At 46.2% G+C, this 72,089-nt stretch overlaps 2 protein-coding genes and 1 pseudogene across 2 annotated transcripts; all 3 read right to left on the reverse strand.

Annotated features, from left to right (window-relative positions):
* Nucleotides 1-2,198: 2,198 nt before the first annotated feature.
* On the reverse strand, nucleotides 2,199-5,486 carry LOC136475689 (probable protein phosphatase 2C 45). The gene is made up of 8 exons (XM_066473280.1): nucleotides 5,083-5,486; nucleotides 3,922-4,055; nucleotides 3,698-3,796; nucleotides 3,455-3,613; nucleotides 3,234-3,320; nucleotides 3,043-3,134; nucleotides 2,786-2,860; nucleotides 2,199-2,705 (listed from the first exon to the last, which is right to left on the reverse strand). Exons 1-8 carry the CDS (start codon nucleotides 5,307-5,309, stop codon nucleotides 2,517-2,519), a joined length of 1,062 nt encoding a protein of 353 aa, XP_066329377.1. The 5' UTR covers nucleotides 5,310-5,486; the 3' UTR covers nucleotides 2,199-2,516.
* A 24,772-nt stretch (nucleotides 5,487-30,258) lies between these two features.
* Nucleotides 30,259-35,626, reverse strand: LOC136471093 (protein MAIN-LIKE 1-like). The gene is made up of 7 exons (XM_066468829.1): nucleotides 35,536-35,626; nucleotides 32,183-32,255; nucleotides 31,395-32,069; nucleotides 31,106-31,300; nucleotides 30,815-31,023; nucleotides 30,433-30,727; nucleotides 30,259-30,357 (listed from the first exon to the last, which is right to left on the reverse strand). Exons 2-5 carry the CDS (start codon nucleotides 32,252-32,254, stop codon nucleotides 30,943-30,945), a joined length of 1,023 nt encoding a protein of 340 aa, XP_066324926.1. The 5' UTR covers nucleotide 32,255; nucleotides 35,536-35,626; the 3' UTR covers nucleotides 30,259-30,357; nucleotides 30,433-30,727; nucleotides 30,815-30,942.
* Nucleotides 35,627-36,487: 861 nt separating this feature from the next.
* Nucleotides 36,488-38,965, reverse strand: LOC136471094 (putative F-box/LRR-repeat protein At4g15060; annotated as a pseudogene).
* Nucleotides 38,966-72,089: the final 33,124 nt, after the last annotated feature.

The raw sequence follows: 72,089 nt of genomic DNA on the forward strand, positions 1-72,089 counted from the left end.
GCATGGCCTCTACCTTTTTAGCATTCAGGTCGAGACTCGAGGCTACTACCGTACCCACGTTACTACGACTGAATGATCGGCTGATACCAGAATCAACGTCGGAAAACTCGCCCCTATTCTAAATTTCTAACCCTCTGTTCCTGTTCCAAAATATATACAAGGTGTTTTATGTTCAGTTATTGGCCCTGTTCGTTTCGCTGAAAAAACAAACTGAAACATTGTTTCGACTGATTTATTGTGAGAGAAAAACATTGTTCCAGATAAAAAAAACAAGTTGAAAAGTACGGATTATAAGACAAGCGAACAGGACGATTAAGATAAACTTCTCTAACTTTAAATAAATATATGTATATAATCTCAAGATATATTTTACAGGTGCGTGAATTTAATTAAACTAGTATTATGTCACATTTTTTCATGAAGTATTGGAGGGAAGAAAAATGAACGTGTGGGTTAAATCAGAGTCGTCGGACTTGTCAGCACCACGAATTCCGGTGACAATGCCAACATCGGCCAACATCGTCCCCGATTCCTTCATAAAAACTTCGAGCTTGCTAGCGTCTGGACGTCCAGATGGACGGGGCATCCGGACGCCCACGCCTGCAGTGCGTTTCACGTGCCTACGTAGGGCCTGTGCCGCCATGAACATTATGAGAAGAGGGAGAGGGGGTGGCGATGTCAGCCGGTGCCGAGAGGAGGAGGAGACACCGAGGCGAGGCAGCAGAAGACGTCGTAGGAGATAAAACACCCGATCTACTTTTGAAACATTCAGATACAATACTTGCAACATACGTCTGAAAACAGATGAAACGATTGAAACCTGCATCTGAAACGCTTGCAAAAACACCTGAAAACACTTGAAACCATTGCAAAAACATATGCAATATCCAGATAAAACACTTGCAACATACGTCTAAAAAATAGATAAAACATTGGGAACACAAGCTTGTGCAACATACGCATACAACCATTGCAACATATGCAACATTCTAATCTACTTTTGCAACATTCATATGAAACATTTGCAACATATCTCGGAAACATTTGAAACATAAATCTGAAACGCATAAATCATACGGAGCTCAATGCCGGCGCGGAGCTTGATGCCATGGAGTAGCGTGGAGGTCGCCGGTGCGGAGCTCATCGGCGGCACGGACCTCGAGAGTGGCCTCAGATGACTGGATCCTGCCCGCGGTTCCACGCTTAGGCCCCGTCGGCCGCCGAACCTGGCACTTAGCTCCCAGGGTACACCAATCCAGGCACTAGCCTCTAGCTTGGTTTAGGACATGAGAATGGACGGGGAAGGAGAGGGGCATGAGCCGCTTGATGCCGGGAGACGGCATTGGGCGCCGGGCTGCGGTGGCAAATTGCGATTCACAGGCGGTGCAGCCGGGGGGGCGTGGCGCGCATTGCGTGCGGGCTAGTCGGGGTCCATCCGTCCAGACGGGCGCCCTCAGCCAAGCATTATCGTAAAAACTTTGACACCCTCGTGTGGGATATATGTCGTGGCAATTATATTATGACCCATCACAAAAATGACTTGTGGCCCAATAAGGCCCATGTAATGAGCGACCGATTGATGGGCTAAATTTTGTTGCAAGCTGATCCTCCATATTGGGCTTGGGCGGCTCATGTTAGAGACAATTAATATGTTTTCTTATTTTGGCCTGTTACATTTTTTTGGCTAAGACGCGTTTGAGTTTTTTATTGGGCCTAAACCATTCCAAACCTATTCTTTGTATGGGCCTAACAATTCTAGGTTTAGTCACTGTGTGGTCCAGTCCCATTTATGCACCAAGCATTCCCCGTTCCAGCACATAATACAGCAAGCAACCAGCAATCAATCTACTACAAGCAAAAAATCAAAATGGTCACATTGAAGCGCCATGCATTATCCCAGAGGCATCACCAAAATTACCTGCTCTTATGGTTCAGACTTTCAGACTACACAATCAAGCTACCAGACACGCTACCAGCATCGTGCTTTATTTGTCCCAGAGGCATTGCTCATATCGTCCCAGAGGCATGGTGTTTTATGTCCCAGCTAATTTGCATAATAATTGTAATAATCCACGCACTTGCTATGTACAATTTGGACATTCCGATTTCTGTACACCAAGTTAATAGCTCACCTCCGTCCCGGCTTGGTAGCATTCAGGTGCATTACCGCAGAACACCACAAGGCGAATATAGGGAGATTTAATTGTTACATACTGCAGTGTACTACTTTCGTTCAAATAGTTCGACAGTTTTACACGCACTTACTGCCAGGAAAATCTCAAGCATGATTTCATGAATCAACAGCACGGACAGCTACATCACAGAGCTTAATGGAAACGAAAAAAAAGGACCATACTGTAACAACACCAAGCCAGGAGCATGAGCAGCATCAGGACCACGGTCGGGGGAGTCAGTTTCCTTGCGGAACAGCAGCGAAGATACATGGAGCATCTACTATGAGCATCAGATACAACAGCCAAAAGAACACGCACATGATGGATCCCTACAGGAGACAACTAGGAGTTTTGGTCATTGGTGGTCTCTTTGTCTTCGCCTGATTTATCACCGGTGGTGGTAGTTCCATCTAGGAAGCTGACGATGACAACTGTGATGTTATCGGAGCTTCCCCTCCGGGAAGCTTCTTCGAGAAGCTTGTTTGCTGCTTCCTGGGGGTCCTGGATAGGCTTGACCATGGCAACAGCTTCCTGGAAAATACATTACATCAGGTAGAGTGATAGACAGACCAATTGTACTGAAGGAAATATTTAGTAATATTTATAGGTACCTCATTAGTGACAACATCCCAGAGTCCATCACTAGCAAGGATGAGGAATTCAAGGGAGCTATCGACCACCTCCTCCTGATTGTAATAGCAAAAGTCGTTTTTCAGATGGCTACAGTGGGGGACTCGATGTATGACATCGCGTATGATAGAATCTCCATTTTAGGCACTTATTACAAACGCACCATACTTCCTCAAACTATGATATGCTTGGAAAACTATCGAGGCAATCCATAAGAAAACAAAAGTACACGACGAACCTTGATTTCAGGGTCAGCGACAACATACTGCTTCAAGAGTTTATCACCAAATGCTCTTGAGACAGCGAGAACACCACCCACCCGCCATGTCCCTACAAATTTCGAATAAATCAAACAGTAGAAATAACAGTAACGCAACATATTAAGATTAGATGGTTTCTTTTTATAGATAGATTCAGAGGAGTCACTACCAGCCCACATAACAAAGCCCCCTGCATCCTCAATTCTTTGTCTCTCATCTGTCTGATCAGGCTTGTGATCCCTTGAAACCGCAATTGCTGCAGGTCAAGATGGAGAAACATCATAAAATTGTTGAGCATTAGTGCAATGTGATTAGCTTGAAAGTTTCTGATACAAGTGGAAGTATAGGAACAGACACTGAGATATGTCATGTTACAGACGATAAACTTACCCTGTCCTCCTTTAGAAATAACAGCTCTAGAATCTCCAACATTTGCAACAAGCAAACGGTCCCCTACAATAATAGCTGTTGAGGCAGTTGAGCCAGCATCTCGAGTTTGACTGCTATCAGCTTTCAGGAATTCTGAATCTGTGTGGTTGTAAGTTTCGGCTGCAGCAAAACAATAGAAGGATATCAAGTTCACCATATCTCAGTGTACAAGTAGAAAGTTCACAATAGTTAATATGAACGTACCGATAGCAGCCTTGGTATCAGTGATGAACTTTGGGTGTTTGATTAAATTGCTGAAAAGATGCTGCTTAACATACTCAGCTGCTCTGACTCCTCCATGACCTACAGAAACAGAAAACCATGCTCACCTTACAACTCAAAATATCAACTTCATCAGGGAGTGCTGCCATTAGGAGAACCAAAGGAATTGATTGACATCACTTCAGAGGTCAGTAGACAGTACATACCATCATATACACCGAACATCCCAACTTTCTCTCCGTCAACGTCGTCTATCCTTGCCTCGTAAAAGTCCTCCATCGATGCTCTTTTCCCAGGAGAACTCGCAACTCCATAACTGAACCGCCCATTTTCACTATTACTGCAAGGGGAAATATTGTGTCAAACAAGTGCGAATTCGGACTTATGTGACACTGCACACTGTTAGTTTTTTATACATGACAGAAAATTCAGTACAAGGAATTTCCTATGAAATTAATAAACTGATTGAGCTGATATGAAGTTTTGTATGCTTTATATTCCGAAAATAAATCAACATCTAACTTCCATCAAGTTCATCAGAGTAACAGAAACTTTTTATTTCTTTGTAGTTAGCTTGGAATACCATCTAACACATTAGTATAACACACAAGTTATGTTAGACTAGAAAACAAAAAATAAGCTTGTCAACAATAGGTCACCAAATATAGAGAGACTTGCAGAAAAACACATCTAGCTACTCAGGACTTGTATGTAGTACTAGTATTCAAAGAGCACGGATGCGAGGAATGTCTTATTTGCAAAAGGGCACATTCAGTGACCCAATACATAAGCGAGGGAAGTAGGATTGATTAGAACAAGAAATCCTGGAAAATCCTCAATTAAAAGACCACGAGTTTTGGTTAGTGGCGCTTAGATCAGCCATGTATGACCAAAATCTTAACAGATCCTGACGCTTTGGCACCCGAACATGAAAAGTGGCAGAAAACTGGTAGTCCTCCAATCATAATCATGAGAAGAGGCAGAAGCGAGGCCCCCGAACGTTCTGATCCCTCGCAGGGCAGGCAGTAACCCACCATCGTTCCACCCTCGTCATCAACATGATCAAACCAGTGAACACAAGTCAGGTTACTACTGTAAGGATCGGGCAGATGAGATCCATATGAGGGGCGGGGGCGGGGGCGGTCGCGCTCGACTGCGGGGGCCTAATAATTCCGGTGTCCCGAATCCACAGCCACAGCAACCCCGAACAAGCAGAGGGAGGGTGGTACAACATATAATTCATCCCCGCTGCCACGGATCTCTGCTCCGAGGCGCCATAGCCTCCTAAAAAGGGAGGCTCTCGTTCCCCACGGCGAAGTCAACCAGATGGATGGGGGGCGAAAGGGAAAGCAGAAGTATTAAAAAACCTGAGGTGGGCGGTGTCCGCCGACCCGTCCCCGACGAGCCCCATGCGCGCCACCTCCGCGACGGCCTCCCGGCCCTGGCCGCGGTCCTGGCACCAGCAGGAGGAGGAACAGGAGACCGCCCGCCCCGGGAGCAGGAGGGAGAGGAGGAGCACCACCAGCGAGAGCGAGAGCGAGAGGCGCGCGGATGGAGGTGGTGCTGGTGGTCCCCACGGCCCCTCCTCGCGCATGAAAAGGGGAGGGGGAGCCGGGAAGCAGGGAAAACGGATGGACGAGAGGAGAGGGAGGTGTGCAAGGGAAGGGAAGCGCTGCTCGCTTGCTTGAGGAGAGGAGAGGAGAGGAGAGGAAAGGCTGGGGAGGTGGAGGAGGAGTGGATGAGAATGATCGGCGGCCGCGGATGACGTGGCGGGGCGCCGCGACTGGACGGACCCGGCCCCCGGGCGGGCTCTTCTTCGCCTCCTGTCCTGTCCCTCACGGTCACGACCCACGACCGCACCACCACCCTCACCTCGGCGTTAATGTCGTGCTACACTACACCACGGCATGGTCAGGTCCGGTCCCCCTACTTATAGGTGGCCTAGCTTCAGGACGCTCGGGTCGTCGTCGTCGGGTCAGGGTGCGGTGGTGGACTGGTGGGCATCACTCGGTTCGTTCGGTCATTACGGCTCAGTTTCGGGGCAACCTGTCCATACGTCCAAAACGTCACACCTCTTGTGATTGATAAACACGATTACACGAATGACGACGAGTAGACGGAGGACGCGTCTACGTGTAACGTGTACTACTTACGGTATACAGCGGGTTGTGTTTTTTTTCCTGTCACACAGGTCAGAGAGAGCGTGATGCCCTTTGGTTTCCATGCAAGATCCCGACCGCGCTCCATTGGATCTCGCTCCCGCCTCCCGGCCGGCAAGGCAAGGCAATGATGAGCCGGTGCCCGGTGGCCTCGAGATGCGCACGCACGCGCCGTGGACACGCGTGCGCAGCGTGGGCGACGACGGACGTGACGCGGGTATACCAGGATCGCGCGTGCGTCAACTGCAGTTGCTAGACAAGTTCGATGAAAAAATGGGCGGGCATACAGTAGGCAAGCTTAACTAAACTGAAGAGAAATAGACGCCATTTTCGTGCTCCCGAAACCTGAATGAGACCGACCGTCCATGCACACGCATGCAGAATGCTCCTCTGCATCACTCTCACTCGTCGCGTGCATGTAGCGTACAAGCATCCTGCTGGGGCAATGCAGAGGAATGGGTTCTTTTCTTTCTTACCTCCACCGTCTAAGAGAATGCAACTATGTATTTCGTGTCGGTCAAACTAACTTAACTTTAACTAAGCTGGTGTTTAAATCTAGAGGGTAAAGTTTAGGGATGTTATATGGGGATGTCACTGAAGGGTTATGAGGATGCTACGCTAGCCGGAAAACAAAAATTCGACCTCATAAACCAGGATCTACTGCTAGTTATAGATCACGGGATTACCACTAGACGCGCAGGTGCAGCGGAAGCGACTCGATGTAGTCGAACGCATCGTAGCAGTGCCGTGCAGTTGCGAGGTCGTCCGTCCGTCCGTCCCCTTCGTGCGGTTCGTCCTTGTGCTCCAGATGCAGCACCTCCGAGGTATCCACACGTACAGGGAGGAAGCGTTGCGCCTCCGGACTGCTAGGTCTGCGAGGAGCAGCAGGCGCGGGCGTAGGATGGGCGGCGGCGGCTGCCAAAAGGCGTGGATTACTTAGCCCTGTTGCCCACCCCACATATTTATAGGCGTCCCTAATGAGCTCCCGAGTTGGATGCCTATTAGTAACCCTAAGCCTTGTCTAATTCGGATCCAATCCGGCGACCCTATGGGTTCACGCACACATAGACATGGCCCGAGTACTCCTACTCGGCCATTAGTTGATAGCGGCATCTAGCAAGGCATGTCAACTCCTATGTGTACGCAAAGATCATATCAGACGAACCACCATAAAACCACATACTTGTTATTCCCTTGCCTCACGATATTTGGTCCAACTCATAGGTTAACACTTAACCCAAGCACGGCCATGCATTTCTTGATCTAATCATTAGAGTGATCCAGTGATATCTCTCTCGTATAGAGAGGGGCAAATTCTATCTTGATTGTCTATGTCTCATGGCATGTTTTCCGACAAACCCGAAAACCACCTTTATAACTACCCTGTTACGGAGTAGCGTTTGATAGTCCCTGAGTAGGTCGTTTCACATCTTGAATACGTACAACAATCTCAGGTCTAAGGACATAACGTACATGATGTGAATAGAGATGATAACGACATCTCACGTTGGGTCAGTCTAGCCCCATGTCATACATGTGCCCACATTATTAGTTTGACATCTCCATGTCTATGACTTGTGAAACATAGTCATCAACTAATAATGTGCTGATCCATTATTCATGTGTGTCCTCACACGAACTCTGATCAGGGACAACATTAGAATAACCATTCAAGTAAAAGAGTTTCACAAACAATTCATATAATTGCTAATCGATATAGGTTGTCTTTAATGGAAATTCAATGAACTCATATTATATCATGGATACAAGGCAATATAATCATCTCTATGATTATCTCTAGAGCATACTCCCAACAATCTCCCACTTGCACTAGAGTTAATCTCGAAGATATCTAATACCCATAGCTCTTATGTGCGCCTCATGCTTAGGTTGTGGAAGAGCCTTTGTCAAAGGATCTGCAACATTCAAATATGTGTGTATCTTGCACATCTTGATCTCATCTCGTCTAACGAACTCTCGAATGAGGTGAAATTTCGGTAATACATGTTTGCTCTTTTGGTGATTCTTTGGCTCCTTAGCCTGCGCAATTGCCCCATTGTTGTCACAATGTAGATTCAATGGGCTGGACGTATTCGGAAACACACCAAGTTCAATGAGGAACCTCCTCATCCAAACACCTTCCTTCGTAGCTCCAGAAGCTGCAATGTACTCGGCCTCTGTTGTAGAATCGGTCACCGTCTCCTGCTTGGAACTTTTCCAACTTATAGCACCACCATTTATTATGAACACAAAACCTGATTGAGACTGTGAATCATCCGTGTCAGTTTGAAAGCTAGCATCAGTGTAACCATTTACAACGAGCTCCTCCTTACCTCCATAGATTAAGAATACATCTTTAGTCCTTCTCAAGTACTTAAGAATGTTTTTAACAAGTGTCCAGTGACTCTCTCCTGAATCAGCTTGGTACCTGCTCGCAACACTTAGAGCATATGAGACATCTGGGTGAGTACATATCATGGCGTACATGATGGAACCAACTGCCGAGGCATATGGAACCTTACTCATGCACTTTCGCTCATCAGATGTCGAAGGACACTGTTTATCGCTAAAGCGCATACCATGTGACATAGGTAGGAACCCTTTCTTGGACTGTTCCATGTTGAATCGTTTCAACACCTTGTCAATGTACGTATCTTGGCTTAATCCTATAAGCCTCTTCGATCTATCTCTATAGATCTTGATTCCCAAAATGTATGCTGCTTCTCCTAAATCCTTCATAGAAAAATTATTATTCAGTAAAGTCTTTACGGATTGCAACATAGGAATGTCATTCCCAATCAATAATATGTCATCCACATACAAGATCAGAAATACAACAGTGCTCCCACTTTCCTTCTTGTAAACACAAGGTTCTTCTTTATTCTGACGAAAGCCAAACCCTTTGACCACTTCATCAAAATGAATGTTCCAACTCCGAGATGCTTGCTTTAACCCATAAATGGATTTCTGAAGCTTGCAAATTTTTCCAGCATTGTTTGGATCAACAAAACCTTCGGGCTGTATCATATACACGTCCTCATCCAAATTCCCATTTAGAAAGGCTGTTTTAACATCCATCTGCCATATCTCATAATCAAAATAAGCAGCTATTACTAGAATGATTCGGATAGATTTAAGCATCGCTACCGGCGAGAAAGTCTCATCGTAGTCAATTCCTTGAACTTGTCGAAAACCCTTTGCAATAAGTCGAGCTTTATAGATGTGAACGTTTCCATCCATATCCTTTTGCTTTTTATAGATCTATTTGCACTCTATGGGTCTAACCCCATCAGGCAGGTCAACCAAGTTCCAAACTTGATTGTTTCCCATGGAATCTATCTCAGATCTCATGGCACTTTGCCATTTCTCGAAATCTGGGTCCATCATTGCTTCTGCATAAGTCGCAGGTTCATCATCGTCTAATAATAACAAATCCCCATGCAACTCACAGATCCTTGCTAACCTTCATGGTTGTGGCGGTGTTTCTATTGCCACGGGTATCTCAACTTGTTCTGCTACATTAGCATCACTTGTAGAGTCCTTCCCAACTGGCTCATCTTGAACTTCTTCAAGATACACCTTCTGTCCACTTTTCTCTCTTTTGAGAAACTCTTTCTCTAAGAAAACACCGTTCCGAGCAACAAACACTTTGCCCTCTGATCGGTTGTAGAAGTAATACCCTAAAGTTTCCTTTGGATATCCCACGAAAAAGCATTTGTCTGATTTGGGTGTTAGTTTATCTGTCATAAGTCGTTTGACATAAACTTCACAACCCCAAATTTTTAGAAAAGACAAACTGGGACTCTTACCAGTCCACAACTCATGTGGTGTCTTAACTACTGACTTAGATGGTACCCTATTCAATGTGAAAGCGGCTGTTTCTAGAGCGTATCCCCAAAATGATAACGGTAGGTCTGACTGGCTCATCATAGACCGAACCATGTCCAACAAAGTCCGATTACGTCGCTCAGACACGCTATTTCTCTGAGGCGTTCCAGGTGGCATAAGCTGTGGAACAATTCTGCAACTCTTTAGATGATTGCTAAACTCATGGCTCAAATATTCGCCTCCACGATCAGATCGCAAAGCCTTAATTTTCTTGCCACGTTGATTCTCTACTTCACTCTGAAACTCCTTGAACTTTTCAAATGTCTCAGACTTATGTTTCATTAAGTAGACATAGCCATATCTACTAAAGTCATCAGTGAAGGTTATGAAGTATTGGAATCCGCCTCTTGCTGTCGTACTCATTGGTCCGCACACATCAGTATGTATGAGTTCCAGCAAGTCTGCCGCCCTCTCAGGAAAACCTGTGAAAGGCGTCTTGGTCATCTAGCCCAATAGGCAAGCCTCACATGTCTCGTATGATTCAAAATCAAACGAAGTTAAAAGCCCATCAAAATGGAGTCTCTTCATGCGATTCTTACTTATATGACCTAAACAATAATGCCACATATAGGTAGGACTTAACTCATTAAGCCGAGGCCTTTTAGCACTTATATTATAGACATGAGCATCTTCAAGATTTAAAATAAATAACCCATTCACAATGGATGCAGAAGCCACAAACATGTCATTTTTAGAGATCACACAACCATTGTCTTTACTCGCAAATGAATAACCATCCTTTATCAAATATGAAGGTGACACAATGTTTCGACTTAAACTAGGAACAAAATAACAATTATTCAACTCCATAATAAATCCTGACGAGAGGTGGAGTTGCATCGTCATGACGTTCAACGTAGCAACTCTTGCATTATTGCCCACGCAGAAATCAACTTCTCCCTTTTTCCACACTTCTACTTCTTATCATTCCCTACATCATATTGAAAATATGAGCAACCGATCCGGTATCAAATACCCAAGAATTAATATAAGAATTAGCAAGGAAAATGTCCGTAACATAAACAACAAGTGTACAAGCTACGGGAGTATCTTTACTGCTGCGATCCTTTATGGATTCCAGGTACAGCTTGTAGTTCCTCTTCTAGTGACCTTTCCCATGATAATGAAAACACTCAGCATCAGCAGGTGGTCTAGCCTTGGGCGTAGGTGGGTTTGGCTTAGAGATCTCATCTTTAGCCTTGCCCTTTTTCTTCTTCCAAGAATTGTCCTTCTTATTAAACTTAGGCTTGTTTTGGACCGCCATCACATGACTACTGCTAGCACCTTTCTTGATATCAGCCTCTGCTGTTTTAAGCATGCCACATAATTCATTCAAGCCCTTCTCCGCCCCATGCATATGGTAGTTCATGATGAAATTTTCATAGCTGGGCGGAAGAGACGCGAGAATAAAATCAGTAGCTAATTCAGGGCCAATTGGGAAGCCCAGCTTCTCCAACCTCTGAGTGTAACCAACCATTTTGATCACATGTGGCCCAACTGCTGCGCCCTCTGCTAGCTTGGTTTCAGCAAAAGCCTTTGAGACATTGAACCTTTCAGTCCTGGCTTGAGTCTAGAACATATTATTGAGCGCCACGATCATATCGTGCGCTGCATGGTTATTGTCAAACTGCAACTGCAGATCTGGTTCCATACAAGCAAGCATAAGGCAACTCACTTCAAGATCAGCATCACATGCTTTCTTTTAAGTGTTTTTTTTCTGCAGCTGGTGCATTATCAGTAGGCTCATCTAGTAATGGGGTGTCTAGAATTTCTTCCTTTTTCTCAACCCTGAGAACAATTCTCAGGTTGCGGATCCAATCCGCATAGTTTGTTCCATTCAACTTATCTTTCTCAAGAATTGAACGCAAAGTAAATGGTTGATTGCTAGGTGCCATTTATCTACAACAAAAGTAATGCAAAATACTAAAACAATGTATCCAAGATAGAGTAAACAATATTAAACCTTTAATAGAATCTACTCCTACTAAAATCAATATCCCTCTCTTGAAATTTAGTGACTCAAGACCCACAACTAACAAGTCTACTAGTGAGCTTTAGCATCACCGCTAGAAGACATGGTAGATTGGTAAGCAACTCTTTGCTAATCATATCACATATGACTCTTGTTATTGGGTAGCATCTCTATGCTTTAGTGCCCAACTACTCATGCTCCAAGGTCCCTAACCGTTAGGATGACCTTGTCTAAGTAATCAACCCTTCTGCTGTAAGTATCCGATATGAACCTGTCTAGTCAAGGAAAATCAATGGCACCCTAATTTCATAGATCCACCACCGATTGTACAAGACACATGACAGTGCAAGGTTTGGGGAAGCATTTTAACTTAAACATTGCCAAGGGATCGTTCTACTTCACCATCGCATGCAGACAAAAACATTATCGCACGTGAAAGTAGAATATAGTAAGAACGGCATTAACACAGATATGACATGGTATAGCCCAATGTTCCTTTGGGGATCTCCATCTCCATCGAACTGTTCCTCATGATGATCTCCATCTCCATGATCCATGTATGCCATCCTTCAGTGATGAGCCCACCAAGACTAGCTATCACTAACGCAAGGCAGTGAAGAAGATTACATAGTCGCGGATAGGATCATCACAGTTTGTCACGCAGGCCATTACATCAATTTGACAATATCTTAGAGGCTCCAGCCATATTGTCATACTCACGACATGCAAGCCATAAATTAATTACATACATGCATCACATACACATAAGGGCTATACCAGTCACAAATTCCTGCAAAATAGAGTTAACCGATTCCGACGTCTAATCTTAAAACGCCGAAAACACCATCTTCCCGGCCATTTTTTGCAAATCTAATTTCAGCGAAATTGGCAAAGCGGGTGAGAATCGGATGTAAAAATTTTTTCTCTACAATTTTCATATAGAATTTGTCTCAATCCGAGGTCGCATGCAAAAGTTATGGCTGTTTTACTGAACAACACTTTTTCTTGCACCCCAGCGCCCGGCAGTAGATCCAATCTATCACCATTGCGCATCACATGCTCTTGGCACTTGACCTAGGTTCGATTCGATTAATCTGATTGATCTCCATCTTGCCATGACTGGATTTACATGTATCACTTAACTCGGATGACGGAATTCCGACCGGTACGAGTAGATCGTTACAAGACCAACACGGTAAAATCATGAACCATGATCAGAGACTCATCTACAACCACACATATCTCCATACGCACTCATCTGAACCTATAACAACGTAGTAACGACTCTGATACCACTGAAGGGTTATGAGGATGCTACGCTAGCCGAAAAACAAAAATTCGACCTCATAAACCAGGATCTACTGCTAGTTATAGATCACGGGATTATCACTAGACGCGCAGGTGCAGCGGAAGTGACTCAATGTAATTAAACGTGTCGTAGCAGTGCCATGCAGTTGCGAGGTCGTCCGTCCATCCCCTTTGTGCGGTTCGTCCTTGTGCTCCAGATGCAGCACCTCCGAGGTATCCACACGTACAGGGAGGAAGCGTTGCGCCTCCAGACTGCTAGGTCCGCGATGAGCAGCAGGTGCGGGCGTAGGATGGGCGGCGACGGCTGCCAAAAGGCGTGGATTACTTAGCCCTGTTGCCCACCCCATATATTTATAGGCGTCCCTAATGAGCTCCCGAGTTGGAGGCCCATTAGTAACCCTAAGCCTTGTCTAATTCGGATCCAATCCGAATTAGGCTTACAGCCCCTTAAGCGTGCGACCCTATGGGTTCACGCACACATAGACATGGCCCGAGTACTCCTACTCGGCCATTAGTTGATAGCGGCCTCTAGCAAGGCATGTCAACTCCTATGTATATGCAAAGATCATATCAGACGAACCACTACAAAACCACATACTTGTTATTCCCTTGCCTCACGATATTTGGTCCAACTCATAGGTTAATACTTAACCCAAGCATGGCCATGCATTTCTTGATCTAATCATTAGAGTGATCCAGTGATATATCTCATATAGAGAGGGGCAAATTCCATCTCGATTGTCTATGTCTCATAGCATGTTTCCCGATAAACCCGAAAACCACCTTTATAACTACCCTGTTACGGAGTAGCGTTTGATAGTCCTTGAGTAGGTCGTTTCACATCTTGAATACGTACAACAATCTCAGGTCTAAGGACATAACGTACATGATGTGAATAGAGATAATAACGACATCTCACGTTGGGTCAGTCCAGCCCCATGTCATACATGTGCCCACATTATTAGTTTAACATCTCCATGTCTATGACTTGTGAAACATAGTCATCAACTAATAATGTGCTGATCCGTTATTCATGTGTGTCCTCATACGAACTCTGACCAAGGACAACATTAGAATAACCATTCAAGTAAAAGAGTTTCACAAACAATTCACATAATTGCTAATCAATACAGGTTGTCTTTAATGAAAATTCAATGAACTCATATTATATCATGGATACAAGGCAATATAATCATCTCTATGATTATCTCTAGGGCATACTCCCAACAGTCACCTGAGAGTGTTCGGATTGTAATAATAAAACAAATTACATAAGTCCTCAGTAATCCGCGAGACGAATTTATTAAGCTTAATTAATCCGTCATTACCACATGTTTACTGTAGCACTGCATTGTCAAATCATGAACTAATTCGGCTTAAAAAAATTCGTCTCACAAAGTAGTCGCAATCTGTGCAATTATTTATTTTTTTAGTTTATACTTAATACTTCGTATATGTGTCCAAACATCCGATATGATAGGAACTAAACTTTAGGAGGAAGAACTAAATAAGACGTAAGTTTGTAATAAATAGTATTAGTATTCATCTCTCTACATAAATTTATTGTGAAAATATATTTTGTAACTAATATCATGGTACTTATTTTTGTATCATAAATGATAGTATTTTTTATAAATTTAGTTAAAATTTAAACTTTTTGACTTCTCAGAAAACAAGAGTTGTATTCTTTTGTGTACAGAGAGGCTAGGAAAGAGTGGAAAAGAAAGAAATATACAGAGGCGGGGTACACATCGGGTGATTCATTGATCCAATCAGATCTCAATCTAAATTTGGTTTATGTACACATATGGGTAGGATATATATTCAGCAAAATCTGACGGATATTAATTATCCACCAATCTTATACGGGTCATCCAATGTCGACAACAAGATATTTGAAATTATTCTCTCCTTATACTTGCAATGGCCCCGTTCGGCTTACGTGCCCGCACCCATGATCTCCTCGAAGCCAACCACTGTGATTTTTTTACACTATTTTCAAACCTAGCACCTCCGCACTTCTTTTTTAAAGCTAAGGCCGCGCCATACGTGGTGGCGCTGCAGTCAGCCCAGCGCTGACTCGCTGACGTGGCGCAACTTAGAAAAATTATTTTTTTTTCATATGAGCTTGAATGAAGATAATTTTTATATGAAAATTATAGCTCTCGACGAGATCTACAACTTTTTAGTATTGAGTTTTTTCTTTTGAGATCGTTAAGATGCTCAAAAAAATAATATAAAGTTTCAGCATCGTATTAATCGCGTACAAGCACTTGTCGTCTTGGAAAAATCGTATCTTTCTCATATAGTGTCAAATCAAGATACTCTCTATAAGAAAGTTGTAGCTATCGACGAGATATACAACTTTCCAGTTTTGAGTTTTGGCATTTAAGGTTGTTAAAATGCTCAAAATATATAATATAAAGTACGCGATTAATATGATGCTGAAATTTATATATTTTTTGAGCATCTTAACGACCTCAAATGCAAAAATTCAAAACTAGAAAGTTGTAGATCTCGTCGAGAGCTATAACTTTCGTATAGAAAGTATCTCAATTTAGCACCATATAAGAACGATATTATTTTTCCAAAGCGACAAACGCTTGTACGCGATTAATACGATGCTGAAACTTTTTTTTTGAGCATCTTAACTACCTCAAATGAAAAAACTCAATACTAGAAAGTTGTAGATCTCGTCGAGAGCTACAATTTTTATAAAAAATATTATCTTCATCCAAGATCATATGAAAAATATATATTTTTTCTAAGTTGTGCCACGTCAGCGAGTCGGCGCTCGGCTAACTACCACGTGGCAGGCTTGCCGTGCCGTCATGCATGACGCGACAATGTGGTTTTGCCGCGATGCCACGCATGGCGTGGCCAAAAGAGCTAGTTTAAAAAAAAGTTAAGAGGTGTTAGGTTTAAAAATAGTGTTAAAAGGTGTTAAAAATAAAAAAAAATCGCCACAGCAGTCCGCACCAACCAACCACGCCAGCTTAGACAAGGCCAAGGACAAGACTCCCGCGGCGGCTCCCGCCGCCGAGGCACCAACAGCCGCACCCCCTAGCGGCACCTATGTCTAAGATGCCCACCACGGCGCTGACATCAGGGACCAAAGCCCGCCTCGCTCCCGCGCCGGCCAAGAAGTTTTCCTCTTTGTACAAGGAGAAGAAGAACAGGTAGCACTTATGCCGTGAACCAAAACAAATAGCGTTTTCCGTTCCCCTATAACAGCTGACGCCGACAATTAATTGCATTACCGTTCCCACATCCATTGCTGAACCAAACAACACCATAGTCATGGCAGATAAAGAGAGGACGAAACAAACTATTTGTAAGAAATATTTTTAAGGCACAAAATCCGAATATGCCACGGTGGAAAAACTAGCTACCCTTTCAGGTCGTGTTTTTTTTTTGACACACCAGGACGTGGAATTCGATCACTTTTTTTTTTAACACACCAGGGACGTTCAATTCGATCGCTAAGAGAAAGGGAAAATGCCAAAGGGACGGAATAAATCACGTAACAGATGTCGTATCTCACAGCTGCTATATTGTTCTCCGGTGCACGCGTATGCCATTGCCATGCACATTAGCACTTGTCCAGGACCACAGTGGCGGACCCAGAAATTGAGAGCAGGGTATGCCCATGGCAAGAAAATATTTGGATGAACAATACAAAACATTCAGATGAGCTTAGATAAAAGATACATATAGTTCAAACTAAATTTGTTTCATAACAAATTCAGATTACAAAATATTGGAAGAAAATTACAATTAAATTTTAACTCTTCGATCCCTCATTGCTTGATAGCAACCGATGATGTCATGATCTTTGACTTGCAAAATTACAAAGGGAGGGATTTGATTTCTAATCACCTCTGCTCTGAGTTGAAGCAAAGAACTCCAATCGGACAATCGGGTGGGGCACTGGGGCGGCGTGGCCGCGCGGGGAATGGGGCGCGGCTTGGCCTGGCCGCGACGCCACGTGGGGCGCGCCGGCGACGCGAGCGTCCGCACGGGCGACAGGGGAGGCGTGGGCGGGGTGGCGGGCGGCCTGGCGCCTGGCGGCGACGCGGCGAGCGCAGTGGCGTGGCGAGCAGCGGCGGCGAAATCGGAAGAAGCCTAGGTCGAAGACTCGAAGCGATGTCTGCTGGCGGTGGTCTGACCGTCTGATGGATTGGGGGGAGTAGGGAGGTGTGTTGGAAGGCTAGATGGGCCATGGGCCGTTCGGATTGGCATGGCCTGTGGGCTGGTTTCAAGTTGGACGCGAATTGCAGCCATAAAATGGCAAAGAAACGTAATTTTAACACCTTGATTATTTTATACATGTATATACCTCAAATACCTATTAAAATTTTTCCCAAAAAAGCAGGGTATGCCCGGGAATACCCGGGCACAACGGTAGGTCCGTCCATGCAGGACCGTCCATCCACACGACCTGTTGTCGGGCTCTGTACTGTACCACACACACCTCCCCTGGGTCCTGTATCTGTTTGGCACAAAACGTGTGAGGAAAAAGTCTACTTAACCCCCACCTATCAATCATGGTCTACTTCACCCCCAAACTATAAAACCGTCTATTTTACTCCCTGAACTTTTCAAAACCGTCTATTTTACCTCCCGGGCGGTTTTCGACGGTGGGTTTGCTACAGTAACAGTGTTGCTACAGTAACAGTGTTTTCACCTTTTATTTATTTATTTTCGCTGAATCTTTGAAAAATCATAGAAAAATCATAAAATAAAAAATCCAATTTTGTTGGACTCCACATGAGTAGATCTACATAGTTAACATATAATGTGTTATGCTTTAGTACAAAAGGTTTTGCTGTACCTTTAGATTAATTGAAAAATCTAATTTTGTCTGTAATTAATTGGAATTTATCTATAACTAAGTTATACATGGTCCAATGAGTACGAAATTTTTACTATAGTTCAAGCATACAATAATTAGCTTACCATAAAAATTTTACCATAATTAGACCACAGAAGCTGCAGCTATGAATTGTTCCAATTAATTACAGACAAAATTGGATTTTCCAATTAATCTAAAACTACAGCAAAAATTTTGTACTAAAGCATATCATATTATATGTTCATTGTGTAGATCTACTCATGTGGAGTCCAACAAAATTAGATTTTCCATTTTATAATTTTTTTGTGATTTACTATGATTTTTTAAAGATTCACCAGAAATAAATAAAAAAGAAAAAGACAAAACCACCGGTACTGTAGCAAAACCACCGTAACTGTAGCAAAACCATCGTCGAAAACCGCCCGGGAGGTAAAATAGACTGTTTTGAAAAGTTCAGAGGGTAAAATAGACGGTTTTATAGTTTGGGGGTGAAGTAGACCATGGTTGATAGGAGGGGGGTTAAGTAGACTTTTTCGAAAGGTGTGATGGTGGCTTCTACGACGAGTTTTTTCCACACACAAAAAAAAGAGTTTTTTCCACATGAGCCCAAGATCATCACCGAATTCGATCGCGCGAGGTGGCCGAGCTGACCATCAGCAGGCATGGCGTACGTGTGTTGGAGCGGGCAAAGGGCAATGCAGACACGAGGACGGGAGAGTAGGGAAATGGATGTGTGTGGTGTGTCCGTTCATTCATGGTTTGGAAAGAGCAGGCGACTGATGGCCGAGCTGATTCTTTGAACGTAATCAACGTATGTACAAACGCGACACCGCGTGTCACGTCGTTGCCAGTGTTTGGAATATTAGGCATTTAATTGCCTGATTAAATTCCAAATATAAATCATGCAAAATGTAACGAACGTTAGGTATGGTTGCAATACTACTCTATCCATTCTAAATTGTTTTGTTTTTTCTTCTTCTACTAGATACATATAAATTTTGGAAATCTTAACTTTGGGAAGGTAGGTGGTTGGGTTCATAGGACCTAAAAATTAAGTATCCTTCGTTGTCTCATATTGTGCGAAGAAAGCCAGCAGCAATAGTTGAAGTTTTAGATTCTGTCACGTTGGGTGTACCTTTTAGAAGATCAATAGACGGAAATAGACTTAGAGATTGACAACTTATCGTGGCAAGAGTGGCTAATATTGTAAAAGCTAGGAGGAACGAGATAACCTTACTTAGGCCTCTCGGTACATGTTATATACGGCAGAGAATAGCCCTCTGCATGGCGTTTACATAGGAGGTTGTTACAACAAACTCTGAGTCATAGTTATCCTATTCTATGGTTGACAATCCCGGCCTCAACAACCTGAGCCGGTGGTCACGGTACAAAGTACCTGAACTAATCCTATCATCTAACACCCCTTCTCAATCTCAGCCACTAACAAGGTTGAGATTGTTTCTAAAACGCTCCATCTTTGACACTACAAGTGGTTTTGTAAATCCATCAGCCAACTGATCATTTGTATGTATATATCTTATGTCGAGTAACTTCTGGGCTACCCTTTCTCTAACAAAATGGAAATCTATCTCAATGTGTTTGGTTCTTGCATGAAAGACAGGATTAGCTGACAAGTACCGAGCTCCAATATTATCACACCACAACCTCGCCACGGGTTGGTGTGATACTTTGAGTTCACTAAGCAACTTTTGTATCCACATAAGCTCTGCTGTTGCATTTGCCAATGCTTTATATTCAGCTTCGGTGCTCGAACGTGAAACTGTAGGTTGTTTCTTGGAACTCCAGGAGATCAGATTCGGTCCAAGAAACACAGCGAATCCCCCCGTCGATCTCCTGTCATCAACACATCCTGCCCAATCTGCATCCGAAAACGCACTAACCAACATTGAATTTGACTTCCTGATTTTCAAGCCCATATTCAAAGTCCCTCTGATGTAACGAAGAATTCTTTTCACTGCAGACCAATGCACTGTGGTAGGAGCATGTAAATATTGACACACTTTGTTCACAGCATAGGAGATATCAGGTCTGGTGAGAGTGAGGTACTGCAAGGCACCAACCAAGCTTCTATATCTGGTAGAGTCATCTGTCCCCAGACTTGTACCCTCGGTTGCACTGAGTTTTTCCGAGACCGCAAGCGGTGTATCAACTGCCTTGCTCTTTTCCATCCCTGCACGTCGCAACACTTCAGCTGCATACCGTTTCTGTGACAGTACCAGACCATCATCGAGTCTCTTCACTTCTATGCCGAGGAAGTAGTGAAGATGGCCTAGATCTTTCAAGGCAAAGGCCTCCAGATCTTTGAGAAGTGCATTAGTTGCTTCATTTGACGAGCTTGCCACAATGATGTCGTCGACATATATTAGCACAAACATAGTGTATCCACCTCTATTATAGAAGAACAAAGATGTATCTCCTTTGGACGGACTGAACCCTACCCTGATCAGCTTACTGCACAGTCTAGCGTACCAAGCTCGGGGTGCCTGCTTCAGTCCATAGATTGCCTTGTCTAATTTACACACATAATTGGGATGCTTGTTGTCTTTGTAACCAGGAGGTTGATGCATAAACACTTCTTCTTCTAGAAGTCCATGCAAAAAGGCATTTTGAACATCCAGTTGTCGGAGAGACCAGCCCTTAGACACTGCTAGAGACAATATGAGTCTGATTGTTGCAGCTTTCACCACTGGACTAAAGGTGTCTTCATAATCAATGCCATAGCGTTGTTTGTATCCTTTTGCTACCAACTGTGCTTTATACCGATCTATTGAACCATCTGCTTTCCTCTTGATTTTATATACCCATTTGCATCCTATAATGTTCTTGCCTTTGGGGGGTGGTACTAAATGCCAAGTCTTGTTGTTTATCAGGGCAGAATGCTCATTGTTCATGGTGTCAACCCATCTTTGATCACCAAAAGCTTCTGCTAACGTTGACGGTTCCTCAGTATCTGCACCGACCACACCAACCATTCCCCAACGAACAGTGACATCAGTGTGTATCTTGGGTTTGGTTATACCTTGCTGAAGCCGCGTAGTTGGACGATGAGACACAGGTGTATCACCATGCTGTTGATGATGCAGAACCGCACCAGGATCCACCGAAGCACCATCCGCAGTGGATCCGAGTGAAAGATTGCGTGGGGCCAGCTCCCCGGCACTCGGATCCTGCTGTGCAGCCGCACCAGCAGGTGGCGATCCCGACTGCTGCGGCGAACCGATGGACGGCGACGGTGATCCCGAAGGAGACGCAGTGGAATGTTCCAGCGCAGGCGCGCCAGTGCTGTCGTTTTGCGCCGGGTACATGAAATAAGGCCAGGAAAGACCATTTTCAACTCCAGTTGCTGCCGAATCGGAACCTATAGAATTCTGGACATCACAAGACCTTGGCACAGTATTAGTAGGTAGAGAATTAATCAATGTTTGATCATGTAGTGTTGCATCCCCAAAAGATGAACTCGGATTTTTTAGGACGTCAGGTAAGAGAGAGAGTTCGGCTCGAAGTCGAGCCCCAGCATTCGGATGAAGCTGAGAGAAAGGAAAAACACTCTCGTCAAAAGTGACATCTCTTGAAATGTAGATTCTCCCCTCAGAGGGATCCAAGCATTTGAATCCCTTGTGCAAGTTACTATAGCCAAGAAAAACACAACATTTGGACCGAAATTGGAGTTTCCTTGAATTGTACGGCCTAAGGTTCGGCCATACAGCACAGCCAAAGGATCTGAGGAAGTTGTAGTCGGGTGGAGAGCCATGTAGGCGTTCATAGGGTGTGACATTCTGTAAAATTTTGGAGGGAAGCCTATTGATAAGAAATACGGCAGTCAGAAAGGATTCATCCCAAAATTTAAGTGGCATAGATGATGTGCCAGCAAAGATAACCCTACTTCAACAATATGTCGATGTTTGCGCTCGGCAGAGCCATTTTGTTGATGGGCGTGAGGACATGAAACATGATGGGAAATGCCAAGACGCTTGAAGAAAGTGTTGAGGGTTTGATACTCTCCACCCCAATCGGATTGTACAGCAAGAATTTTACGATCAAATTGACGTTCTACCATACTTTGGAAATCACGAAAACATTGGAACACTTCTGACTTATAACGCAAAAGGTAGATCCAAGTAAACTTGCTGAAATCATCTATGAAACTCACATAATAATTATGTCGGCCAACAGAGGTAGGAGCCGGTCCCCAAACGTCTGAAAACAAGAGTTCAAATGGAGTCGACGAAACACTGGATGACTTGGGATAGGGCAACTGATGACTTTTGCCCTTTTGACAAGCATCACACACTACATTATGACTAGACTCTTTAACAAAAGGTAACTTGTGACGGCTAAGAATTTGCTCGACAACATGAGATGAAGCATGACCTAGCCTATGGTGCCACAAGGATGCAGTAGGTTTGAAGGCGCCAAAAACTTCTTTATTCTGGATGGGCTTCAAAGGGTAAAGCCCTCTCTCACATGGACCTCTAAGAAGCGTTTTCTTCGTGGCCTGTTCCTTAATAAGAAAATGATCGGGGTGAAACTCAAGAAAGGCATGATTATCACGTGCAAGACGATTAACAGAGAGCAAATTCTTGCTAGAATGAGGAACATGAAGAATGTTGTTTAGATGTAGATTACGCATGGGGGGTTTGTAGAACACTATGACCAACATGATTAATTGTCATACCTGAACCACTGGCGGTATGAACCTGATCAGTGCCCTGATATCAATCCCGCACTGTGAGCTTCTCGAGTTCACCGGTGATGTGGTCCGTGGTGCCTGAACCCACATGCCAATTTGTGTCTACGCCATAGGACGTAGTGGTTGCGGAGGAGGCACTCTTTTGTGGAGGGCCGTGAACCGAGGCATCAAAGCGCTTGTAACAGCGATGCGCCTGATGTCCCTCGATGCCGCAGATCTGGCAGAAGACGCCATGCATGAAGTTGCGCCCACGCTCGCCACGACCGCGACCAGCATTGCGGCCGCCGCCACCGCGGGCCAGAGCCGCCATTGCGCCCACCACCGCCGCCGCGACCACCGCGGTGGTTGTTGTTGGAGTAGCCACCACCGCCACGGCCGCCCTTTGTGGCAAGGTTGGCAGAGGAGTGAGAGCCACCATCGCGGATCTCACGGCACTGTTCATGGCTCACCAGTTGAGCCTGGAGGTCCTGGAGGGAGATCGGTTCGGCACGATTGGAGACGCTGCCCACAACCGAATCAAACTCCTCCCCAAGGCCCATAAGGATGTATGAGACGACTTCATCGTCGTCCAGCTTCTTGCCCGCCGACGCCATCTCGTCGGCAAGACCCTTCATCTTGGTAAAATACTCCGCCACCGTGGACGAGCCTTTGGTCGCGGTGGCGAGAGCCATTCTGGTGGACATGATCCGGGCGCGGGACTGCGACGCCTGCAGTGCCTGGATCGCGGCCCAGAGATCAGCCGCGGAGGTCGAGGTAGCCACCTGGGAGAAGACATCCTTGGACAGGGAGGAGAAGAGGTAGCTTCGGACTTGACTATCCTTAGCGAACCACTCCTCGTGTTCCGGATTTGGTTCCGGGTCCGTCTTCTTGCCGGCAGGGTCGACGGCGAGGAATTCCGGTGGAGGCTTGGAGGTGGACTTGGTGAAGCTCCACAGCCGCGCACCTTGAAGGGTCGCAGTAACCTGGGCAAGCCACATAGTGTAGTTGCCGCGGGTGAGCTTCTCCGTCACGGGAGGAAGAAGACCGAAGGAGAACGGCACAGCGGCATCGGAGGAGGTCGCCATGGATCGATCTATCCGTGAGGAATTTTTAGGCTGCTGATACCATGTAAAAGCTAGGAGGAACGAGATAACCTTCCTTAGGCCTCTCGGTACATGTTATATACGGCAGAGAATAGCCCTCTGCATGGCGTTTACACAGGAGGTTGTTACAACAAACTCTGAGTCATAGTTATCCTATTCTATGGTTGACAATCCTGGCCTCAACAACCTGAGCCGGTGGTCACGGTACAAAGTACCTGAACTAATCCTATCATCTAACAAATATTAATAGTGATGAAGGGCCGGGCAACTACTTTTGGTGGCTACATAAAAATGGAGAGTTCTCTGTTAAGTCAATATATAAGTGTCTTGTCAATACAATTGGATGAAGGCTTCACGAGAAATTTGGCATATGAAGGTGCCACTAAAAATTAAGATTTTTTGTGGTGTTTAAAAAAATAGGACATTCTAGCTAAGGATAACTTAGCAAAAAGAAGGTGGAATGGTAATAATTTTGTTGCTTTTATAGCAAACGTACAGGAGACTATCAAACAACTATTTTTTGTTGTTGTCATTATAGCAAATTCCTATGGTGTGCCATCCATGTAGTTCTGGGGGTTCGCCATCAAAATCGAACAATTATTTGATACTTGGTCAAAGCGGCAAGGACAAAAACAAAATACTCTATTATTGATAGGGGTTGCGCACGGTTGTGTGCTGATCCGCCGTCATTCCAGAGTGGAAAAGGATCAATACTTAGAGAGCACTTGGTTCTTGCACGAATTAAGGGGGAGCCGTACCTTGCAAGGTACTCCAACAAGGACTAGTGGAGAATGCCAACTCTTTCATATCTCAAGAAAACACCGATGTGTTGTTAACCCCTCTTTACACGTATTTACATTTTACAATTTATATTTCTAGAATTGTCAAGCTATTGTACGGTTGAAACTAGGGTGCAAAACTTATAGGACAAGAAGCACACCGTGTTCTAATAAAAAATGTTTGTTGCTTCAATCTAATTAGGCAAATAAGGCCTCTTTGGTAGAGTTTGTACCGGCTTCCTTCACTTTCAACACCGTAGCACTGGCTTCCACGTGCCGATGAAGCCACTTGGTTTCTAGTTGGGCACCGTTTGGATGCCAAAATTTTTGGCAAAGTGCTACTGTAGCATTTTCGTTGTTATTGGACAAATATTGTCCAATCATAGTCTAATTAGGCTTAAAAGATTCGTCTCGTGGATTTCGTCTAAACTATGTAATTAGTTTTATTTTTTATTTATATTTAATATTTCATGCATGCGTCTAAAGATTCGATGTGACGGGGAATCTTGAAAAATTTTGCAAAATGGGGTGGAACTAAACTGGCCCTTGTTTTGAAAGGAGGATGTAAAAAATAAAGTGAAATTTTCGTATTTTGGTCTTTTTTTAAAACAATTTTTAGAAAAATACCAACGGCAAAACATTTTCTGAAAATAGACCATTTTTAGGCGTCTTAGCACATGACGCCGAGATATGAGGCTCGGCGTCGTGTCACTCGACGCCGAGGTACTGCCACGTCACGGAAGACCGAGGTCGTCGTCGACACGTTGGCGCGTGGGTCCGAGTCGTCGGCGTCGTGTCAGCCGTCGCAAGTACCCAACCTCGACGCGGTCGGACCGAGCGCCGAGATCTGGCCCCATCCGGAGCGCGGCCCAGGCGGCCCAACAAAGCACGGTGGCCCAGCATCTCGGCGTTGGGTCACTTAACGCCAAGCCTCCAGACCTCGGCGTGACCCGACTCAACGCCGAGGTCTGGACCCTTTAAGCCGAGGCCCCCTTCTTCTTCTTCCCTCCCCTCCTCCATTCCCCCACGGCTCCCAAATCCCCAACGGCCCCATGAAACTCTAACCTCCAAAATCGACCCCTGGTGCCCGGATCTTGTCTCCCGAAGCTTCCTCGAGGTAATGGTCCCTCCCCTCCTCCATTATATCCGCGTAGATGTGCTTACATTGTCCCTAATCATGTGGAATCATGGTTGTTTGGTGATTTGGTATATTTGTGTTTGCATTTGCAAAATGTATGGCTTAGGATCATTGAGTGCATTGTTGTTTAACTGTTTTATGTGATGAACATGTTAGGTTAGTTTGGTTTCTAGTTATTTTGATCATTAGGGTTATTTGTTTATTGTAGGTGTCATTAGGGTTAGTTATTTGTTGGTCATTAGGGTTACTATGTATTTTATTTATTTGCTGGTCATTACATTTCAATTTGTTATGATCAAGGCGTTTTGCCAAGGTACTCCTCTTTCCCCTCTTTCAATTCATTCATTGAGATTCGTTTGTTTTTGAACTTGGCATTATAGGTTTGGTTCATGTTCATGTCATTCGTGCAATGTATGGTGGTTCAAATGATTGAATGACCCAAATGTACGGTTGTTGGTGTTGTTGTTGTTGTATATGTTATGGTTTATAATCATTGAGTTAAATTTTGTGTTTGTTGGGATTCAAATTTGTTTAGGGTTTGTAATGAAAAGCTTATTTGGGAGGTATGGTGATGTAGTGTTAGTACCTTTACATTCGTTGCAAGGTACTTTGGATTGATTTTTTTTCTACGTAATGTTAGGATGCCAAGGCGTGGTAAAGCTCGTATTCCAAGGTAATCCCAATGTTTATTCATTATCTGTGCAACAAATAGAAAACCCTAGGTTTAGGTTTGGTTCTCCGTTAATATGACTAAATTCTTTCAATTGTAGCTATGGTCGCCAGAGGGCAAATCCCTATGACCTAAAGCCTCTCCCTGAAGGTGTTCCTCGACCAATGTGCTTTTGTGGTGATCCTTGCAAGGTAGACATCTCTGAAGATGAGGAAACATATAGACAGAGGTACTGGATGTGTCCCAATTATACATGGGAACCTACAAAGCAACAGCGCCGTGCATCGTTTGTGAGGAATTTTTATTGTGTTAATTAATTTTCTTGTGATATTAAGTATTGCTTATTTATTTGTTTTGTAACAATTTGTTTTTCTTGCAGACCGTTCCACCACTGTGTGACTTTGAGCAGTGGATTGACACTGAGATCAAGGAGTCGGACAAGCAGCATCTAGAAGGCCTGAAGGAGTGGGATGCGGAGGTTAAGGAGAGGTTTGAGCAGAGACGTAGACTGGAGGCTATAGAAAAGGAGCATAAGGAAGAGGAGGAAAGGAGGCGTGTTGCTGCGTACAGGGAGGAGAGGGAGAAGAAGCTTGAGCGTGTGCGCCGAGCGAAGGCAGCGATGGAGGAGAATCCCGATGCCGAGAGGAAGGGAAAGTGGCCTCGTTGCACTCAGTAGGTATTTGGTTCATTCACGAGCGATGTCGTGTAGCCTTGGACTTTTTTTACTATGTTGTAATGCACTCTGCTTTTATTTCAGATGAACTTATTCCCTGGACTTTTTTTATTATGTTGTAATGCACTATGATTTTATTTCAGATGGTCTTATGCCCTGTACTTCGTTAACTATCCTAAGACTGTAGTGGTACTGTTTGTATCACTGAAAAGACTACTTGTGTTGTTGCAGTCACTGAAAGGGCCACATGTACTGTTGCAGTCACTGAAAGAGCTACAAGTCTATTTGAAAACTCACTGAAAAGCCTAGATTCGTTTACTGTTGTATCCGTATACGCAATGAATTAATATCAAAGTGATGTACTGCATTTAGATGAAGTGACAAAACACAGGTGTAGCCTTTTCAGATGAAATGACCAGTCATGGTTGTAGGCTTTTCAGATGAAGCATCTAGCCTTTGCAGATTCAATAAATGAGTACGCACACATGTTTTTTGTCAAGTAGCATTCATGGTGAACCTGCCTTCATCTCTATATATAGTGCTCCATGTCTTGCTCCACATCCACACAAATTGTTTTCTGGTTTAGTTTTAGCAAATGTCGAGCGGAGGTTCCTCGAGTGGAAAGGGTTTCGGTGGAGGGAGAGGAAAGGGGGTGAGGAAGGGACCTCCGATTGTGTGGGAGGGTTCTCTGGGTCCTGATTCTTTTGAAGAACCAATAGAGGAATTTCCTTTGGAGAGTAAGAGTGACTTCACCCGTGAGAGACCTCTTAGATCATACGACAAGCGCATTGAAGATTGGCCAAAATGCCGCCACGGTTTGGATTGCGTTGTGCAGATGTACAACGACTGTGATGGTGGAGGCCGTCGTTTCTTCAGATGCCCACGAGGATTTGTATTGCCTTTGAACTCTCTCCTTTTTTAGATTTGCATTTGGTTTCTACTAGTACTTATTGGTAGATGGGTTTTCAGGATTCAAGCTGTCCAGATAACTGTGGCTTCACTAGATGGGTCGACCCTCCTCCTATCTATCCCCATCAATAGTACATCACATATCTACAGGGATGCATCTTTGACCTAGAGTATGGCCCTAGAAGTGGTAACAGGGACAAGTCGGACGACGACAACAGCAATGATGCAGAGGAGGCACTATGCAATAATCCGTACTGCGAGTGCCCGTACCATAAGAAGGACAGACCTCCTTCTCCACCGCCACCGCCACCACCACCGCCTCCGTCAACTGGAGGATACTATGGGGAAGGCGCAACTCAGTTCAATATGTGGGAGCATTATTAGGACCAACATTTGTTAGTCAATCCGAATGTGGAATGCTTGTATGAGTTGTTCTTTTCAATCTCGTAAGGCATGCTAGGTTTAGTTTGCAACATGCCCTTGTTAGTTTTTATGTGAGTGTGTACCCTTTGCAATGTCTGTATCACTTGTTTCTTTCAATCCCCTAAGGCATGCTAGGTTTAGTTTGCGACATGCCATTTGTTACTTTTGATGTGACTGTAATCGTTGTGCCTCCGCTATTTCATAAATTGCAGTTTACCTACCTCTAAGTTTCATGTACTATGGTTGATTCCCAAACTAAAAAAAAGATTTGAGTCTCTCTAAAAATAGGGGATTGAAATCGAACCAACAATCGGTTTTTCCTGCAGGAACAAACATACAACATACAAACATAAATATAACTTGTCTACTCTTATTAGTATAACTCGTGTTAGTCGAAGAGGTTGAGAAAGATTTTTCATTTGAATCATGCAAATAGGATCACAACATATACCAAATGGTTTGGGATTTGTTGGGCTGAATCGAGCATTCGCTATCCTTTTTTTTAGCTTTTTTTAATTTGAATGGAAGAAAAGTAATGAAACCTACGATGGCTACTGAATAACCTCCTTCTATTTTATTAATTTGAAACCCAAACCTTTTTCTGAGGCTCGGTGTTGAGTCGGCCCATGCCGACCCTAGGGTTTGGCTCGATCGTGTGAGTTGGGCTGAGGCTCGGCGTTGAGTCGTCCCACGCCGACCCTAGGGTTTGGCTCGGCCGTTTGCGAGTTGGGCTGAGGCTCGGCGTCGAGTCGGCCCACGCCAACCCTAGGGTTTGGCAACGGTCGTGGCCCGGTTTGGGCCGAACCTCGGCGCTTAGTCGTAACACGCCGAGGTTCAAGGCTCGGCGTCAATTTACCCCACGCCGAGCTTGGGCACCTCGGCGCTTCGATGCAAGGGTTTCCAGTATGTACCAGGGGTCGACGTGAAACAACTAAACGTCGAGGTTGGGCACCTCGGTGCTTCGGTGAATTGTTTTCCAGTATGTACCAGGGGTCGGCGTCAAATGACTAAACGCCGAGCTCCTGGATTCACCAAAATATACCTCTTCTTAGATTTACTTCACTATTTCCCACTACTCTAATCAGCCGACGATGACCTTGTGCCAACAGAGGTTGATCATGGATCCAACAGAGGTTGATCGTAACATGGAGGATGGGGATGATGACACCCCTTCTTCCTTGTGAGTTGCGACGGAGGCCCTTAATAGCTGGAAACATGAAACATGGCGACGTTCCACACATTCACATAACACATGACCACACCGACAGACACATTCATTCAACATCCGTACATACATAAGGTCCAACACATTAAGCATCCAACATAGTCCAACACATTCAACATCCAACATAGTCCATACATATGCTTCATCAATCAAAAAACATAGTCCAAACATAGTACAAGGTCCAATGCATACATAGTCCATGCACAAAATAAAGCATATGAAGTCTTTGGATCTTTTATCGCTCCTTGTACCTTAACGTGGACGACGAGCGTAACGCTTTCCCCTCCCAAACGGATAGGTACCTGGAGTGTACCTGTCCACTGGTCTGAGTGTCCTATGTGGACGTCCAGAACCGGAGGGGCCTTGAGTTCCTTGGGGTGCATCTCCAAGCTGGGACATGCCAATCTCATCATACTCATGATCATAGTACTCTCCCTGTCCTTCATCAACTTCATCATCATAATGACCATGTCCTTGACCACCCTCTGTAGTAGTTGCTGCACCATGTGAAGAAGAAGTCCTGCCACCATGTGCACCATGTGAAGATGAAGTCCCTCCAACATGTGCAGTAGAAGGTCCAGCACCAAGCTGTTGTGGGACTGCCACATCTGGGGAACGTCTACATCCAAGGCGTGCAGCTACCTTTCATAGGCGATGCATGGCACGCTGCATTTTGAAAGCACTATTAGTAAGTGGGGTTGGTCGCAAAACTATATAAAGATGTAACATCAACTGAATGAGAGAAGACTACCTGAATGTGCTGTCGTAACATGGAGGCCTCATCAGGATCGCCCACAGGAATCATCAATGCCCTTCCTTGGTCGGCCACTGTCCTCATTATCTCCATGCTCTATGCAACAAAAACAATAATTTAAGTCTCTATCATAGTAAAGACCTCAGAGATTGAAATAGTTGTATCACTTACAGCTCTGGCTAACGCAGGGGTGATCTCAACTTGCCTGCCTTCTCGGGTAGCTTGGTCATATGGGTTGTTGCCCTCATCCTCGCTCGCAATGTCAGCAATGTCTTGCTCCGTCCAAGCGGGCCTCAATTGAAGCCTTGTTCGTTGACCAAACCAAACAAGGTAATCATGGAATGCCTTGTCACGATGGACGGCGTGGATGCCCATGTTGTTCTGCTCCATCAACATCCACTCATCAATGTAGCGCTGGTGCTCCAGCTGCCAGTTGGTGATCTTCTTATTTTTTTGTCTGTTGAACCTGCAAATTTTACACCAAATCGGCAATATGAAGGCCTACTCAATGATTCTTTCATGTGAAACGAATAAAATATTGTATGTTACGTACTTGTGGAGCTGCCAACCGGTGGAGAAATCATCGGGCGGAGAAGGCTGCAGCCTACCAAACTGTCATGCTACATGGTGAGGGAGATGGTACTCCACTGCATAGAAACAAATAAGGGGGGTCCTCATCGTCTAGACGTCCTCGTCTGCCATGCACAAGGCGCTCAAGTTGAGATCCGTTACTTGCCTCCGCCGATATGGGCTCCATTGAACCTGTACACAACGTCGTCATCAACTAGTCGACGCTCAATTTGTGCACATATCCTCGATTAGGGCAAAAGGGTGGGAAACTTACATGCTGTGGCAAAAGGGTGTCCAGCTCGTTGGTGAAGCTGATGTACGCGTGGCGTGACACGTGGTATGTTCCGTGGGCTCGCTCGTAGAGGTGTGCCACGGTAGGGGCGACAACTGCGTCTCCTTGAGGAAACCAAGGTTGTGGGGGATCAAGCTGATGCGGTCTCCCAACTGGAAGCCTCTCCCACATCCAAATCTACAAAAAAAGAGTGGAAACATGAATGTTAATCACTTTTGTTAAGAAAAAACATTGAATTGTAGTGGTAACTTGTACAACTTTGCTTTATTACCTGCAACAGTGTGATGCAGCCTGACATTGTAGCGTGCACGCCTCCAGGACAGCGGCAAGCCTCGCAAAGCTGACGGTACAGGAAGGCAAGTATAGCCGAGCCCCAACTCCTATTGCCTGCATCCTCCCAGTTCAAAAGGCACGGGATGTACATCCAGGACGCTGTGTCTCCAGTGTCGTCAGGGAAGAGAACCGTACCTAACATGTGGAGGACGTAGGCCCGACAGTAGTATGTCACGGTCTCGGCATCTACGTTGGGTGGGCACTCCCGAAACTGCTGACGAAGCCACCTCAGGGACACCCCACTGCTGCGTCGTTTCTTGCCAGCCTCAACTGCCGCTAGGGGCTGTCCCAAGAAGTGCTCAACCCGCTGCTGCCATCCTTCAGACTCCGTGTCTCCTGTCACTGGGAATCCTCGGATTTTGACTCCAAGGATCATGGCAACGTCCTCGAGAGTGACCGTCATCTCCCCGCATGGTAGGTGAAAGCTGTGTGTCTCTGGACGCCACCGATCTATCAACGCCGTCAGCGCCGCTGGGTTGAAAGGTGGCGTGCCTCGACGACAAACACGAGCAACGGTAGCAAGGTTCGCCAGCTTCAGGAGGGGTGTGTACCTCTCGTCGTAGACCATGGTCGTAGAGGCCTCATGTGTCATTGGCCTCAGCACATTCAAAACCTGCAAAAAAAACAAGCATGAAAAAGTATTAGTTCATGTCACTTTATAAAGAGCATGGACTATAGAGCAAAACATGAACTATGCAATGTTTTCATACGAATTGTTGAATATACCTCTCCGTTCTCAATCCTCCGAGCCCGGTGGTGCTCATCGAACCTTGGATCAAGAAGGGGGAACCGATCCATCCTGCAACATAAGCAATGTCAAACCATTAGTATAAGTTAAAGCATGTGTATGTGGTACGAAGTAACATAAAAATAAAAAAAACAAAAGTAAACCAATGTACCGTTACACAAAGCAATTCTAGTAGCTAGCTTGATGGATACCTGTTGTCTAAGTAGTTCAGGACATTTTCTCTTATTGTGGCCCGGCTTATGGCAACCAGAGCAATGGCTCTTTTGGGTGTCCTCTACAAAATGTCTCCCAACCTTACTCGTGGTTGATCTACCTTTCGTGGCTCGGTCCATGTCCATCCTGAACCGCTTCCGCCGCCTAGGTCCTCTACTCTTCCAGAGTAAACCAAGATCAGCCACATACTTGGGGCCATCATAAGTAGGCCATTGACTCTCGTCAAGAAATGGCTCGAACTGAGGATTCTAGGTGCTCATTAGGTTCCTCAAAGAGAACTTCGCGGCCATACGGGGAGGGACCTCAGGGTCAACACGTCTAAGGCGACAGGCTGTAATCATGTGGGAGCAAGGCCTATGGTATATGATCGGTTTTCGACACGTACACTTGTTCTCATTGATCACTACTTTATGTTTTCGAGCACCCCGGTCTTCACCACCAATGTTAGTTTCGCCACCCTCTAGAATCTCATATCCATGGTTGATCGGATCGAAACATGAACCCGTCTGTCGTTTAGACTTTTTCTTTGAGAAAGCTAGTTCCTGAGATGCTAAAAGTGGCCAAGCTTTGCCTGCTGTCCATAGATACCTCGCATGCTTCTTCCTCGAAACGAACCAAGAATTCAACTTGTAGAAGGTGAATGAGGCAATAGCAGTCACAGGCAGACCACGACAACCTCTTAGAAGGCTGTTGAACATCTCTGCCATGTTACTAGTCATGAAGCCCCATCTCCAACCACCCGTGTCATATGCAAGTGACCACTTATCCTTCGACGCCATCAACTCGCTCAAGAATTGCCTGCCATCAACATTTGTGGCTAACTTCAGGGCATCTAACTTGTCTTTGAATAATTGAACCTCTTGCTGCCTGCAAACCTCCTCAAATAATTTGAAGTTGTCCTTTGTGTGATCACGCCTTATAAGATTCTGAGCAAGGTGTCTGGTGCACCACCGGTGATGTATTTGGCCGTAACCAGGAATCTCTTGTTCTACGGCATTCAGAATGCCAGCATGCCTATCGGATATCACACAAACATCACGTCCCAGACCAATTACCACTTGTCTGACTAGCCTGAGAAACCAACACCAACTATCCGTGTCCTCCTTCCGAACAATCGCAAAGGCCAATGGCACAAGCTGGTCCTCTGCATCTGTCCCAATACAAATAAGCATTGTGCCTTCAAATTTCCCTGTAAGAAAGGTCCCATCATTTGAGACGACGGGCCTGCAATGCTTGAATGCTTCGATGCTCTGCCCGAACGCCCAAAACGCCCTTCCAAATACCTGGCTACCATTTCTTGTTTCACCCTCCTTAGGTAAATACTCGAAGTGCATCCTAGGATTTACGGCCCTTATTGCGTTCAACATTACAGGGAGACGCTCATAAGCTTCTTCCCAATTTCCAAATATTATTTCCAGTGCACGCTGCTTTGCCCTCCATGCTTTCCCATACTTGACATAGTAATTGTACCGTTGGAAGATGATCTCAACCAACGTAGACACCGTAATGGTTGGCATATGCTTCACCACGGGGCATAATTGCCTTGCAATGAACCTAGAATTGAGCTGCAGATGGTTCTCTTCTGCCTCAGCAGTGGCACAAACATGTGGTTGCTTCACTGAGGTAATCTTCCATTTGTCTGCCTTCGTCTTCCTAGCACATACTCTCCAACCACACTGTTGTTCTTCACAAGCAACAGTGTACCTCTTCTCCTTGAATGAATTGATGACCCTAAAAGGTCGGTTGTGTACAATGGAGTACTCTTGCAACCATGATTTCAACTCATCCATGGTAGCAAACAATATGCCCTTCCGTATGATGAGGCAACCGCTAACATCAGGCACAGTTGTATCACTTGGCCCACCATCAGCTACTGCCCTATGACCATGGCTAAGGTCCTCGAAATCACCAACTAGTGGATCTCTCCAAGGCAAGACCCTAGACAATATCTCTATTTCCCTTAAATTCAGACAACCAACAGGGCGATCGTCATTAGAGTCTTCGGCTATCTCCTCTACGAAGGACTCATCATCTCCAGCTATCTCCATGTCAAAACGGTTCGTAGCCCTAGCATCACCAAAGTCTTCTTCACTACTAAGATCATCTTCGTCGCTAAGCTCATCCTCAATAGAAAAGTCTCCGCTAGCGTCGTCCAAACCTTCTTCTGCATCAACAATTACATAATCATCATCCTCTTCATCACTATCATGATTGCCCTCACCATCGGCAACCGGATTCTCTTCCTCATCTCCACCGTAGCCTAGTTGTGTGACAAGTATTTCTTCTTCAGGCAAAGGACCATAACCTATGTGAGCGGGGGAAGATGGCCATGCTTCGAAGTTATCATTTCCTAAGCCGGACTCCTTACTTACTACTAAATCCAAAGATCGCACTTCTGAGGCCAATACAACTGCCTTGTAATCATTCCATTCAGACTCGTTTGTAATTTTGAGCAACCGCTTGATCCGAGGACCTTTGGACGACCCAACATCTATGACACCTTCAAACTGAACATGCACGTCTCCTTCATTCCAGCCTAATTTAACCTTCACTCGCTCCACTAACTGGGTCAAAGATGGTGTTTCAGAAAAAATCAACAACTCCTCACACATGTCCAGAAATTCCAAACTATCATCTCTTGTCCGAACAATACGGCCTCCATGATGCAACCTCACTAATTTATCCATCTACAGCCATCACACAACAAGTAGTGTAACATATGAATATATTTCAATCTAATAAGTAGAAACTAAAATATATCATTTCATCATTTTTCAACCCCAACAACATAATCATTTCTAGTCATAACAAATTGAAATGTAATGACCAGCAAATAAATAAAATACATAGTAACCCTAATGACCAACAAATAACTAACCCTAATGACACCTACAATAAACAAATAACCCTAATGATCAAAATAACTAGAAACCAAACTAACCTAACATGTTCATCACATAAAACAGTTAAACAACAATGCACTCAATGATCCTAAGCCATACATTTTGCAAATGCAAACACAAATATACCAAATCACCAAACAACCATGATTCCACATGATTAGGGACAATGTAAGCACATCTACACGGATAGAATGGAGGAGGGGAGGGACCATTACCTCGAGGAAGCTTCGGGAGCCGAGATCGTGGCACCGGGGGTCGATTTTTGGGGTTAGGGTTTGCTGGCGGCGCGGGGGAGAAGAGAAAGAGAGGGAGGCCGACGGTTTCAGAATGAAGGGAGGAAGAAGAAGGGGCCTCGGCGCGGCCTAAAGGGTCCAGACCTCGGCGTTGAGTCGGGTCACGCCGAGGTCTGGAGGCTCGGCGTTAAGTGACCCAACGCCGAGATGCTGGGCCACCGTGCTTTGTTGGGCCGCCTGGGCCGCACTCCGGATGGGGCCAGATCTCGGCGCTCGGTCCGACCGCGCCGAGGTTGGGTACTTGGCGACGGCTGACACGACGCCGACGACTCGGACCCACGCGCCAACGTGTCGACGACGACCCCGGTCTTCCGTGACGTGGCAGTACCTCGGCGTCGAGTGACACGACGCCGAGCCTCATATCTCGGCGTCATGTGCTAAGACGCCTAAAAATGGTCTATTTTCAGAAAATGTTTTGCCGTTGGTATTTTTCTAAAAATTGTTTTAAAAAAAGACCAAAATACGAAAATTTCACAAAAATAAACAGCTCTATAAATAGTGATACTACAGTGCATAAATAGTGCCACCACCAGAGAAAGATGAAACCGCTACGAGCTGTGCCAAAAAATGCGTAAATCGGATTCACAAGCCACAGTGTGGTAGGGACCCAAAGTCCCAGTTCATGTGCACTGCTGTATAGTGATTTCAGTTCTGTTGTTTGGAGGACAAATACTAAGAATCTTGTTGCGGAGATCGTGTGTTCGTCCACTCGATCTGCGAGACGGTAATTGCCACCTTTTTGTGAAATCTTATGCTGCATCGGCACAATAGCCTCATAAGTTCAGCTTTATTGTCAACGTATCCATGGTCGTTTATTACAACTTCTTCAAGTGAATCCAACACAACATTTTGTGTCTTGCAGTTCTCTAGTCGGCTACATGAATATCCCGATGACACCTTGCACGGGTAGGGGTAGCCATCCTGAGGAAAGGAATTAAAGCATGTATGTATTTTAAAATTTTGAAAAGACTACTAACTTGAAGTAAATATTGGTAGCTACCTCTGAGCAAACCATATTTTGTACTCCCTCCATTCTTATTTGTAAGTTGTTCTAAATTTTTTAGACACATATCTTTTACTGTGAATCTTAAGAAGCTAGAATGACTTATAATTTGAAATTGAGGGAGTATTATCTATGTAAACAAAAGGAGAGACTTTTTTATTGGAATGCACGTACGTACCCTACTGTCGCTCAGCTGCACCACAAGCCTTCGTATGCCAGCACATTTTCGGAGAAGATGTAGCATAGCTGATTGAAAGCCATGCTCTATCATCGCAAATCTTACCGGCAGAACTTTACATTTGGCAAGTGTATCCGTGCATTTCAGAAATCTCTCGTATTCTTCTACACCCTGCAAAAGACACGAAATAAGTGTGAAAAAGGAGGGTAGAAAATAAAAGGTTATCTTGTAGGTTGTATATAAGTCCTGATTTGTCCTTTGGGCATGAGAGCTGGGCAAGCCAAATCAGGGCCAAGATCCAAGCAATCCTCGTGCTCACGGTCAATAACTAAACTTTAGTCTAAAACATGCTCATAATTTCAATGAATTAAATAAAAAAATATAGTTGTTATCTTCAATTCTACAAAACTCAGTGACATGATATTTTTTCTTTATTGGAAACTTTTCGGATTTCTCTAATTTTTAGCCTCATCTTCAAGAGGTTCAATATGTGGCTCTTTAACACAAAATTTAGAAAACAAACCAGAAAATAAGAAAAAATATATAGAGAATAAAATTTAGAGTCGAGAGACATGAGATAGATCATATAAAGATAATATATATTTATGAAATGGCTCTCTAAATAAAGATATATAGATTCAAGTTTAGCAAGGCTTTTGGAGTTGCTATTAGCTAAGAAGAGAAGACTAATATAAAGGCTTCAAAATGAATTTCATACTAGTAGTAATACAAATAATAATTAAAAAATGTGTAAGGCCAATACCTGCGTAAGGTTTACAGTGAGGTCCAGCTCGTCAACCGTGTTGAATTGCCGCGTCAAAGCGAAGCCAGAAGAATTGGCTTCTACCTCTAGGCGCCGGAGTTGGTGGCCGGCGTGTGCGAGATGATGGCTGCTGGAGTCATAGACTCATAGGCACGGCCGCTGCTCCAGCGCACCTCCGAGAGCTTCGGGGCAAGCACGCACAAGTCACACCTGATGCACGGATGAAACGTCTGGAGATTTGGGGCGTGGACACGGAGCCGGCCGTTGAGTCGCACGGCGTAGGAGATCTCGAGCCACTCCAGTGAGTCGGAGCGTATGGATAGGTCACAAGCTCCATCGCCGTCGCCGTCGCCATCGTCCTGCTGCAGCCTGATCCACTCGATCACGAGCTTCTTGAGGCACGGGCAGCGAGACGACGACACGGCGGCTTCCAGCTCGCGGACGTGCAGCCAGGCAAACCGTATCGTCAGCGTGGCCAGCGCCTTGAACACGCCGCCGCCGGGGGGCAGCGCGAACCGCAGGGTGCGATGGCTCAGGTCGAGGCTGATGGACGTGGCCCTCTCGCACAGGGGAAGAAGGACCTCGACGTCGTCCTTGGCGCTGCGGAGGCAGAACGGCAGCGTGATCCGGAGCTCCCCCGCAAGGCGCTGCGCGGCGACATGCAGCCACGCGGCAACGCTGTCCATGCGCAGGTGGGGTCCATCTGTCGAACGGCAGGGTGATCTCGAGGTGGCTGAGGCTGACCGTCGACGTCGTCGTCGCCCCGGTCCCGGTCCCGGCGGCGTGCGCGGCCAGGGCGGCGTCGACACGGTCGGGCACGCGGCCGCCCGGGGACTCCGGCTCGAACTCGCACCTGTAGTCGAGGGAGATCACGGGGGCGTGAGCCCAGACGCGGCGCCAGCGGCGGGAGAGCATGCTCGTGCGCGCCGCGTCGGCGGTGCCCGGGAGGCGGATCAGGATGTCGTGGAGGAGGTGGTCGGGGAGGTCGCTGATGCGGTCAGGATCAGTCGCCTCGTCTCCGGCTCCGGCTCCGGGATCGACGTCGCCGTGATCTGTCCCCATGATCGGTGATGCGCCGCCTCCGACTCCGATGATCGGTGTTTCTTATTATGGATCGTGACTCGTGAGCGCCGATGGATCCGTTACTAATTCGGATGGTTAATGGGCCTACTTAGGGCCTCATGCAAGTTCTAATCTGAACAGACTCCTGTGTTTTTAAAGTTTATTACTAGCATCATGCTTGATTGCTTATACATTGCGACGGGAAAAATTAACATCATGGTAATTCAAATTCGAGTCCGGACATCTGCATGCTTCAACTAAAACTGGAAGGTCAGTTGTAAGGAGTGGATGCAGTATCTTGAACTTGAAAAACTTTTGGATCGTTTGCAGCTAGGCTTTAAGTGGTGTGTTCACTGAATGTGATAGAGCTCTTTGTTTGTGGCGCCGATAATGCTCCACGTGGGCGTCCGTCCATCTGGACGTTGCGCGTCACACTTCGTCTCGCCGCTTTTCACCCGTGTTGCTCGCTCCCGTTGCTCGCCCGCTCGTCGCGCTCCCGGTCCACGGGGATTTGACCTCCGCATCGCGTGGCCCGCCCGCCGCTGCCATCCCTCATCGCGCCCCTGCTCTCCCCATCTCTCACTTTCTATCTCGTGTCCGCTGACAGCAGAGTGCCTCCCTGGCCTCTTTCCCATCCCCAACGCCGCCGACGCCCCTACTGATGGGCGCTGGGCACACGTGCTAGGGAGCCTTGGGCCGTCCCTTGCCGAGCCTAGGGATCCCACGAGCGTGGCCAGATGCTGATGGTGGTCGCGCACCGCCACTCACCGCCCACCTCGATGACCAGAATCGACCGACCCAGGCCTCCCCTCCTCTATATTGCAAATGCATGTTTCATGTGTTTCAAACGTTTCAGAGGTATATTGCAATTATTTCATATGGATGTTGTTAAAGTAGATCGGGGATGTTTGCACATGTTGCATATGTTGCAAGTGTTTCAGAGGCATGTTGTGTTTGTTCAAAATGTTTCATCTGTTCCAGATGTATGATGCAAGCATTCTGATCTAAATGTTACATATGTTTCACACATATGCTGCAACAGTATGTTTCAAATGTTGCAGTAAGTGTTTTTTATGTTCCAAGTTGCAAGTGTTTAATCTAGATGTTGCATATGGTTCATACATATGTTGCATGTGCATGTTCTAAATGTTTCATCTCCTTCATACATATATTTGCATTCAAGTGTTCTAATGTCGCAAGTGTTTCATGTTTCAGAGATACGTCCAAAGAGTCATGGGGGCACGTCCCGGGCGCCAGGGGATGGGGCATGGCGAGCCGAGGGGGGTTGCGGAACAGGCGCACTGGGGCCGGGAGATAGGGCGCGCAGCGCCCTGGGGGATGCGGACGGGGCGGGCTGGGGGCCGACACGGTCTGCGCTTGTGGACGGGCGTGCTGTGGGAAGACGAACCGTGTGCTGTGGGAAGGCTAGGGTGAGTCGCTCGTATCGGACGGGCTCCTATGGATCGTATCGTACGGGTGAGGAGCTGCGTCCGGACGCGTTGCTGAGGCCGGACGTCGAGACGCTAGTGCCTCCTTATGGCGCACATGTCCTGCACGCTTCCCTCTCGGCGCACCTCTTCACCCAGCGCAGCAATACTGGGCACTTCGCCGCCTCCATGTCCACCCCTACGTGCTGCTCATAGAACATGGCCGAGAACGACATGGGCAAGACATCCAGGAACCCGAACTCGTCGCTGCCGGAGGGGATGTCCCCGAGCACCGCCTCTGGCCATTGGAGGTGGCCAGGAGCTGCCATCGCCGCCGCCTTCTCCCCACCGTGGCTAGTGAAGAACCTCGTCTGCCTTCTCCTCGAGTCTCGACGCGGCTAGTGAAGAACCTTGTATCGACTGACCAGCCATTGTGACAGATCGCTTGAACTTATCAGCCTAGCTTATCAACCATAGAACATTATTTTTCTCTCGTAACAAATCAGCCTCAGCCGACTTATCAGCCGCAGAACCCATCGACCGAACAGCACGAGGAAGGACAGTTCACAACAACATTGTTGCAAAAACTTGGAAGTACTAACACTACGGAACAGGTGAAAATGCAGTGACGGCATAAAGCATCTGCAAAGCGCAAACAACACAAATTTTTGCTGTTGTAAAGGTTTAGAATAAAATTCATTCAACTTGTGTTTCTTATGAGTAAAGTGCACCAGCGGTCTCTAAACTTGTACCGCTGTGTCATCCCGGTCCCTAAACTCGCAAATCGATCATTTAGGTCCTCAAACTTGTTCAATTGTGTCATCCTGGTCCCTAAACTTGGTTTTGAGTCTCATCTGGGCTAAAACAGGGTGATCTAAAAACTTTATATCAAAAAACAATTCATAACTTTTTCATATGAACTCGAATGAAGACAAACTTTATATCAAAATTGAAGCCCTTGACGTGATCTACGACTTTGTAGTTGAAAAGTTTTTGAATTAAAACTGTTTAGGGTCCCAAAATATTATTGCATGTTTATAGATTTTAAAATTTGAAATTTAAAATTAAATTTTGGAACACTAAATGACTTCAAACAAAAAACTTTTCAACTATAAAGTTGTAGATCGTATTGAGAACTATAACTTTCATATAGACCATATCAATATCCAAGATTGTTTGATAATTTTAAATTTCAAGATCTTTTTGAAATTTGAAATACTATAGAGCATGTGTGTGATACTTAAATAAAGTTTGAAGTATAAAATTTGTAGATGACTGTGAAATACTTGTTGTCAAAAAATGATATTACTAGCTAATATTTCTACTAGCCTAGAAATTACAAATTGAAATCAAGTTCAGCTCAAAACTTAGAAAAATTTCTAAGTTTGTCAACCGCTAGACATTGCTATGTTTAGCAAATTATTTTAAGAGATTAGGTTAATGGGTGGTGTAGTGTTATAGCTCGATTTGGTAGTCTCATATACCATCTTGAGCATGGTGCAGATGGTTTAGATCCTGAAGCAACCGTTTAGTCATTTTGGGTGCTTTAAAATTGGTGCACGACACGGTCTCGAGCTGGTTGGCCGCGTGGGTGCGGTCACCAAGCTTGGGCGCTCGGCGTCGACATGCCAGATGTCCCGTGCACACGTGCGCTGCCATGCGTGGCCGGCCATGGCTGCTCTGGCCTGGCTGTGGCCTAGCCGCCACTGGCTCCTGGCATGCGGAGCCGTCGCTGCTGTTTGCGCAGCTGGGCGGTGCTGCCATCGGCCCCGTCGCGCTGCCGCACTGTGACTCACCCCGCATCGCAACGTAGCCACTGCCTGTGCCATCGCCTAGCCATCATGTCCGTGCCTCCCTTTGCATCTCTGCACCGTTGCCGGTCTAGTGGAATGCCGCTTCTGCCGCACGTACGTGGTCGGGCTCGCTGTCGACTTGTCATTAATGGCACTGCGGTGCGCGGGCCACACCGGTCGCAAACGCGCGCCCCTGTCTACTTGCGCCTGTGCATGGGCCTCCATGTTCACGCCGACCGCATCCTACCAAGGCAAGGACGAGCCGAGCCCACCTGCCACACCCCGTCTCTCTCTTTCTCTCTTTCTCCCTCTGCTGCCGCCGCCGAGCCGTGCCATTAAATTCGTTAGGGAGAGATCACCTCAAGTCGATTCATCGTGTTGTTGGCTCCAACATCAAGCTACCTAGCCCTACCCCGCCTTGAATGGCGCCCGATCGAGCTCCAATTTTGGAGTTTCCCCGCCGCCGTGCCGATAAGGCCGCGTCCCACCGTGGATGTGGGCAGCCCTCCTACCGTCCCTCTCGAGCCAATTCACCTAGACCACTAGCTTCGCCTTGCCTCCCTCTCCACCTTGTGCACGTCAGCGAAAACGCTACCCCCTAACCATCGTCGCTGATGCGACCGTGCCACCATGGTGCGCCGTCGCACAGCTCGGCCGCACGTGGCAAGCCCTCTTCCGCCATCCTCCACCCCAACCATCACCTCGGCTAGGTCCACAGTAGTCTACTGATGTTTTCTCGCTAGCCAGTTAGGTTCTTAGGGGCTCTAGATCGCCGGGGCAGCTGTGCCGTCGTCGCGGACGGTCACGCGTCGCTGCAGCTCGCTCCAACGCGTCCCACCACCCCTCATCGCCGCTTAGCGTAGCCACCAAGATCGAAGATGGTGATCCACCCGTTAGGTGGACCCGCGTGGGTGAATTAGAGAAAGGCCAAGGGGTTAAGTGAGAAGTTCTAAGAGAGGGGGAAATAGCGTTAGGACTTAGTTGTGATTCAGGAGAAGATCAAGGTCTCTTTTTGCAAAGTCATCGACGCGCGCGGGATTCCCCGGCACGGGCCGTCTCCGTGTGGGCCGGCCTTGCATGGGCCACGCTTGTGGGTCGCCGTGAGCGCGCTGTGTCGTGTGGACCACACGAGAGAATTCGTTTTTCTTTTTCATAAGGAATTAGAAATAGTTTTCTAATTTAATTTTTGAGCTGATCTTTGGTAAATCATATAAAATCATGTAGGTATCTAAAAATTGTGAAACAAATTTTGTTAGGTTCCTCAAATTATGCTCTATCTATTAGTATATTTAGTTTATATATATACATGTTGATACCGGGAGCTATTAAATCATTTGAGAGTGCTCAATATTATTAAGTTAATTATTGTAGGAATTTTTGTGGTAAATTGATGATTGCTTTAGTCCTAAAATTTTTATAGTAGCTTCATTGTATTATTATGTGCTCACTGTAATTTTGTGTAGCTTTAGAATAGACTAAGCATTAGGGTAGTTAAATGCTCTTTGTTTCAATATACATTAAATCATTAGTGGAAATAAAGATATATCCTTTATTTATAAAGCTAGGTGATTGTTAGTTGAACCCAACACTTTGCTTGGTAAAGATAATAGTTAGCTTAGCACCTTAGTCATTAGAGCTAGCTTAGTAGCTTAGTATGTGTATTCTTAGTTTAGGAGTTGCTGTTATTTAAATGCTAAGTGTTGTATCATCATCGCATGCATGTAGAAAATAAGTTGACGGAGATTGTGATCACCGGTGATCACGAGGTCAAGGAGATCGTTGAGGAGTATGAGGAGGAGATTCTCGTGAAGGAGGAGGTCCCGAAGCCGCCACTGAACTGACTCAGCTGACACCGCGCCTGCCTAAGGCAAGCCCCAATGCATAACCCTTATTTTTTATGATAACTAAATATATATGTATGATGTGCATTTACGTTATAGGAATTTTATGGAAACCACATGCATAAATATATCTGTCCTATGAGTCCTACTAGTACATGTTTGAGTATCTACTCTGCTTTGATTTTCGGTAGCGTGAGTAACATGCCGTTACTCACAATAGGTGATTATTATAATTATTCTCATAATAAAACAATGAAAGAAAAAATAGAGACAGGACATGGATATAGTATGGGTATTGGTGGGTGTAACAGGTTGTGTCCCGCGACCAATGGGGCTTAGCTTGGTTAACCATTTCCCTGTCCGTGTCGATTAAGGACCGTTCGTTGCTGTGGATGGTAGTTAGGTCACAAACTTATTATCCTGAGCACATACTTGCTTATGGAAGCGGGTAGGCTCGTTACGCTCTTATCGTGGGTTTTGGCTCTTTCTGGACTGACTGATTGGAGGCGGGGATAGGTGGAGGTCTAAGTACCATACTGAGACCGGGTCTCAAGTGTGGGTGGTTGGAGTCCAAGTTTGGACGGGAACCTAGACCCCGTGAGAGGAGTGGAATGGATTGATCTTGTTTGTGCCTGGGGTATAAACAGGGCGTGTGTTTCGGGATACCCAGCTAGGATATATTGGTTCGCGAATCGTCGTTTCCATGAGACGTTATGACTTGGCTATGGTCTAGCACCGTAGTAAGAACTGGAAGATAAAAGATTATGAAATAGTTCTGATTGCTCAACCTTTGCTTGAAAGTAGAACAGGTGATTACCTAGAATGGTTTGCTAATTAAGTAATCATGACTACTAATAAAACTTGACTGTAAGGATGAACTATTAGTAATGTTTTTTGTAAACAAAAAGAAAACAACAAACTCATATTGCCTATCATACTCTTTGGAGTCGGAAAACTATTCCTACTAGTCGGGTAAGTCTTGCGAGTATATTGTGTACTCAGGGTTTATTTTACCCCTGTTTGCAGGTGCAGCTTGAGGAATAACTCTTGTGTGGAAGGTTCTTCTGGTGGGCACAGATGGATCCTTGTATCATTTTCGCTAGTTGTTTATTTTCATTCCGCTATTTAATTATCACACTCTGAACTCTAGTATTGTAATAAACAATTTCTAAGAACTCTTGTTGTATGAAATAGACTAAGTATTGTAAACTCGTACTTATTTTGGGATTCTGGATGTAAAACGTGGATTGTTTCGAGTTCTTCCTTAGGGTGTGCTTGACGAAATTGTTCGATGTAGCTCACTTTTGAGGTGCTTAGTGTCTAGTGAAAGACGAGCACCACTGAAAACGTGTTATTTCGAACGGTTCTACCATAAGATGGTCCCCGTGAGGCGTCCGGACGCGTGCTCGCACCGGACGTCCGAGCGCTAGTTGCGTCGGAAAGATGAAAACAACGCTCGATACACGTAAGTGTCAAAATGTTCGCCCCACCCACGGGGAGAGCCTGCGACTAGTGGGCCCACATAGGCCCCGCAGGCGCAACAATCCCACGTCTGGCCCACGTATCCTCGCAGTCTTTCTTTCCCAAGTGCACTTCTAGCATTTGGGTGAGAAAATCAATGTTAGTGAAAAAATTACATATATATATATACTCTTATACGGATGTAATCATTGCATCGTGAAAGAAAAGAAAGTAGAAAAAGATAACTAGAGTTAGGTTGTCTTATTTATAGAGATGCACTTATTTTGGAAAAAAACTAAACTCTAGAAATACACTTAGGTGGTGTTTGGATCCGGTGACTAGAATTTAGGAGGTGTGTCGGGAGGATGTTGCCTGAGGTGTTCGGATACTAATAAAAAACAAATTACATAATCCGTCGGTACTCCACGAGATGAATTTTTTAAGCTTAATTAATCCGTCATTAACACATGTTTACTGTAGCACAACATTATCAAATCATGGACTAATTAGGCTTAAAAGATTCATCTCGTAAATTAGTCGGAAACTATACAATTAGTTTCGTAATTAGTCTATATTTAATACTCTATGCATGTGTTTAACCATTCGATGGGACAACGACTAAAATTTAGGAAAATTTAGGAGGCCCAACCAAACACCACCTTACTGTAGAAGGAGGCGCTACTCCGTACTCGGTTAGTTAAATTTTCGGGATCCTGAATGCCTACCCGCCCCCGAATTCACTCCAAATCTCGCTCATCTCCTGCGAATTTTGCCCGGACAAGTTTGAAGCGTTGGATTCGCAAGGGGCTAGTGGGCCCGACAATCTGAACAGCCGAGCCGAGCCGCGACAGGCGGCGCTGATGGCCAACGGGATTTGACAAGGCCCAGCCTCCGTCCGCTGTGGCAGCGGTAGCCCCTCAAGCCCGTTGCGGTTTGTTTTGTTTGTCAGTTCCTGGCCTGCTACCAACCAACCCTGCAGGGCGCAGATTGGCGGACCTCTCTCGAACACTCTCGGTGCTACAGTTGAGAGAGGCGAAAAGGGGGCGGTCGCAGTTGCGTGTGCTCCCGCCGGCGAGAACGCCAGTCCTCTCCGCATCCGATGGTCGTTTTGGCTTTGGGTGTGGAGGGGAACGGTGCTTCTCCGCCGTGTGGTGTAGATTAGGTCCTAGTTTATTGATCTAGGTTTGGGTTCCTTGGCGACGATGAAGAGGCGGTGGCGTCCTCGGCGCCGTGGAATAAGTCCCTCCGACCCTGTCCCCACCTTGGCGGCGCACGCTCCAGCGCCGGCGAGGGGTCAGTGAGGGTCGAGTTTCCCTGGTCGGGTACTTCGACGGAGGTACCGATGTTGGGTTTCTCTTGTATAGGAGTCTGGTGTTATCTCGCGCTTCGGCTGCTCTCAGCGGCGGCGGTAGCGCCAGCGACATGGTTCTGGTTCTGCGCGATTGGAGGAGCAGCTACGGGTCTTGAGGCGACGAGGTATGTGGATCTGGGTCTTCTTGCTGCCTTCTGGAGGCGAACTCAGATCCATGGCCAAGGAGGCATGGGGCGCGTCCCCGCCGATGGACTTCAACGGTGTTCATGTTCCTGCCCGTACGGGCGGGGTTCCACTGCGGCTCTTTTCAAAGCTTCCAAGCGATGGTGCCTTCGTTGGTCGTGCTGGCATCTGCCTCTGTCAGACCGAGGTGTTGGCTGCAACAGCGCCGGTTCCTGGCTGCGTTGGACGCCGGTGATTCTGAGAAGCATGGGAGTCTCCAAGTGTCTCATTGTTTTGTTTTCTCTGTTTAGGAGTTCCTATGCATATCTGGCTGATATAGCTGTGCTCTATTTCCTTCGCGTTTGTACCAGTTCAAACGTGGTCTTGTATTATGTTTCCCTTATCGTCTATAGTTTGGGTTCATCAAAAAAAAAAAAAAATGCAGGGCGCAGGGTGCACGTGCATGGCCCACCGCCAGAACACACTGGATCTCAAATTATTCCCTCGCTCCACATGCTAGTGTATCATCATCTACCTCATCCTGCGCCTGCGCGCGCGTCTTTTTCTACGTTCAATTCAAAGTTCAACTCGGCAATGATTTGCGCAATTAAGGTGTTGTTTAAATTCAAGGGCTAAAATTTAAGGGTGTCATATTGGGTGTCACATGAAAGTATTTGGATAGTAATAATAAAATAAGTAATAATAAAATAAATTACACAAGTCATCGATAATTCACGAGACATATTTATTAAGCCTAATTAATTCGTCGTTAGCACGTGTTTACGGTAGCACTACATTATCAAATCATGGATTAATTAGGCTTAAAAATTCATCTCGCAAAGTAGTCGCAATCTGTGCAATTAGTTATTTTTTTTTTGTCTATATTGACCTCGTTCGGTTTACCCCATATTCAGCTTGTTCGTCTTTTTTCAGCCGAAACAATGTTTTTCTCTCACAACAATTCAGCCAGAACAGTGTTTTCAGTCAGTTTCAGTCAAAATTCTGCCAGCCGAACGGGGCCATTTAATACTCAATGTGTTCAAACATTCGATGTGATAGGGACTAAATTTTATGGGGAGAAACTAATAAGGCATGAGAAGGGCGGGCCTGGTGCAAGTGGTAGAGTCTTACCGCCTGTGACCGGAAAGTCCCTGGTTTAAGTCGCGGTCTCCTCATATTGCACATGCGAGAGTAAGACTTGTCACTAACACCCTTCTCCAGACCCCGCACAGAGCAGGAGCTCTCTGTATTGAGTACGCCCTTTAAACTAATCAAGGCCTAAGCCACAGCTTTTCGGAGGTATGTTCTTTCAATTTTTATTTCTTTTGGTATACACTTATAAAAAAAGGAAAACATCGTCTTACCGCCTGTGACCGGAAGATCCCTGGTTCAAGTCGCGGTCTCCTCGTATTGCACAGGCGAGAGTAAGGCTTGTCACTGACACCCTTCCCAGACCCCGCACAGAGCAGGAGGTCTCTGTACTGAGTACGCCCTTTAAACTAATCAAGACCTAAGCCGCCGCAGCTTTTCGGGGTATGTTCTTTCAATTTTTATTTCTTTTGGTATACACTTATAAAAAAAAAGGAAAACATCATAGCATAGAGGCTTCTGCGGAAATAAGACGAACATGAATGACAACGAAAAGTGAGAGGACGCATCTTTTCGCAACGGAAAAAATCGTTTGCAAATTACAACCGATTTTTCACGGATTCCCATTCTAGATTCATTTCGTAGGATCATTTTTTTTTAATCTTGGAGAGACAACCATCAAAGCATATTCGTATCGATAGAACAGACATTTGCCTTGCGTTTTTTTTAAGTGTTGTATATATTCTTTTATTTCGAAGAGAAGAGAGTGAGGGTACAATATATCTCCAAATTATACTTGCAAAATATGAAATAAATATACAATATTCTATTCAAATTCTTTCATCATCTTCTTTTCTATTAGTTTTTCACGAGTAGGACAGAGCCTTATTGAACACTAAAACTAAAATGCAGTCCTTATAATGAATGCAAAGATAAACCACAAAAACATAGTACATGCCTCAAGGTCTAACATTCATGAAGAAGTCCAAAACACATATGAAATGATGACACAATATCCGTGGTTGCATTACATAGGCTCCATATTCTTCATCACCTCTAACCCTTGATTCGTCATGTGTGTCTCTTCGCTGTCATCGATGATGAGATCGATTACCAGGAGTTACTATCATCGTTGGGATTGTTCAAGAGCACCGTGGCAGAAAACGCCTAATCTAATGCCTTCTAAGAGTGCTCGTTTTCCATTAAACACTAATCACCCAATGGAGAACACTAAATTACGCAGTTCCATCGGGCACACCCCAGGGGAGAACCCGAAAATCCACATTTTTTCCTCAGGATCACAAATGAGAGAATAAAGCTTACATCATTCTTAACCATTTCTTACATCACTTTTAATACAACATTAGAGTATGATATTTATTAGTATAACAGCGAAATGTAATTATATTCTCAGAGTTATGAACAATTTAATTTAATAGCGGAATATAAACATGTGGTCAGAATTACAGTGGAAATAATTATCTAATTATGACATGATGAAGCATTTATATATAAACTATGACAACAAATTATAAAACTTTCATTTATAAAAATATTTAGTGAGAGTTACAAATAAAAACTACGATCGCAGCGTAAAGAAAATCCTCTCTGAGCCCACCAGGAGAAATCCACACACAAAGGTCAGCTCTAACATCCACCTGTCACCTGCAACAGGGGGAATAAAACCATGAGTACTCAATTGTACTCAGCAAGACTTACTCGACAGGAGGAAAGAAAAGACTCTAAGGATATGCAAGGCTATCTAGCTAGTGGGTTTATTACATCTGCAGGAGCATTACTAAAAGTGCGCCCTTATATTAAATTTTCATTAACAGCCGCATTAGTTCATTAACTAAGCATTCTATGTAAGCACCTGTGCTACTTTCAAGCAAGTGGCAAGCAATCAGATTTCCTTTTTTTATTTCATCTTTCATCTTTCAGTTCTTACTACAATGGTAAACCGTAGACAAGCCGTACCAGATTTTTCGATGATTCGTGAATCAATGCCCCCAACTAGGTACCTCGAAAATATATGCCCCGCTTGTGCCCAAGGCACAAGCAGGACCAACCCATCAACCTCCTGTCCTGGGTGTCTAGGTCCCCGTCCAAACTGAGACTCTAAGCCCCCGCCCCTAAGTCCCGGACTTAGTGCGGTGCAAGGACCTCATAACCCAAAAACTATCCTGACAGTCGGTCCGTATAGAGCCAGATCCACGACAAGAGAGCAATAAATCTTCCAAGCGCGCATACTCAATTATGTGCTCGGGATAATAAGTCTGTGACTTGTCTAGAGCCTTATACAACGACCGGTCCTTAATCGACACAGACAGGGAAAGCAGTGTAACTAACCTATGCCCTGCGTCCACGATGACAAAACCTCTTACACCCACCAATACCCAAACCATATCCCTATCCGGTCACCATTTTTCATTTCCACCTTTTATATTTTCCAAGTGATAATAATACAGTAATATATTTCCCATATCTCGCGAGTGACAGGCAATCACTCGACTTCTACCGAAGTCCTATAGCATAGCAATCTACACGATCCTGTCATACTAATAAGACTCATAGGATAAGGATATATATGCAAGTGGGTTTCATTCAACTCCTTAAAACTTAATGCACAAATATAATTTAAACTGCAAAAAAGTAGAGGTTACGCACCGGGGCTTGCTTGGGTAAAATATAACCAAAAGTTAGTATTTGCATCTTCAGATCATCCACCATTATCTGAATAGAAAGTCCATTGCATCATCTTCTGGAAAGAATACCATTACACCATCTTTGGATTCCCAATCATCCTTCAATTGATCTGTTGATCCCTCATCGTACCTATATGATATGCATTGATGCTATGCATAGATGTAAATAACCAACGACAGTCAAAATACTTAGAAATCCGATCACGCCTCATAAGCTAACAAGATAGCTCTAACGCTAGTCCAGGTATCCATGTTGTCGAATAAGGCGTTACTTCCCAACAATTATTTTAGTCATATAAACCCAAGTTGTTTCTTTATTTCATTCTATCAATTTAATCTTTATTTGAAATAGGGCATCATTGTCTATCTCATAACTAATTATTCTAGAGTCACAGCAATTACAATGAATACCTAATATTTCTAGGAACCTACTATAAAAATTTTAGATCCAACACTATTACCAATTTACCATAGCAATTCCTACAAGTTTACATTTCATAATATTAAGCATTCTAACTCAATTAGAGCAACCCTAAAAACAGCACTAACTAGATGAACCAATTACGCTAATAGATAGATCATGATTTTATGAACTTAACAAAATTGGTTTTACCATTTTTGGATTCCTATACCATTTTATATTGATTTTATAATTTAAACTAGAAACCTATTTTAGAAAAGCATTTCGGAAAAAGAATGGGCCGGTGGCCACTAACTAGACCAGCAGTCCAACGCTGACGTGCGGCCCAAAAGCATGCGGCACCGGACCGGCCCAAGCGGGCGCGCGGCCGACGGCCCAGACCACGACCCAATGGCGCGGCAAGCGCCGGCCAGCCAGTTGGCCCACACGCGGCGCAGCCACGGCCTAGGCGGGCAGGTGGCGTGGCACATTTGCATAGCGGCCCATGTACTTTTCTTAAATCAACCCGCAGTACAGCACCTACTATTCATGTGAGTCACGCTTATTACGTTGAGAACCCCGAATAAAACTTCTACTTTGATTTCTCTCCTCGGCTCCTCCCACAAAACAGAGCACCGGTAGGGGAGGCCATCCGCCAGCCAAGGAAGCGGCTCATCGGCGACGGTGCTATCGTGGGGCGGCGTGCGAGAGCAACAGTGACTCCGGTCGCACCCGAGGACGGCAACAACACGGTCGTGCGGGTCCAGTGAAGCACCTACCACGCGCGCACATGGACAGTGTAACACCCCTGGTGTTACGAGCTTATTTAGTACCGCGATTTAGGCCTAAGTAAAAATTTACGAAACAAGTTTCTCGAATTTTGATTTAAAACGTACTCGAGACGATAAGCAAATCCTATGACTTAGTTTCGTGGACTTAAGTAAACGCTCAAGATAAATTACGCAGCGCGTAGAAGTATTTAAAAATGTCCGATAACGATTCTAGCAAATAAATAGTGAACGGCGTGTTTAATTGATTAAACACGAAAAACAATTTTTATAAATAATTCACTGTTCACATCCGCGTCGCGTTGCCGGACCGTGTCACCGTGTATGCGGGCTTGCTAGATATCGCCAACGGAGCTGTACCGCAGTTTGCCTCCGTTGTCTCGTCGTGTTATTGTCTTTGTCGCAGCGTCATTGTCTGCCTTCGCGTCCCACCAAGTTGAGTCGTCTTAGGTCTGCACGCATCCGCTTTGATGAGTTCATTGTTTGTTCACTCATATATATATATATACACACACATGTATATATATATGGGGGGAAAGCCAACTTCACCCGGTGCTCTGTCCTTCCCGCCTGGCATGATAAGACATGCACAGCTAGCGCCTAGCTGCACTGTGCACCGGCAGGCACATCTACAGCGCTACATGTAGTACGTGAGTGTCACAGCAAATATATGTACCATCTCCTTCTAAACAAATATATATATATATATATATATATATATATATATATATATATATATATATATATATATATATATATATATATATATATATATATATATATATATGCACGCACATATGTCTACATCCGCCGAACTACTAGTACTGCTGTTGTCCCTGCTGCAAGCGTTCTATTGATTGACAACGACTTGTCCATTTTTTTTTATGAAAGCACAGCAGTCCTGCAGAGCAGCAGTGAGTTTTCAGCGCCTAGCAGCCGATTGACAGCGTCCCAGTCGCCTGGCCTCCTTCCCACGTCCTCCCTGCCACTGCTGTCTCCTGCCTGCCTTGTTGTTTCGGTCGGACTCGGCCGAACTTCAGCTGTTTCCTCCTTTCGTCTTCTTTCTCTGATGGCCGTGTCGTCGTTCTCCTCCCTCTTCAGAACCCGCGCGCGGCTCTGCACCACCTCACCTCGCACCCGGCAGGACACAATCCGCCCGTTGCCCTGCAGCAACCACCCAAGGCCACGCCTGCCGTGGAGTCCTCCTGCCAGCACGCGGCTCTGCCTTGTCTCCTCTTCTTCCTTGCACGAGCGCGCGCAAGTTCTCTGCGCTGCCGTTCCTGCTGCCCCACAGCACCCGCACGTCTCCTACTTCCTCCCCGCATCGAGTGCTCCCGCGCTGCTGTCCGCGCAGGTGCTAGCGCCTCTCTGCTCCTCCCGCACCCCGCTGCTGGCCGCGCATGCACGCCCGTAGTTCACCTCCCATCACCGAGCCGCAGCACCTTACTCCACCTGCGACGCCGCCTTCCATCCACTCGCGTACGCGCACACCTCGGCCTCACGCTGGCCCACGCCCTCGGTTCCGCAGCTGTGCGCCACACCACCGCCGTGCCCGCCTGACTATGCCCCTAGTCGCAACCGCCCGCGCCTTCCCCGTGAGCGAGCCCCGGCCTACGCCGGTCTGCCGCCCGCAGCGCGCGCCGCCACCGTGCTGGACGTGACCCCAGTCCCTGCTCCTCCCTCCCTTTTTCCTCTGCTACGGAGGCGCGCCCGTGCCCCATCGTTGTGGCGTCCCACGCGTCGGTGCCCCGCTGCCTTTTCTGGTTTTCCACGCGCGCGTGCCCTCAGTCAGCACTGCCGCTTCTCCCTTCCTCCGGCCGCCCTCCCGTGCGTCATGCCCGCATAGCTCCTTGCTCCACCTCTGGCTCGCCCTCCCAACAGCGCCCGCCGGCTAGCGCACGTGCCTGGCCATTGCTCCCCTCGGCGTGCCTGGACCCGTGTGCCGTGTCACAGCGCCAGGTCGCCGTCGGCCTGTGTTTCCCATGAGCTCTGTTTTTGGTGGATGACGTGAAGGTGAGAAATCCAAGAAATAGAAATACGTAGGGTGTTTACTGTGAAATACTCGACTCATTTGAATAGTGCAAATCGGGTTTGGGTGACTAGACAAACATAGAAGGGGTTTTCTACAAAAATGCGACACGGCTGGGCCGCTGCTGAGCGCTGGGCCACGCGCCTGCCTTGGGGCGTTCACGCCCCGCCCCGCGTTGGGCCTGCTCGTGTCTGCTGTGCCACCACCGCTCCACGTTGGGCCTGCTTGCGCTGCTGGGCCGCTTGTGCCTGCGCGCCGGGGCTAGCTTATGTCGCGCCCACCTAGGCCGGACAGCGTCGCGTGGCCCATGCTTGCCCCTGGGCCGTGTTTCTGCTGGGCCAGTGTGGCCGTCGGCTCCTTTTCCTTTTCCGAAATACTTTTCTAAATAGGTTTCTAGTTTAACTTGTAAAATCAATATAAAGGGATATGGTTTGGGTATTGGTGGGTGTAAGAAGTTATGTCACCGCGGATGCGGGTCATAGCTTGGTTACATCGTTTTTCCCTGTCTGGTCGGTTAAGGACCGATCGTTGCATAAGACTCTAGGTAGGTCACAGACTTATTATCCCGAGCACATACTTGTGTATGGGCGCTTGGAAGACTTGTTGCTCTCTTGTCATGGATCTGGCTCTTTCTGGACCGACTGTCAGGGTTTTAGTTTGGTGGAGGAGATCCTTGCACCGCACTGAGTCCGGGACTCAGGAGCGGGGGCTTGGAGTCCCAGTTTGGACGGGGACCTAGGCACCCAGGACAGGAGAGTGATGGGTTGGTCCTGCTTGTGCCCGGGGTACAAGCGGGGCATGTGTTTTCGGGGTACCCAGCTAGGGGCATTGATTCGCGAATCACCGGGCTATCCGGTACGGCTTGTCTACGGTTTAGCATCGTAGTAAGAACTGGAAGATGGAAGATGGAAAAGGGGAATCTGATTGCTTACCACTTGCTTGAAAGTAGCACAGGTGCTTACATAAAATGGTTAGTTAATGAACCAATGCGGCTATTAATAAAAATCGAATATAAGGACGCACGCTTAGTAATGCTTCCTGCAAATGCAATAAACCCACAAGCCAGATAGCCTTGCATATCCTTGGAGTCTTTTCTTTTCTCCTATCGGGTAAGTCTTGCTGAGTACAATTGAGTACTCAGGGTTTTATTCCCCCTGTTGTAGGTGACAGGTGGATGCTAAAGCTAACTCTTGTGTGTGGATTCCTCCTGGTGGGCTCAGCGGGGATTCCTTTACGCTGCGATTGTAGTTGTTATTTATGACTCTCACCAAATACTTTTATAAATGAAAGTTTCATAATCTGTTGCCGTAGTCTATATATCAATACTTCATCATGTCATTAATAGATGTTTATTTCTGCTGTAACTCTGTTCACATGTTTCTATTCCACTGTTCAATTAAATTATTTATAACTCTGATAATATGATTTCATTCTGCTATTATATTAATAAATGTTATACTCGAAGGTACGTGTAAAGTAATGTAAGAAATGGTTAAGAATGATGTAAGCTTTATTCTCTCATTTGTGATCCTGATGGCAAAAATGTGGATTTTCGGGTTCTCCCCTGGGGTGTGCCCGACGGAACCGAGTAATTTAGTATTCTCCCTCGAGTGCTTAGTGTCTAATGGAAGACAAGCACTCCTATGAGGCATTAAATTAGGCAGTTCTGCCACAAGTGGTATCAGAGCACAAATGAGGAAATAAGGCTTCGAAAACCTTTTCTAAGCTAAAATTTGACAACCTGTTTTTTGCAAAAAGTTAGGGCATTTGTATGCGAAGTTATATAAGTAGCCCTATTACTATGGTTATGTATCCAAGATAGATGGCACTCAGCTGACTTAGATAGGATTAATCAAGTTTTTGCAGGTACACTGACTCGAGCATAGTCCGATAGTATCGACTAGTTATAGGGAGAGAACGCTGTGCCAAAAATCTGAGAACGGTTGCCCTATATGTTGGCAATAGTGGAAGGATGTATAGGACGTGCATTCATGCATATCCTGTTTGTGCATTTTAGTGCTGTATTACAACTAGATACGCCATCCATAGGTGTCACGCGTGTCGTGTTGTGCACGACTGCCTTGTTCCTGTTCCCGAAGTAGGTTTGCACTATGGCTTCGTGTTTCGCGTTCGCCCGTGGTTCACGCTGGTCATGACCCACGTCTCCCCGTACCCCTTTTCTACGCTCTTGTCGAACCCTTGCCCTGCAGTCGTACTAGTCAGTAAGGGCATCGCACGTCGCTCGCCTCGAACTTGCGGAATTTGGTCGATTCATCGCAGTGATCTCGCGCGGGAACCTTGGTGAACCACGCTAGGACCACTGAATGCTCCGCCTTTATAAGTAGAGGCTGGCTTAGCCATTGATACCACCACTCGGCGCACTTTAGCTCGCTTAGCTTTTCCTTTGAGCCTGCTTTTCGCTCAGCCTTCCTTGCAACCACCGCCAGAGATGGTAGGAGCCTGGGTTAGTACCTACTGCCTAAACGTTGAGGGTTTTCCCAGAATCCTGCATGCCACCCTACAAAAGCTCGGAGTTAGAGACCGTCCCGAGTATGAGGGCCATGAGTATGAGGAGCATGGCACCGAGCGGTGTGAGGTTACCGTCTACATCGGGAAGAGTGAAGAGTTCCCCGACATCACTGAAGCCTAGAGTGTGACCGCAACCGGGTTTTGCTTCATCGACACCTACTAGGTTGTGGCCCGCAAAGCCTTGCGGTACCTCTGCCAGATCTATGAGGAGCCCATTGCCCGTACCCCCATGCGGTTCTTTCCTCCTTTGGACAAGAATCGGCGGGCATGGAGGGCCCGCATGGAGGCTTTGCAAGGACAAGATGTGCAAGAGGACAGTCCCACCATGGTGCACTTGGCCACATACCTGCTCACTCTAGATGAGCAGTACGACCGTCAAGCCTTGGAACTAGGGCCATTCCTTTGGTGCGCCGAGGAAGCCGAGGTCTTCAACCGGATGCTCTACGTGCAGCTCGCCGAAGCACATGCCAGCGCTGCAACTGCTGGGAGCTGGGAGGCTGCCATGGAGGAAGCCTTGAAGGAGGCTGAAGATTGGCATGTCCATCAGCTACGGGTGGCCTATCTTGTCACCAGGGCCGAGCGGAGGATGTTGGCTGCTGAAAGGCAGGATGCCCCGATCTTAGAAGGGATCCCTATCCACCCGCTAGAGAGAAGGAGAACCAGTGTAGCAGTGCCGCCAACACCTCCACCATCGGAAGTGTTAGAAGCGGAACCCTTGGTTCCTCTCACTCAGCCATTGCCATGAGAATATGTAGAGTAGTTGCCTTGTAATGCTGTACCCGTAGTAGTAGTGTTTTTCATCACTGTCCTCTATATTGTACTCTTGCCATTGTTGTCGTCCGTAGTTGTTGAGCTTGTTCGACCGTAGGTGAATGCCATGTCGCGAATGGAGACTGAATGCCTGTACGCTGTACCCGTATAAGATCATTGGAATAAGCATTTTAATTATTTTGCTGTGTTTATTGCGTTCATTTACTTTAAAGTCTCGTTAGACGTGCTCCAAGTTTTTAAGGGCGATGTTAAGTGAGTTACAAGAGAAGTTGCCATTCAGATACCAGTAGATCAGCTGTGATTGGATAATATAGGACACTGTATCGACTAATTGTGGATGTCCCAACAGAACATTTGAATCCCTTTAAAACAAATCTGCCGTTGGATTTGAATTCCTTGTCCCTTGTTGTGAAGGGAACCTTTGTTGTTTGAATTTTTCCTTGCAATACTCCCCTTATTCGGTGGTCTACGACCCGCCGCCTTCGTGGCGTGTAAGCTGGTAGTAGTTGCCTGGTTAAAAGCTTATGGTGCCATGATGAAACCGAGGGCTCCCTGTGGAACAGCTGCCACATGTGACGCTGCTCGGCATGTGTTGGTATCGAGGTTTTTGACCAAGTACCTTTACCAAGTTACACCACCGTACCATTTTGTTTAAAAAAAAATTCTCCTTGGAAATGTTCAGGTGTTCAAACGGGAAATCCACAACAGGTTGGTGTAGAAGTGTTCTCTCAAGGTAAACAAGAGGTGGTTTGGAGGAAGAAAGTATGACATGGTCTTAGTCTACATGAAAATCGGATGTGGTCGAGTAAAGGAAAGAAAAAGAAGAGTAGTAAGGAAAGTTAGCCTCGGGGAGTCAGGAGTGATTGTAAAGGTCTGAGTGGATGTCATGTCCCAAGCCCTGTGTTTAGTTGACCGTGCTACGCATGTTGGGTCATTTCGCTGCGTGCCCTACGAACGCCGTCGGTGTCGGGTCCATTATCATCTCGTTTTCGTGTGGCCGCGGCATTGTGCCGTGCTCGCTGTCCTTATGCACTGTGTGCTTTTCCTTTTCCTGGCGTCCGGTTGGCTCTCTACCCCACACCGTCGTTTCCCATACCGGACCCCCTCTACTATCCTTTATTTCCCCTCCGCCGCTCATGCAGGAAGCGCACCATGTCTGACCTTATCTCCATGGCATGAAGCGTTGGTGTATCCCATCCACTCCGCCTCCACTTCTGGTGTGTTGCTCCCCACCTCTGTTTTGCCTCTATAAAATGTCCTTGGTCCTTGCTCTTCTTCTTCATCCCATTCTCTCACATTCACAGCAGAGCTACGAAATTCAGTCGACTGTGAAACTAGGTTTGTCAGTCTGAGGTGGTGGTGTAATCTGAGGAGAAGAAAGGATCCGGTTCATCAAAGAAGTTCAAGTTCCCTTTGGTTAGTTGGTCTTAGGGTTCACAATGTTTGAGTTCTGGGAGTCCTATTTCTAGACCATATGGTGCTATGCCATGTTTTGGATAATCATCTTTCTGTTGTTTCTCCATTGCCCTCGAATATCTTGACTTTTGGATTAAGTCTCGGTTGTATTAGGTTGCTTTTCACCATGTATCCCTAGATCCCCATGTGGTTTAGTATTCGAAGTCATGTAATCTTTCGTGTAATTCCTGATCTACGAAATGTAATCGTGTTTTCCCCTTTTCTGGTTCCAGCTTCGAATCTTGGGACGAGATTCTTTTTAAGGGGGGTTGGTTGTAATACCCTTGGTGTTACGAGCTTATTTAGTACCGTGATTTAGGCCTAAGTAAAAATTTACAAAACAAGTTTCTCGAATTTTTGATTTAAAACGTACTTGAGACGATAAGCGAATCCTGTGACTTAGTTTCGTGGACTTAAGTAAACGCTCAAGATAAATTACGTAGCGCGTAGAAGTATTTAAAAATGTCCGATAACGATTCTAGCAAATAAATAGTGAACGGCGTGTTTAATTGATTAAACACGAAAAACAATTTTTATAAATAATTCACTGTTCACATCCGCGTCGTGTTGACGGACCGCGTCGCCGTGTACGCGGGCTTGCTAGATATCGCCAACGGAGCTGTACCGCAGTCTGCCTCCGTTGTCTCGTCGCGTTATTGTCTTTGTCGCAGCGTCATTATCTGCCTTCGCGTCCCACCAAGTTGAGTCGTCTTAGGTCTGCACGCATCCGCTTTGATGAGTTCATTGTTTGTTCACTCATATATATACACACACACACACACACACACATGTATATATATATATGGGGGAAAGCCAACTTCACCCGGTGCTCTGTCCTTCCCGCCAGGCATGATAAGACATGCACAGCTAGCGCCTAGCTACACTGTGCACCGGCAGGCACATCTGCAGCGCTACATGTAGTACGTGAGTGTCACAGCAAATATATGTACCATCTCCTTCTAAACAAATATATATATATGCACGCACATATGTCTGCATCCGCCGAACTACTAGTACTGTTGTTGTCCCTGCTGCAAGCGTTCTATTGATTGACAACAACTTGTCCATTTTTTTTATGAAAGCACAGCAGTCCTGCAGAGCAGCAGTGAGTTTTCAGCGCCTAGCAGCCGATTGACAGCGTCCCAGTCGCCTGGCCTCCATCCCACGTCCTCCCTGCCATTGCTGTCTCGTGCCTGCCTTGTTGTTTTGGTCGGACTCAGCCGAACTTCAGCTATTTCCTCCTTTCGTCTTCTTTCTCAGATGGCCATGTCGTCGTTCTCCTCCCTCTTCAGAACCCGCGTGCGGCTCTGCACCACCTCACCTCGCACCCGGCAGGACGCAATTCGCCCGTTGCCCTGCAGCAACCGCCTAGGGCCACGCCTGCCGTGGAGTCCTCCTGCCAGCACGCGGCTCTGCCTTGTCTCCTCTTCTTCCTTGCGCGAGCGCGCGCAAGTTCTCTGCGCTGCTGTTCCTGCTACTCCACAGCACCCGCACGTCTCCTACTTCCTCCCCGCATCGAGCGCTCCCACGCTGCTATCCGCGCAGGTGCTAGCGCCTCTCTGCTCCTCCCGCACCCCGCTGCTGGCCGCGCATGCACGCCCGTCGTTCACCTCCCATCACCGAGCCGCAGCACCTTACTCCACCTGCGCCGCCGCCTTTCATCCACTCGCGTACGCATGCACCTCGGCCTCACGCTGGCCCGTGCCCTCGGTTCCGCAGCTGTGCACCACACCACCGTCGTGCCCGCCTGACTGCGCCCCTAGTCGCAACCGCCCGCGCCTTCCCCGCGAGCGAGCCCCAGCCTACGCCGGTCTGCCGCCCGCAGCACACGCCGCCACCGCGCTGGACGTGACCCCAGTCCCTGCTCCTCCCTCCCTTTTTCCTCTACTGCGGAGGCACGCCCGTGCCCCGTCGTCGCGGCGTCCTGCGCGTCAGTGCCCCGCTGCCTTTTCCGGTTTTTCGCACGCGCGTGCCCTCAGTCAGCGCCGCCGCTTCTCCCTTCCTCCGGCCGCCCTCCCGTGCGTCGTGCCCACGTAGCTCCTTGCTCCACCTCTGGCTCGCCCTCCCCACGGTGCCCGCCGGCTAGCGGACGCGTCTAGCCATTGCTCCCCTCGGCGTGCCTGGACCCATGTGCCGTGTCACAGCGCCAGGTCACCGCCGGCCGGTGTTTCCCGTGAGCTCTGTTTTTGGTGGATGACGTGAAGGTGAGAAATCCAAGAAATAGAAATACGCAGGGTGTTTACTGTCAAATACTCGACTCATTTGAATAGTGCAAATCGGGTTTGGGCGACTAGACAAACGTAGAAGGGGTTTTCTACAAAAATGCGACGCGGCTGGGCCGCTGCTGAGCGCTGGCACATTTGCATAGCGGCCCATGTACTTTCCTTAAATCAACCCGCAGTACAGCACCTACTATTCATGTGAGTCATGCTTATTATGTTGAGAACCCCGAATAAAACTTCTACTTTCATTTCTCACCTCGGCTCCTCCCACAAAATAGAGCACCGGTAGGGGAGGCCATCCACCGGCCAAGGAAGCGGCTCATCGGCGACGGTGCTGTCGTGGGGCGGCGTGCGAGAGCAACAGTGACTCCGGTCGCACCCGAGGACGGCAACAACACGGTCGTGCGGGTCCAGTGAAGCACCTGCCACGCGCGCACATAGACAGTGTAACACCCCTGGTGTTACGAGCTTATTTAGTACCGCGATTTAGGCCTAAATAAAAATTTACGAAACAAGTTTCTCGAATTTTTGATTTAAAACGTACTCGAGACGATAAGCGAATCCTGTGACTTAGTTTCGTGGACTTAAGTAAATGCTCAAGATAAATTACGCAGCGCGTAGAAGTATTTAAAAATGTCCGATAACGATTCTAGCAAATAAATAGTGAACGGCGTGTTTAATTGATTAAACACGAAAAACAATTTTTATAAATAATTCACTATTCACATCCGTGTCGCGTTGCCGGACCGCATCGCCATGTACGCGGGCTTGGTAGATATCGCCAACGGAGCTGTACCGCAGTCTGCCTCCGTTGTCTCGTCGCGTTATTGTGTTTGTCGCTGCCTTCGCGTCCCGCCAAGTTGAGTCGTCTTAGGTCTGCACGCATCCGCTTTGATGAGTTCATTATTTGTTCACTCATATATATATATATATATATATATATATATATATGTATATATATATAGACACACACATATGTGTATATATATATATGGGGGGAAAGCCAACTTTACCAGGTGCTCTGTCCTTCCCACTAGGCATGATAAGACATGCACAGCTAGCGCCTAGCTGCACTGTGCACCGGCAGGCACATCTGCAGCGCTACATGTAGTACGTGAGTGTCACAGCAAATATATGTACCATCTCCTTCTAAACAAATGTATATATACATATGCACGCACATATGTCTGCATCCGCCCAACTACTAGTACTGTTGTTGTCCCTGCTGCAAGCGTTCTATTGATTGACAACGACTTGTCCATTTTTTTATGAAAGCACAGCAGTCCTGCAGAGCAGCGGTGAGTTTTCAGCACCTAGCAGCCGATTGATAGTGTCCCAGTCGCCTGGCCTCCTTCCCACGTCCTCCCTGCCACTGCTATCTCCTGCCTGCCTTGTTGTTTCGGTCGGACTCGGCCGAACTTCAGTCATTTCCTCCATTCGTCTTCTTTCTCTGATGGCCGTGTCACCGTTCTCCTCCCTCTTTAGAACCCGCGCGTGGCTCCGCACCGCCTCACCTCGCGCCCGACAGGACGCAATCCGCCCGTTGCCCTGCAGCAACCGCCTAGGGCCGCACCTGCCGTGGAGTCCTCCTGCCAGCATGTGGCTCTGCCTTGTCTCCTCTTCTTCCTCGCATGAGCGCGTGCAAGTTCTCTACGCTGCCGTTCCTGCTGCTCCATAGCACCCGTGCGTCTCCTACTTCCTCCCCTCATCGAGCGCTCCCGCGTTGCTGTTCGTGCAGGTGCCAGCGCCTCTCTGCTCCTCCCGCACCCCGCTGCTGGCCGCGCATGCATGCCCGTCGTTCACCTCCCGTCACCGAGCCATTACACCTTGTTCCACCTGCGCCGCCACCTTCCATCCACTCGCGTACGCGCACACCTCGGCCTCACGCTGGCCCACGCCCTCGGTTCCGCAGCTGTGCGCCACACCACCGCCGTGCCCGCCTGACTGCGCCCCTAGTCGCAACCACCCGCGCCTTCCCCACGAGCGAGCCCCGGCCTACGCCGGTCTGCCGCCCGCAGCACGCGCCGCCACCGCGCTGGACGTGACCCCAGTCCCTGCTCCTCCCTCCCTTTTTCCTCTGCTGTGGAGGCGCGCCCGTGCCCCGTCGTCGCGGCGTCCCACGCGTTGGTGCCCCGCTGCCTTTTCCGGTTTTCCGCACGCGCGTGCCCTCAGTCAGCGCTGCCGCTTCTCCCTTCCTCTGGCCGCCCTCTCATGCGTCGTGCCCGCGTAGCTCCTTGCTCCACCTCTGGCTCGCCCTCCCCACAGCGCCCGCCGGCTAGCGCACGTGCCTGGCCATTGCTCCCCTCGGCGTGCCTGGACCCGTGTGCCGTGTCACAGCGCCAGGTCGCCGCCGGCCGGTGTTTCCCGTGAGCTCTATTTTTGGTGGATGACGTGAAGGTGAGAAATCCAAGAAATAGAAATACGCAGGGTGTTTACTGTGAAATACTCGACTCATTTGAATAGTGCAAATCGGGTTTGGGCGACTAGACAAACGTAGAAGGGGTTTTCTAAAAAAAATGCGAGGCTGGGCCGCTGCTGAGCGCTGGGCCGCGCGCCCGCCTTGGGCCGTTTGTGCCCCGCCCCGCGTTGGGCCTGCTCGCGTCTGCTGGGCCACCACCGCTCCACGTTGGGCCTGCTTGCGCTGCTGGGCCGCTTGTGCCTGCGCGCTGGGGCTAGCTTATGCCGCGCCCACCAGGGCCGGACAGCGCCGCGTGGCCCATGCTCGCCCCTGGGCCACGTTTCTACTGGGCCAGTGTGGCCGTCGGCTCCTTTTCCTTTTCCGAAATACTTTTCTAAATAGGTTTCTAGTTTAACTTGTAAAATCAATATAAAGTGGTATAGGAGTCCAAAAATGGTAAAACCAGTTTTGTTAGTCTCCTAAAATCATGATCTATGTGTTAGTATAGTTGGTTCACATAGTGCGATATTATTCTTGGAAGCTATATAATTAACTTAAGGTACTTAATATTGTAAAATATAAACTTGTAGGGATTTCCGTGATAAATTGGTAATGGTATTGAATCTAAAATCTTTACAGTAGTTTCCTAGCGATATTAGGTATTCGCCGTAATTTTTGTAGCGCTAGAATAATTAGTTGCTAGATAAATAATAATGTCCTATTGCGAATAAAGAAACACCGTTGGCTTATATAACTAAAATAGTTGTTAGGAAATAACGCCTTATCCGACAACGTGTATATGTAGCCTAAGTATGGTTGTTGTTAGAACTAGCCTGTTAGCTCGAGAGGCGTACGTCGTATGTTATGCGTCACGATTACAGTTGATTAATTACATCTTTGCATTGCATCGCATGCATATCATATAGGTACGATGATGGATTAACGGATCGATCGAAGGATGATTGGGAATCCGAAGATGATGTAATGGTATTCTCTCTAGGAGATGATGCAATGGGCTTTGATCCAGTTGATGGTGGATGACCTGAAGATGCAGATACTCACTTTTTAATATATCTTACCCAGGCAAGCCCCGGTGCATAACCCCTACTTTTCTACAGTTTAAATTATATTTGTGCATTAAGTTTTAAGGAGTTGAATGAAACCCACTTGCATATATATCTTTATCCTATGAGTCTTACTAGTATGATAGGATCGTGTAGATTGCTATGCTACAGGACTTCGGTAGAAGTCGAGTGATTGCCTGTCACTCACGAGAGATAGGAAATATATTATTGGATTACTATCACTTGGAAAATATAAATGGTGGAAATGAAAAATGGTGACCGGACAGGGATATGGTTTGGGTATTGGTGGGTGTAAGAGGTTTTGTCGCCACGGACGTAGGGCATAGCTTGGTTACACTGCTTTCCCTGTCTGTGTCGATTAAGGACTGGTCGTTGTATAAGGCTCTAGGCAAGTCACAAACTTATTATCCCGAGCACATAATTGAGTATGCGCGCTTGGAAGATTTGTTGCTCTCTTGTCGTGGATCTGGCTCTATACGGACTGACTGTCAGGGTGGTTTTTGGGTTATGAGGTGACTGGCAGGGATATGGTTTGGGTATTGGTGGGTGTAAGAAGTTATGTCACCGCGGATGCGGGTCATAGCTTGGTTACATCGTTTTTCCCTGTCTGGTCGGTTAAGGACCGATCATTGCATAAGACTCTAGGTAGGTCACAGACTTATTATCCCGAGCACATACTTGTGTATGGGCACTTGGAAGACTTGTTGCTCTCTTGTCATGGATCTGGCTCTTTCTGGACCGACTGTCAGGGTTTTAGTTTGGTGGAGGAGATCCTTGCACCGCACTGAGTCCGGGACTCAGGAGCGGGGGCTTGGAGTCCTAGTTTGGACGGGGACCTGGGCACCCAGGACAGGAGAGTGATGGGTTGGTCCTGCTTGTGCCCGGGGTACAAGCGGGGCGTGTGTTTTCAGGGTACCCAGCTAGGGGCATTGATTCGCGAATCGCCGGGCTATCCGGTACGGCTTGTCTATGGTTTAGCATCATAGTAAGAACTGGAAGATGGAAGATGGAAGATGGAAAAGGGGAATCTGATTGCTTACCACTTGCTTAAAAGTAGCACAGGTGCTTACATAGAATGGTTAGTTAATGAACCAATGCGGCTATTAACAAAAATCAAATATAAGGACGCACGCTTAGTAATGCTTCCTGCAAATGCAATAAACCCACAAGCCAGATAGCCTTGCATATCCTTGGAGTCTTTTCTTTTCTCCTATCGGGTAAGTCTTGCTGAGTACAATTGAGTACTCAAGGTTTTATTCCCCCTGTTGTAGGTCCTTGCACCGCACTGAGTCCGAGAGTCAGGAGCGGGGGCTTGGAGTCCCAGTTTGGACGGGGACCTAGGCACCCGGGATAGGAGAGTGATGGGTTGGTCCTGCTTGTGCCCGGGGTACAAGCAGGGCGTGTGTTTTCGGGGTACCCAGCTGAAAGGTCCTTGCGTGGTTTTGGTAATTGAGTGACAACCTAGGTGGACTAATTGTGTTTATGTGAGATACATAGGTGATTAGTCCACAGGTACATATGTGTGAGCAACATATGCCATGAAGGTGAAAATGGCTTGGAGATGTTGCAAAGCTCACACATGTGATGATGAAGAAGCTCATTGCACATGAGACATGACATTGAGTCATGTGATCAAGGTGGAGAAGATCAAGACAAGACTTGGCTTGATGGACCGGTTGCAAGCGTGAAGGGCAAGTCGGAGGCTTTGGAGCGATGGACCGCGTGGCGGTGAAGCTTGAGCAAGACTTAGCGCCGATGGACGATGGCAATAGTGAAAAGCAAGTGATGTCAAGATCGATGAACCAATATGATCACATGATGATATGAAGTGGATCATATCATTGTTGATCGTGTTGGTGCATGTGTTGCATCGACATTGGAGGAGATGGAATGGAATGCGCAAGGCAAAGGTATAACCTAGGGCATTTCATTCCACCGGTCATAGGTGTGTAGAGAAGTTTATGACCGGGTTTAGGATAGATGGCCGTACTATCAAGAGGGGCAAACTTGTTTGCATATCGGTCATCTAGTGCCACTTGAGTGATCTAACTTTGTATCGTCGCTAGGATTGAGTGGCGTGGCAAGTTGAGTGGCTAATCCTTTGAAAAATGATTGTGAAAATGCTAACACACATACACATGGTGGTGTACACTTGGTGGTGTTGGCACATTTACAAAGGTGATGAAGTTGGAGTTGATGTGGATCAACTCGGCGATGGAACGGAGGAGAGAAGGGTTCGGAACTCCACCGGGGGAGTGTCCGCCCGCAGAGTGCGGACAGTCCGACGGTGCCACCGGCACCCTATACAGAAAAAGAGAGGTCCCATAGTGTGGACCGAACTCTGGTCACGTAGTGACCGAACGCTGGGTTGTAGCGTCCGGTCAGTGGTGGCAGGTAGCGTGCAGCGTCGGTCAATCAACCGGATGTTGGCTCTAGAAGTGACCAGACGCTGGCTGTGTGCATCCGGTCAAGGATGATGTATGGTGACGCAGGCAGAGCAGAAGCTGGAGAGTGACTGGACGCTGGTGCTGCGTCCGATCATGACCGACCGGACGCGTCCGGTCATGTCTAGTACCTTACTAGAAATGACCGGATGCTGGGGTTGCTGCGTCCGGTCAGTTGAAGCCGCTGCGTCCGGCCAGCAGATGACCGTTGAGATCAAAAGAATGCCGTTGAACGCAGGTGACACGTGGCTGTCATCGGGCGACCGGACACTGCGTCCGGTCAACACGACCGGAGCGTCCGGTCGACCCGACAGTTGCCCAGTGAAGGGGTAACAGCTAGTTTAGCCCTTGGGGCTATAAATAGAAGTGGCCTTCAGCCATGGCTGATGTTGAGCACCTTGGGGGACTTTGTGTCCATGCTTGAGAGTGCTTAGAAGCCCTCCATCTCACACATACTTGATAGCGATCATCCGATTGTGTGAGAGAGCGATTCTAGTGCGATTGCATCGTGAGGTTGCATCGAGTGGCACTAGGTGATCGAGTCGCAAGCTGGTGGTGCTTGTTACTCTTGGAGGTTGCCACCTCCTAGATGGCTTGGTGGTGGTCTCCGTGGAAGCCCGCAAGAAGCTTATGCGGCGCTCCGGAGAAGTGCTTTGTGAAGGGCATTGTGCTCGCCCTGCGGGAGCCGCGAAGAGCAACTTTAGTAAAGCGTGTCATTGAGCTACCCTCACTTCCGGGGTAGGTTCTTGCGGCGCCTGACATGCGGGCTTGGCAGGTGATGCCAATTAGCCGCCGAACCACCAGGTGAGCGGTCGACACAACGGGGACTAGCGTGTTGGCAAGCACATGAACCTTGGGAGAAAAATCACCGTGTCAACCTTGTTCTTCCCGTTGGTTTGCATCCTCGTTACACAAGCTTGTACTTATATTTCATATACATTGTGCTTGTGTAGTTGCTCTTGTAATTAGTTTGCTTGTGTAGCATACTTATTACCTTCTTGCTTGTGTAGCATAGAAGTAGCTCCCTTGCGTGGCTAATTTGGTTTGTGTAACCTTGTTAGTCACATTGCTTAGTTTGTGTAGCTAAGTATTTGCGCTCTCTAATTTGGCATTGGTTGCCTTGTTATTGAGCATTGCTAGTGAGCTTAGTTGGCTTTGTGCTTTAACTTACTAGCACGTGTAGGAGCTCCCTTATTGCTTAAAGTACTAGTGGCATAGGTTTGTGTGACCTTGCTTCTAGAATTGGTTAGGTGAGCTCTAGCTAGCCCGGCACCTTTGTTGCATAATTAGTATCTTTGCAAGGTGCTAGTGAACATATATAGAGGGGTGTAGTCTTGGCTAGACCGATAGTTTTAATTCCGCACTTGTTTCGGTTAGCCGACGCGATTAATTTTAGAAAGGACTATTCACCCCCCCTCTAGTCCGCCATCTCGACCCTACAAGTGGTATCAGAGCCCGGTCTCTCATTTGTGGTCTTCACCGACCCGAGAGGATGGCGCCTAATGGGCTAGATGGTTGTGAGAATCACATTTTTTATGGCACAAACTTTGCACTTTGGAAAAATCACATGCTTGATCATTTTCGTGCAAAGGGACCTAAATTTTGGTGGGTTGTCACTAGTGGTGTCACCCATGTCTTGGATCATAGAACTCTAACCAAAGCTCAAAGAGTCCTCTATGAATTTGATGCACATGCTTGTTGTTTTCTATTGGATGCTTTACATTTTGATTTGATGAAGTAAGTAAACTACAAGGGGACCGCTCGTGAGATATGGGACTCCATCAAGGACACCTTCGGTGATTCCTCCACATGGGATGATGGTAAATTCAAAAAGGAGGATGAGCCCAAGAAGGAGACACATGAGTGTGTTGAGCATAACCACAATTTGGTGATTGTGGAAGATTGCTCCACCTCATTGTCAAGTGAGGATGATGATGATCAATCCACTACAAGTTCACTTGACAAGGTTGATGATGATGCCACAAGTGTTGCAAGTGATGATGCTACCCCATGCACACTTGATGGTGATGATGGTTCATGCTCAAGCCATGATGAAGATGCTACTACAAGCTCTCCAACTACATCACCACATTGCTTCATGTCACAAGGTGACACCAAGGTATCAAATGATAATGTGGTTGATCATGTTGATTCATACGATGAGCTTGTTAGTAGACTTGCTAGCATGACCATGTCTTTAGAAAATGAGAAAGCTAAAAGATTGAAATTAGAAAATGAAAACTCATTTCTAAAGAACTCTTGTGAAGAACATAAAGACTTACTTGATGCTTATAAATCTTCACATGATGAGCTTAAATTGAATCATGAGACACTACTTGCATCTCATGATGAATTATTAGAACAACATGCTTCTCTAATTAAATTGTTTACAAAGAAACTTAAAAATAATGAGAGCTCATCACATGGGTCAATTGATCAATCATATATTGTTGCTGACCCTTGTGATGTAGGCAAGAAGCATATATCCACCTCTTGTGATGATTTATTAGATATGCCATGCTCTTCACATATAGATGCTTGTTCTACTTCTATGTCTTGTGAGACTAACCTTTTGAAGGAGAACAATGAGCTCAATGAACAAGTGAAGAAATTGAGCAACAAGTTAGAGAGGTGCTACAACTCTCAAGTCACCTTTGAGCATATGTTGAAGACTCAAAGAAACTTTGGTGACAAGAGTGGAGTCAGCTTCAAGACTAGCAAAGTCAATCATCAAGAAAGCCGCAATGACATAAGTGGCATTCGCTTCAACAAGAGCAAGATCAAGGGTAAAAGATGGGGCAAGAGAAGATATGAAAGAGAGATGAAGAAGCAAGAACAAGAGAAGCTCTCTCATTTCATGGGCTTCAAGTGCCATGAAGTGGGACATCTTGCAAATGGTTGCCCCAATGAAGAAAAGCTCAAGTTGAAGAAAGAAGAAGAGAGGCTAAGGCATGTGAGGTGCTTCAAGTGTCGCACTTGGGGTCACCTTACCTCAATATGCCCAACCAAGCAATTGGTGAAGCAACTAAAAGGGCCTCAACCAAAGCCACAAGTTGAGCAAGAGAAGACACCCCAAGAGCAAATCAAGATCAATCATGAAGATGGTGGTGACTTGATGATGAAGAAGAAGAAAACAGGAAGGGGTGGAAAGGCAAGGCATCCAACACAAACTCAAGATGCCAAGATGATGAGCAAGAATGAAGATGAGAAGAAAGATTATGCTCACATCAAGTACTTCAAGTGTGGAAGTGTGGGACACTTTGCCTCTAAGTGTCCTACCAAGCTTGAGAAGAAGGCTCAAGCAATCCATGAGAGGCAAGGCAATGAGAAGCACCACATGAGCAAAGAAGAGAAGGCTCAAGCAAAGAGAAAGTGCTACTCATGCCGGGAAAGGGGACACATGGCACATTCATGTCCCCTAGGTAATATTTCTAAGCCTATTTCAATTGTTGATAATAATATGCTTAGAAAGGATGGTAATGGTACCTCTATGGTTGCTATTTCAAAACATCCCGCTACTCATACTAAGGCGTTGCCTAAGTATGTTGCACCTAACTTGAGATGACCCAAAATTATTTGGGTACCATCAAAAAGTGAATGATTGTTTGTAGGTACCATCAACATTGGAGACTTGATTCAATTGATCTCACATTGTTCATCATATGTTGAATTAAGTTATGAAGCTTAGTTCACATCCAAACCCAATGCCAAGAGAAAATTGAGTGAAGTCCAAGTGCTATCAACATACAAGTGCTATAATTCAAGTTGTTGGTAATTCATTGGATATATTTGATGACTTGCAAATAATTGAAGTTGAAGCTTGCTAGTTGGATGATCATGAGCTAACCAAGGTATATCTCTTGTTGATCATTTCATTTGGGTGCATATGAGTTGATTGAATTGGATAAATATGTAATGTTGCTTGCTATGAGATGATTGAATGGATAATTGATTAGTAATCAAGTTTGGATTGATTTGTGGTGGATAAATTCATAAGATGACATTTAGTAAGTGGATTGAGTGGATATATGTCTTATGGAAGTATTCAAACAAGTTTGTTTCAAGTTTGATTCATATTTGATGAAGTATAACTCAAGTGATTGAAATCTGTCCTATATTGAAAATCTGAGTGAGCTGTGATCTTAGCCATGTTTGAGTAATCAACACTTATTGGATTGGCATAAAAATTGGTGTACTTGCTCTAGACTTATGTTATAAGATGATGTACAAATTTCATGAAAAATGGATAAGAGATGCTTCGGTTTTAGAGTAGATCTTGTCAGCTATAGTGCAGCAGTTTTCAGCATATAGCAGTGGTGGAAGAATTGAAATCTGATAGCAATCTAGAAGTGAAATGAAGCTAAAATTTTTACAGCTGCTAGATAACTTAGTATTGCACACCTCCACCAAATTTAGTGGTATTTGGATTTGTACTTTGGGAGATATGCTTATTTCTTTGAAGGGTACAAAATCTGTCAGAAAAGTGACAAATGTTGGATTGATCTAGAGTCACTTTGATTGAAAGGTCCTCAAGTTGGAAACATATTTACAAGTGTTTGAGGTACCTAAGTTTGGTCTTGAGATGATCTAGAAGCATGACAAGCAAAGAGTACAAGGCTATTTGATTGTGGAGTGTACTTTGCACACATTCGGTACTCAAATTGAAAGATCAAGATCAAACTCAAGATAAAGTTGTAGTTTAAGTTCTAGTGACTATTGGAAATCATTTGGTAGAAAGAAAAGGACTTAAACAAGAAGAAAGAAAAGGACTTAAAGAAGAAATCAAGGTTACTCATCAAGTTAAGTCCATCACTTGGATCAATCAATCAAGTTATTTCAAGTGAGTATCAAGAACAGTTCTTGGAGAGAGGTCACTTCTCCCTAGTGTAGGGGCTTGCTACCTATGTGTAGGTGAACCAAGTGTGGTACTTGGAAGGCTAATAAGGAAGTGGTGATCCGAGGAACATTTGAGATGCTTAGTTGAAGCAATCAAAAGGGTTGATCAAGAAAAGCAAGCAACACCCAAAAGAGAGCTAGTCATGATATTTCAAGTGGTATTCTCAAATTAATGCTCTCATGCAAGCAAAGATCAAAAGATAAAGCAAGCCAACCACAACAAGAAAGTGTACTTGATCATAAGTGGTATTCATTTCATATGGGTGAAGTATAAAATTCAACATGGTATCTATTGGTCTTCACCAAGCTTATAATTGGATTTCACATTGCTACTGGAGTAATGAATTGGAATCTATGTGACTATCCTCTACTCCAACATAGCAAAGGTATCATTGTAATGTGCATGATCATTTCATCCCTTACTAGTATGCAGTTAGTGCATATAGTACATGCTTCATAGGATCATGCATAACAAATGAAATGCTTAAATTCATAGCCTACCACTATTGTTTGAATGATAACTTGATCTAGTGGTTAGTATATGAATTTGTTCATGAGCTAGTGAACCCAAGTACTTGACTCAATTTGGATTGCTAACAAGTGATAAGTACAACATTGGTAAGATAACCCTTGCAAGAGGTGTGAAGAAGCTTGTCATTGGTT

The sequence above is a fragment of the Miscanthus floridulus genome, chromosome 8 (assembly GCF_019320115.1).
Source record: "Miscanthus floridulus cultivar M001 chromosome 8, ASM1932011v1, whole genome shotgun sequence".
Classification (NCBI taxonomy): domain Eukaryota; kingdom Viridiplantae; phylum Streptophyta; class Magnoliopsida; order Poales; family Poaceae; genus Miscanthus; species Miscanthus floridulus.

Coding starts and splice junctions, on each gene's coding strand:
- LOC136475689 (XM_066473280.1), bottom strand. CDS start 5,309: ATGCGCGAGGAGGGGCCGTGGGGACCACCAGCACCACCTCCATCCGCG. Junction 4,056..5,082: donor GCGGACACCGCCCACCTCAG/GTTTTTTAATAC, acceptor TTCCCCTTGCAG/TAATAGTGAAAATGGGCGGT. Junction 3,614..3,697: donor TGATACCAAGGCTGCTATCG/GTACGTTCATAT, acceptor GTTTTGCTGCAG/CCGAAACTTACAACCACACA.
- LOC136471093 (XM_066468829.1), bottom strand. CDS start 32,254: ATGGATCGGTTCCCCCTTCTTGATCCAAGGTTCGATGAGCACCACCGG. Junction 32,070..32,182: donor GGAGGATTGAGAACGGAGAG/GTATATTCAACA, acceptor TTTTTTTTGCAG/GTTTTGAATGTGCTGAGGCC. Junction 31,301..31,394: donor GCTGCATCACACTGTTGCAG/GTAATAAAGCAA, acceptor CTTTTTTTGTAG/ATTTGGATGTGGGAGAGGCT.